Below are 72,089 nucleotides of genomic sequence, written 5' to 3'. Positions count from 1 at the left end.
GCAGGTTTAAATATGGTGTGTGTGTGTATTGTGGGCCCCAAACTTCTGACCCGGGTTTGGTGGGTGTTATAGTTTGGCATCAGAGCTACGGTTTAAAGTCATTACCACAAGCCTAGATTATCGGGAATGGGTATAGGGTTAAATTAGTATTAGGAAATAAAGAAATAGAACATCGAGAAGTTAAGTACGACTAGATAGTAGGCTTTAGTATGATTCGTGACGAGATTCGAGATTTTTATCTAGCAACGTGATTTTCAGATAAAAGCGATGGCAGATTCCTTTATTTCGATATCATCTGATTACTCGGAGCCTTCTGTCGGAGGACCGTCATCTGATCCATGTCCTGCTCTTCCGCCGGTGTCAGCCATAATACCTGTTACGACGGATGCACCAATGCGAACTATTCTACCTCCAAGTGTGAGACCACCTATTCAAGGACCTCCACCTGTTGATTCTGACCCTACCAGACATTCGGTTGCGGGTGTGTCTTAGGATTCTGTTAATCCCATTATAAATCAGATTCTCTCCTTCCCTATTTATGAATTATTCTATCTAAACATTGTTTCTTTTCTCGGTGATTCTATCGGACGATTGGGGCAAACAATGCATATGCATTGACTATTTGTCTGTGTGACAAAAGGGTCTTGTGGGACGCCACCGAATTATGTGTTGTGAACTATGCGGTACTAAGACTGGCTATCTTATGTACTTGTATGGTTGCTCTCAGTCATACCTACATCTTCTTCACTATTCCTTCTCATTCGATTTCCTTGATTTTAAAATTTCATTTGGTATTCTATGATAATGAATTTCTTCAGTAATCTCTAGTATGAGGCTTTTCTTTTGAAGCGAGAAGCCTTGTAGGGCACAGATCCGGGAACTACAACACATTATCAAGACTATAGATGTTGGAAGAAATATGAAGGAATTTCAGAATAAGATTCAGGTGACCTGGAGAGTACTTGAAACTAGACGGCGGAGATGATGTGGCAGCTGATATATGAATAATAATGTGTGATATATAATATCAGACTTTTAGGTGGAAATATAAATAAACAAGACTTGCTGACTAATGAATAGACCTGCTGCACCTTTGCCTTCAATAAAACGTTCCGCGTTTGTATCACCAAACTTTGATATACACCAGTACCTTTCCTTTTTAGTATGGTCATCTACTTTACTATACCTGTTTTATCTTACTGCACCAGATATAAACTCTTGTGATAACAAGTACCTTTTTTCCCTTAACTGTTTATATTATGTAAAGAAGCATGCAATTTACTTAGTTCAATGATTGAAAATGTTTTCAAAAAGAGATGTTTCTGTTTTACAAAAAAAATTCATAAAAAGGATTTGATTTAAAGGCTAAATAAGTTGTTTGATTCTTTACAGAAAATGCCTCCCAGAAGAAACACCCGTGCTACCAATCAGAATGAAGAAACCAATAAAAACAACAACTTCAACAACAACAATACCCAAGACAGCAATAACCAGAATGTGAATCCAGGTCCCATAGACCCAACTGTAGCCCAGATTCTACAGATCTTGGCCCAACAGACAGTCCACCTGACTCAACAACAGCAGAGGCAGACTAACCTTCAGGTGACCTTTAACACCTTTCAGACGGTGAATCCACCAGAGTTTAAAGGTTCTGTAGATCCGATTGAGGCAAGGGTCTGGTTGAAGGAGATTGAGAAGGCATTTGCCTTAGTCAAAGTGTGAGAGGAACAGAAGACTGAGTTTGCAAGTTACTATCTGAAGAATGAAGCCACCTACTGGTGGGATGCTGTTAAAGTGTTGGAAGGTATAGATGATGTTACGTGGGAGAGATTCAAGGAATTGTTTCTCGAGAAGTATTTCCCTCAGTTTGTTTAGGATCAAATGGAATTGAAATTTTTAGAGCTTAAGCAGGGAAATATGTCAGTGGCAGATTATGAAAGTAAGTTTGAGGAATTGTATAGGTTTGTACCATCATATGTGGATACAGATAGGAAGAAAGCTAAAATGTTCCAGCAAGGACTTAAGACATGGATCCAAGGGAAGGTGGCCATATTTGAATTGGACACGTATGCGGGAGTTGTGCAGAAAGCCATGATTTCAGAGACAGAAAGTGAAATGTCTCAGAAGAAGAGGGAAGGTAAGAAGAGGAAGTTTGAAGAAAGTGAAGGACAATCACAAGCAGGGAAGTTTCCAAATTTTAATCAGAGGAAAGGCAAGTTCCAGCCCAGAAGAAATTTTAACAGGCGGAATCTAGGCAATGGAGGACAAGGTAACCGTCCTACCACTAGGAACCAGCCAACCCAGCAAAGGCCAATTATACCAGATTGCCAAGTCTGTGGAAAAAAGCATGGTGGAGTTTGCAACAAGTTAAATATGGTCTGCTACAGATGCAACAAGAGGGGGCACTATTTAAGGGAGTGCCGTAACCAGCTAGCCAGGGAGCCAGTCAACAAGGATCAGCCTACCAGGAATCAGGCAGGAAAAGTTCCAACAATTGGGTATACCTGTTTTAAGTGCGGAAAGCCAGGGCACATAGCCAGAGATTGCAAGACACCAGTTCTGGTCAATAATATAATGTGGATCATGGGAGCTCCTCCAGTGGTGAATGAACCTCCCAGAGCTAGAGTTTATGACATGTTTGTGAAAGATGTTATCATGGACACTGATGTTGTGGCAGGTACGCTTACTGTGAATTCTTTATGTGCTAAAGTGCTAGTAGATTCGGGAGCAACTCGATCATTTATATCTCAAGATTTTGTTGATAAGCTGAATTGTCCAATTGAATTATTAAGTGAGATTATGACGGTAGAATTAGCAAATCAAGAGCGTGTATTTGTGAACCAAGTGTGTAAGAACTGTGAGATTGAGATTACTAGACATAAACTTGATGTTGACTTGATACCATTTAAGTTAGGAGAGTTTGACATGATTTTAGGAATGGATTGGCTATCTAAGCATGATGCTCAGATAGACTGTCGTAATAAGAAAGTAATATTGAAGATGCCAGACGAGAAAGTGGTGACGTTTAGAGGCCAGAAACAAGCGAAGAAGTTCTTAACAATGATCCAAGCTAAGAAATTACTATGACAAGGATGCGAGCATTTTATTGCATATGTGATAAATAGAAGTCAGGAGCCAGCAAAATTGGAAGACATTCCAGTGGTAAATGAATTTCCAGACGTGTTTCCAGATGAATTACCAGGACTTCCTCCAGATAGAGAAATTGAGTTTGCAATTGACCTAGCACCCGGAACGGAACCAGTATCTAAGGCCCCATATAGAATGGCGCTTGTTGAAATGAAGGAATTGGCAAAACAATTGCAAGAGTTATTAGAAAAAGGAGTAATTCGACCTAGTGTATAATTACCAGGACTTCCTCCAGATAGAGAAATAGAGTTTGCAATTGACCTAGCACCCGGAACGGAACCAGTATCTAAGGCCAAATACAAAATGGCGCTTGTTGAAATGAAGGAATTGGCAAAACAATTGCAAGAGTTATTAGAAAGAGGAGTAATTCAACCTAGTGTATCCCCATGGGGTGCACCGGTATTATTTGTTAAGAAGAAAGACGGGAGCATGAGGTTGTGCATCGACTATCGGGAACTCAATAAGCTTACGATCAAGAACAAGTATTCATTGCCTCGAATCGAAGATTTGTTTGACCAGCTGAAAGGAGCCAAGTATTTCTCTAAGATTGATTTAAGATCCAGATATCACCAATTGAAGATCAAACCTGAAGATATACCAAAAGATAACTTTCAGAACAAGATATGGTCATTACGAATTCTTAGCGATGTCTTTTGGATTGACCAATGCCCCAGCAGCATTTATGGACTTGATGAACAGGATTTTCAAGGAATATTTGGACAAGTTTTTAATTGTGTTTATCGATATTTTGATCTACTCCAATTCAACGGAGGATCATGCGGAGCATTTAAGGATATCTTTGGAAATTTTAAGAAAGAAGAAGCTGTATGCAAATTTTCAAAGTGTGAGTTTTGGTTACAAGAAGTTCAATTCTTAGGACACGTGGTAAGTCATGAAGGAATCAAAGTGGACCCATCAAAAATTGAAGTTGTTGTGAATTGGGAAAGGCCAATGAAACCAACAAAAGTAAGAAGTTTCTTAGGACTGGTAGGATATTATCGAAGATTTGTTCAAGATTTCTCTATGATTGCGACGCCTTTTGTAATAAACCCAAAAATTTTGGACTTTTGTAACCCTTATGAATAGTGATTTTGCTGCTTATGCTGAATAAAAAAACTTTTCATGCCACACTATGTAAGGGTTCTTTTATTGATATTCTGAGATCTTATTAGTACTCTATATGGTATATGAGTGTATGTAAAGATCGTCAGAATCCAAATTCGAACACTTTGATTTTTCCCGAAAACCCACCAGATACAGAAAGAATTGAGTATAAGGTAACATGATAAAAAGGATTTAAATTCAAAGATTTTAAGAGAGGATCATAAAAAGGAATATAAAATATTGAGAAAGGTTTAGGGGAAACCCAAGTAATAAGATCCCGGATATGATCCCTCGAACGATAAACGCGAACGAAAGTTAAGCGAACCGTATAACAGATAAGCGGTCATTAGCCAAGTAATTAAGGGTTAATCAAAGAAGTTAGGGGATGATGATGTCATCACACCAACAAGAAGAAGACAAATGTAACAAGATGACCTAAGCTTGATGACATAAGCATGACAAGTGGGAAGGATTGGTTGGTTGATTGTGAGCCACATATTTTTTTACCATGGTAACAATTAATTAACAAACAAAGAAAGCAACCAACCAACAAATATCATAACACAAAACAAATTGGAAGTTGACTTTCCATTTCCAAGAAGAGAGCTCTCGCCTTCTTCATCTTTTCAAGGAGAAGAAAATCAAAAACCAAGATCCAAGCCTTGTTAAATTGTGAGGTAATTATCCAAGGTCCCTTATACTTAGTTATGGCTATCCTAGGAATCTAAGCTTCCATTTCCATCATAATCTCCTTCAATAAATCATTGAAGAAGAGAGTGAATAGTGTTTTCAAGAACTTGAAATTTTTGATCTTGTGTTTTTGTTTAGATATAGCTTTTGTAAGGATTTTCAAGGGTTGTTTCAAGCTCCTTAGTTACTTATACTCACCAAGGAAGGTATAATCTCATAATATAGCCTTACTTTTGAATATCTAGAGCTTTTTATGATTGGTTTAGTTCTTGGGAAGTATGATTCATATATATTTAGAGTGTGGTTGGATTTGTAATGAGTTTGAGTTGTAGATCTTGGTTATTGGTTAATGAACCTTAGTATAGTTAGTAGCTCTTGTTTGTTATTGAATGAGTTGGATAAAACATGAAGTAATGGACTGATGTAGTGAGGTTTGGATGAATTTTGTTTGTAATGTTGGTTGTAAGTTGGTTTATGATTGATTTGGAGTAGTATAAACTTTTGTAAATCGCGTAAACATAGTCGTTGTAATGCCCGATTTACCTTAGACTGTTTTTGTTCTTAACTTCAGGACCCGTGAACTCACTGTAAGATTCTAACCATTGCCATGTTTAGATAGTTCACGTTACAAGCTTCGTTTTGATATGTGGTTCGCTTGAATCCGATGTACGGTTTAGGAGAAACAACCATTTTAAGTAACGGCGTTTCGCGAACGAACCATTTCCCCTCGCCCTACTTTGAAACCTTGGTTAAAGTCCTTAAATGACTATTTGGAGTATGAAATAATTAAGTAAGTTTAAAGGGTCAGTTGGTAGGGTATTCGCGAAAGCATCGCCTTAAACTTCATAACGGTTAATTTATTAAAAATGGTGGAGCCGAGGGTACTTGAGCGACTTATGTGAATTATTAAGCGCAAAAGCAAACGTTAGTGTCTAATTGGTTAAAGACTAGTTTCTTAAGCTACCGTGGTTTAATTCCAACTTATATGTTGTTTATAGGTTACCAGACTCGCCCCAGGCCTTTTACCACCCCCAGTCGCTCAGGCAAGTTTTCTACCCGTTATACTGTTGTTGTGATGTAATATATTGATGCATTATCTTGAGATAAGTGCATGGTTATTATTAGCAAAGTCTTGCGATATATTGGAGCATGTGATATGATATTTATATGCATGCCTGTTTCGTAATCTTGATATTCTATTATCAATTTAAATGCTTATAAGTTGCATAATACCTATGCTAGAGATAAGCAGTAGTTGTGTATACCCTTAGTATAGGGGACCCGAAGGTGAACATTTTTCTAAACCGGGAGTCGATGTTCCCGAGTATAATATATATTATATATATATAGTTTTCTATAACTAGTAATCGAATAAGGTATATTCGATAGTTTTGAATAATAATCAAACTTATTTCGATTATTCAAATAAAGATCGTACTTTCGTATAAGTATATCTTTTATTATTTATTATTCATTTCAAGTATGAGTTTTAAAACTTCTACTTCAAATATTTTTATAAAGATTATCCTTATGGGAATATAATTTAAATAATAATATTCATATATTTCCTAATACATCGGGATTGATTTATTTTATTAAATCATCATTACTCTAAACATTCTTTAAAATATTTTTGAGTCTTCAAATGATATTAAAAGTTAGAGTGGATCCCAAAACTCATTTTCAAATTTAAGATCTTCCTTTCGAAGGGGATTTAAATACTCACTTAAAAATCTGAGAGATCCGGCTCTATGGTGTATTTTATGTTCACAACGAGGTTGTTGTTTTGATAAAACATTTTGATTACTTGCCCAACGTTTGCGAAGTAAGTCCATCTATTTGAGTCGGCATAAGCAACAAGGGCTCAGTGGGCGTCCATGAAAGTGTAAGTGGCTCAGTGGGAGTCCATCAATGCGTAAGTGGCTGAGTGGCAGTCCAGCATAAGGTCCTAATACGGCCAGGGTGATGACCAGTGGGGGATTCATCCATCTACTAGTAGAAAAGGTGACTTAATTGGTATTTTTGCCTGATCAGCAAGATATCAGGTTTATGCCAAGTTTCTTCTTTCCAAAATTCTTGGGAATGACAACTCTGTTTATACTTTTCATGACAGAGGTTTTCAGGAAATGTCTGAGATATATATATATATAGGTGTATATATATATCGGGACTTAATGAAGTATCTCGTAACTTCATTTCTTTTGAATGATATTTCAAAGATTGAATCTATTCAAGTCTTATCTTGTAGTCTCATCTATGTGATGAACTTTTGAAACTGATTATACCTTGAACGGTGGTAGTTCAAGTCTTATTCGGAAAAGATATAAGTATATTGGAGTATCTAGTAACTTCATCTTTTCAACTTATATCTAGTAAATGATTATCTTATGCATGACAAAGATTTTCAGAAAAATGTTGAGACAATGTTAGATATATGAGACCACCTTGCAACGATATTTTTATACAGTTATAAACTGGAACTCTGTGTATATTATGCATGGAAAAGGACTTCCAAGATTTTGAAAAGTATATATATACATATATACTGAATATTTTGTGACTTGGTCGCGTTAAGATATCAAACTTGGTTCATATCTGCTTGACCAAGACTTTCATGAGTATTATGATGAGAATGCTCATATATTGTTAATCATTATACATATTATTTTGGTGGGCTTGTTTCTGACCCTTGCTTTCTTCTTTCATCACACAATAACAGATAGACAAAATGAACAGGACTAAGCTCCCAATTCGCAAGCGGATAGGAAACATTCCGCAGTTTCCCGTAGGCGTGGATGACGTTATAGTTGAGGTAGGAACTACTAGTAGGCTAGGTTTTAAACTGTTGATGTATATTTAGGAACTGTAATAATGGCAAGGAAAATGTAAATTTATTAAGAAACCCTTTTTATGGTGTAATGGTTTATAATTGTGGAATAAAATGACTTGTGTTATTTTTGGTACTCATCTCTGAGACTATAACTTGTGGTGTGTGTGTATATTATGGGGTCAACGTACGCAGTAATTGGTTGTTTATTTAGATTAAGTGTTGTTAAGGGAAATGGAATTCGTGACAACCCGGATCCCCGACCCCGGATTTGGGGGTGTTACAGAAATGGTATCAGAGCCAAGTGTTATAAACCTCAGAGATGATGTGATGTTAAAATAATAAGTTCACTAAGATAATAAGAACTCTTGCCAAGTTCATAGTCGGACTACCTAACGTAGTACTGACAGTTAAAACCCTTATGGAAACCCTTATAAATATCATGATAGTAACATAGTTCGTTATCGTATAGGGCAGCGGGGCACCGAACCCTGAGGTTCAGGAGCATCAGCATGAGGATGTTTTATTACATATTGGAGATCAGATTATGGATCCGATAGAGTACCCTAACGAGGGACCGGATGAGATTCATACTGAGAATGTTGCGGTCGAGGATGTTATCCCAGAAGGGATTGCTGCTGAGGAGGATCCTGATGAGAATAAGGAGAGGACCGCTGAGGAGTTGATGACCGTAGTCAGGGCGACTACCAGAGCTAGGATGGCCGCGAGGGTGGCACTAGAGGATGAAGAGTTACCAAGGGCACAGAGGATAGTGAGGGCAGAAGGAGTGGGACCTTCTACTGCACCAATTATACCAGTAGCAGGCCCTCTCCCAGAGGTTCTTGTAGACATTCATGAGGTTCCACCAATTCATGTTCTCTCCCCTGTACATAGCCCAACACCTACTGAGGAAATGCCACCTTTATCTCCTGCACCATTGTCACCTGATACCATGCTTGGTTATCCATTTGGATCTCCTGGGTATGCACCTCCTGCACCCAATGGAATGTTGGATGCTACCGTTCAGGCTTCTCTCGTCACTGATTATCATATGACTTTGGGTGGCCTGTCTGAGGCCCGTAATGTTAGGAATGATCTGTAGGATCGACTTACTGCACCAAGGATTGAAGGCGGGGTACTTCCGGCAGGATTAGCTTATAGTATGGACAGGATTAAGGCTACCACCCGAATTACAGCTAGAGGCCATCTTGAGGGCCAGATTGATCCAGCTTTACTTGCGACTATCTTAGGCCTCATCACCGCCTTAATGGAGCAGGTTAGGGATGTTGTGCGTTCCCGCATTTCTTGATCCATAATAGTGTGCAGAGTCAGAGCGATCAGACAAGGATTTCATGTAGCACCGCTTTTGGAGGATTAGCCTAAGTTATGAATCATTAGTTTTAATGACTAGATGATTATCTATGGTAGTACTTTTGGGATAGACGCGATCAGATCAAATGATTTCATTCTCTTTCATGTGTTCAGTTGTTGTACCCTCGAACAAATGGTTATGTATATATTCGTTCCTTTCAGTTCTGATCAGTTTGTTTGTGACAAGTTCATATTGTTAATTGCACTATTAACACTTAAGAGTGTCATGAAGTTTATAGAACTTGAGAATTCATAATTTACGATCATGTAAGGACTGAACGAGGGAAAGAATTAAGCAAAGTAAGTAAGACAAATATCAAGAGATTCTCAAAAAAAAAATCAAGCATTATGCCCCCACGAGGAATAAGATTAGGGGCAAACCCTGAATATGATAATCAGGGAGGTTGTAATCAAGATACAAGGAACCCAAAACGTAATGAAGTGGAAAATGAGGATTTTAAAATAAAAGATAACCCCGATTATGGGGAGTAGGAAGAAATATTTAGACTGAGAAAATAGAACTCGAGCAAGGAAGGGAGCACCAAGACGGTACTCCTATGAGGAAATTCATGGACCTGCCTAAACAAAACTAATACTTTTACCCCCAAACACCACCCTGAGGAAATAATATGGTGTGAAATTCTTTCATGACCTTTAAGTCGCTAAGCTCTCAGAGTTCCAAGGAACAGGTTGACCTAGTCAAGGCAGGAGTCTGGCTAAAGGAAATATAGGAATCATTTGAGATTCTAAATGATTGACGAATCATAAAAGACTGTTTTTGTCACTTACCCTCCTAAGAGAGAGGCCACCCGCTGGTGTAAGGCCAAGGAAGGCATGGAGCCAGAGGTTATAATTAACTGATTAAAGTTCAGTCAATTGTTTTCGGGAAAGTACTTCCCAAGGATAAGGAGATAGTGTAAAAGCTTTAGAGCCAGAACAAAGGCAGACGAGTATGATGAATTATGAATCTAAGTTGTAAAAGTTGTCAAGATTCGTTATGAGGACACGAATCCCAGAATGACGTGATGTTTGAAGTCCATGATTAGTAGGTTTATGAAATGATGGTAAGAGAAAGGAAAATAAAAAAGAAACTGAAGTGGAAAAGAATATAAAGGCAATAGAGTTTGAGGAACAAGAAGGGAGTTGGGTATGAGGAAACCCTAAAGACTCGTAGTAATAGGAATATAAAAGAGTGACATCATCAGGATGTTGGTGACTGATCATGAGATAACATCAAGGTCTGAAGGCATAAGTGATACGTACAAGTAATCCCCTTTATATTGAGAGGATTCGATGAGACTTTGAAATAAATAGATGGATTAAATCATGAGACACGGATGGAATGAGGAGTCAGGAAATCAAGAAATTAGGAAATTTGATGAAGGAAGTGACCTTCAAGAATGTGAAGTGTATGTAACACATGTGAATTGATACCCAAAAGGGAGACACCGGGTATAGAAGATATCCCAACATTGAGATGACTGTTGAGATAAACAACAAAGGTAAATGAGGATTTAGTAAGAAGAAGTTCATATTGAACACGACCAATATCTTCCAGAACATCCATGTTATCATTACCAAATCCGGAAAGAAAAGCGGATAATCGTTATTATCTTTTGGAGGCCATATGGATTGACCTCAGCTTGAATAAGGATGCTATTGTAAAATTTGGTATAGACTATCGAGGTGGGAATGATTGAATAAGATAATCTATCAAGGATATATGACTTGATTTATCCATAAAAGGATGCAAGTACATTTTTAAAGGTGGAATTAAGGATAAAACTTCGATAACTTGAGATGAACACTAGGGGAATGCATAAAGGTTGGCATTTCGCCCTTAATAGGGACAATATGAGTTTTGACAGTATGAATTGGAAAGGATTAAGGTAACAACAACCTTTAAGGATCAGTGGAGAAATTTTTCAGAACTATATAGACAATGATTCTAGTATTAGTAAATGGTATCTTGATATTCCCTGTACTTAAGGTGTACCTGATGATGGATTTAAGGATAACCTTAGAGGTTTTACAAGGAGAAAGGTAATATTCAAAGTTCTCAAGAATAAAAATTTTGATAAAGGAAATATGACGTAATTATAATAATGACAGGTGGGGCACGTGTTGAACCATAAGAAAGTATAGATCAACCCAATGAGGGTCGAGATTGGTAAAAACAAGAAGGACCCAAGATAACAGACGTCCTAAGTATGATCGAGAGTCAGTCGTGACAATGTTCACATCTAAAGACTAAGGAAATGACTTATGGAAAAATGGTGATTTTTTTTCTCTCACCAGGACTTAAGAAAAGCATTTTCACATAAGCAGTGATGGAAATGAGGTAGAAAATTTAGTTGGAGGTGGTTAAAATGACATTGATTGTAAGGAAATTTTACTATCAGGAAAGGCCAAAGAGGTGGTCGACGCTTTAAGTGTAAGAGGACAATTATAGGCGCTCGTGCCAGAGAAATATATTGATGATGGTTAAAGTCGTGACGGTTATATTATGGTTTGAAAGATTGGCATTTCTTCTGATGATTGTACGATACTCAACTGTAATAGTAGTTTGGTAAAGATTTAATTCATGTAATCGCCGTGAGCGGGCTATCTATCTTAGAAGGTCCTATCTAGAGAATAAGCGAGGACCATGTTACGAAAGGACTAAATAAACCTTTGAGCTTCATGTCTCCTAATAAAGACATATGGTTAATAATGGTATTAACCTGTTATCGTTGCTTTCATTGAAACTCTCTGCAATTTTATCTGCTTCATGTCATATGTACGTCAAGTTCAGGAGTGTTCTTCATGAATCATGAACGGTGATCATGTTGCCTCCTTAGAAGAATTCGATACATAGCTATGTACTTTATATGGTTAGATATTAAGATTTCTTGGAAAGTGAATGACTATATTAGGTTCATGGTGGACTATAGTAATGCATCAATGATTCTACGGGTAATGAGCCGATTACAACTGTAAGAGTTGTATTATAATGTATGTTGAGATTGAGTACCACTAATTGGGTCGTGGTGATGTATAAGTTATCATTGATAGACTAATTAAGACGATGATCTACCTATTGAATATTTATTCCTTCTTAGTAATAAAGAGTAGTATTACCATACGAGGAAGGTTGCAGTGCAAGCATATAATTCTAGTAACGATGATGTCTAGAATGAAATCCCAGATTCGATTTTCGCTGTCGAGGGAGTTTCAACGGTGATTGTTTATAAGCTTGAGCAAGAGCATGGGTTCATAGAATGATGGACGGAATAAAAAATATATATATATATATTCAGGCACGTGAATTGCGATGCGATAATACTGGATATTGATATAAATACTTATGTTTCATTCTCCTTTGATAAACCTCTATAGTTCAGAGGTAGATTCCAAGCCAGATATTTTATGGCAGTATATTTTTTATATAATGCTCTTAAATTCGTTCTTTTCTCTCCTTTTTATTTTGTATAAGCTGAGAAGAACAACCCTTCCAGAAGGGGAGGTATTTCCAAATGACTATCTATCTGTGTGATAGAAGCCTAGTAGGATACCATCTATTGTTTAATTGCTTGTCAAGTACTAAAGGTTGGCCACCTTCTATACTAACTATGCGATGTAACAAGTGTTCATGATCATAGTGATCTCTCAATAAAATCTTGTACTTCTATACAATGGTTCAAGCTTTCAAAGATGGAAGCCGCTAGAAAGGAAGTAGTATCAGTGCGGTGGTATTCCGAATCTAACGCGTTCGTGATGTTAAGGTTGACGCAATTATTAAAAGGTTATGGAATGCTAACGAGCAAAAGTGTAACCAGCATAGTATTATGTACGGAAGATAGTAATGACTACGAACTGGAAAAGAATGGGTATTGAGAAGCAAAACCTATAATGCTAGAAGCTATGATGAGAGTCTGTGCAATAGACTTGAAAGAATTTGGAATGATCACTTAAACGCGGATTGAGTTTTCTTATGACAATAGATCGTGTGTCAGTATCGAGATGTTGCCTTATGAGATCCTTGAGGGAACACAATGTCGATCTCCTTTATGTTAGGATGAAGTTACAGAGCGCAAGATGCTCGGACCCGCAGTGGTCCAAAGGACCAAGGATATAATAGATCTAATTAGAGGACGGCTGGTAGTAGCCCAAGATGGACATAAGAAGTATATTGATTTAACACGAAAGGAAAAATAGTAGGAAGTAGGGGACCTAGTGTTGTTATAGGTATTCCCTTGGAAAAGATGGATGTGGTTCGGAAAGAAAGGAAAGCTAAGCCCATGAAGTGTTGGACCCTTGGAGATATTAAGACGTATTGGGAAGTTAGCATATGAGCTAGCCCTACCCCCGAACCTATAGCAAGTTCATAACATGTTTCACGTATCAATGTTAAGGAAGTGTAAACCGGATGCCAGACAAATAGTGGAATACGAGCAGGTGGACATGCAACCAGACCTGACTTACGTGGAAAAACCAGTGAAGATTATGGATAAAAAGGAGCAGGTGCTTCAGAACAAAGTGATCAAGCTAGTCAGAGTGCTATGGCAGAATCATAATATGGAGGAATCAACTTGGGAACTAGAGAGCGCAATGCTAGAAAAGTACCCCCATTTGTATTCTATCTGATTCCGGGACGGAATCCTTTTAAGGAGGGGAGACTGTAATAACCCCAAAAATTTTGGGCTTTTTGTAACCCTATGAATAGTGATTTTGCTGATTATGCTGAATAAGAAAACTTTTCATGCCACACTATGTAGGGGTTCTTTTATTGATATTCTGAGATCTTATTAGTACTCTATATGGTATATGAGTGTATGTAAAGATCGTCAGAATCCAAATTCGAACACTTTGATTTTTCCCGAAAACCCACCAGATACAGAAAGAATTGAGTATAAGGTAACATGATAAAAAGGATTTAAATTCAAGGATTTTAAGAGAGGATCATAAAAAGGAATATAAAATATTGAGAAAGGTTTAGGGGAAACCCAAGTAATAAGATCCCGGGTAAGATCACTCGAACGATAAACGCGAACGAAAGTTAAGCGAACCGTATAACAGATAAGCGGTCATTAGCCAAGTAATTAAGGGGTAATCAAAGAAGTTAGGGGATGATGATGTCATCACACCAACAAGAAGAAGACAAGTGTAACAAGATGACCTAAGCTTGATGACATAAGCATGACAAGTGGGAAGGATTGGTTGGTTGATTGTGAGCCACACATTTTTTACCATGGTAACAATTAATTAACAAACAAAGGAAGCAACCAACCAACAAATATCATAACACAAAACAAATTGGAAGTTGACTTTCCATTTCCAAGAAGAGAGCTCTCGGCTTCTTCATCTTTTTATGGAGAAGAAAATCAAAAACCAAGATCTAAGCCTTGTTAAATTGTGAGGTAAGGTCCCTTATACCTAGTTATGGCTATCCTAGGAATCTAAGCTTCCATTTCCTTCGCAATCTCCTTCAATAAATCAATGAAGAAGAGAGTGAATAGTGTTTTCAAGAACTTGAAATTTTTGATCTTGTGTTTTTGTTTAGATATAGCTTTTGTAAGGATTTTCAAGGGTTGTTTCAAGCTCCTTAGTTACTTCTACTCACCAAGGAAGGTATAATCTCATAACCTAGCCTTACTTTTGAATATCTAGAGCTTTTTATGATTGGTTTAGTTCTTGGGAAGCATGATTCATGTATATTTAGAGTTTGGTTGGATTTGTAATGAGTTTGAGTTGTAGATCTTAGTTATTGGTTAATGAACCTTAGTATGGTTAGTAGCTCTTGTTTGTGATTGAATGAGTTGGATAAAACATGAAGTAATGGACTGATGTAGTGAGGTTTGGATGGATTTTGGTTGTAATGTTGGTTGTAAGTTGGTTTGTGATTGATTTGGAGTAGTATAAAATTTGGTAATCGCGTAAACATTGCCGCCGTAATGCCCGATTTACCTTAGACTGTTTTTATTCTTAACTTCAGGACCCCTAAACTCACTTTAAGATTCTGACCATTGCTATGTTTAGATAGATAGTTCACATTACGATCTTCATTTTGATATGTGGTTCGCTTGAATTCGATGTACGGTTTAGGAGAAACGACCGTTTTAAGTAACGGCGTTTCGCGAACGAACCATTTCCCCTCGCCCTACTTTGAAACCTTGGTTAAAGTCCTTAAATGACTATTTGGAGTATGAAATAATTAATTAAGGTTAAAGGGTCAGTTGGTAGGGTATTTGCGAAAGCGTCGCCTTAAACTTCGTAACGGTTAATTTATTAAAAATGGTGGAGCCGAGGGTACTCGAGCGACTTATGTGAATCGTTAAGCGCAAAAGCAAACGTTAGGGTCTAATTGGTTAAAGACTAGTTTCTTAAGCGACCGTGGTTTAATTCTAACTTATATGTTGTTTATAGGTTACCAGACTCGCCCCAGGCCTTTTACCACCCCCAGTCGCTCATGCAAGTTTTCTACCTGTTATACTGTTGTTGTGATGTAATATATTGATGCATTATCTTGAGATAAGTGCAGGGTTATTATTAGCAAAGTCTTGTGATATATTGGAGCATGTGATATGATATTTATATGCATGCCTGTTTCGTAATCTTGATATTCTATTATCAATTTAAATTCTTATAAGTTGCATAATACATATGCTAGAGATAAGCAGTTGTTGCGTATACCCTTAGTATAGGGGACCCGAAGGTGAACATTTTTCTAAACCGGGAGTCGATGTTCCCGAGTATAATATATTATATATATATATAGTTTTCTATAACTAGTAATCGAATAAGGTATATTCGATAGTTTTGAATAATAATCAAACTTATTTTGATTATTCAAATAAAGATCGTACTTTCGTATAAGTATATATTTTGTTATTTATTATTCATTTCAAGTATGAGTTTTAAAACTTCTACTTCAAATATTTTTATAAAGATTATCCTTATGGGAATATTAGTTAAATAATAATATTCAGATATTTCCTAATACATCGGGATTGATTTATTTTATTAAATCATCATTACTCTAAACATTCTTTAAAATATTTTTGAGTCTTCAAATGATATTAAAAGTTAAAGTGGATCCTAAAACTCGTTTTCAAATTTAAGATCTTCCTTTCAAAGGGAATTTAAATACTCGCTTAAAAATCTGAGGGATCCGGCTCTTTGGTGTATTTTATGTTCGCAAAGAGGTTGTTGTTTTGATAAAACATTTTGATTACTTGCCCAACGTTCGGGAAGTAAGTCCATCTATTTGAGTCGGCATAAGCAACATGGGCTCAGTGGGCGTCCATGAAAGTGTAAGTGGCTCAGTGGGAGTCCATCAATGCATAAGTGGCTGAGTGGCAGTCCAGTATAAGGCCCTAATGCGGCCAGGGTGATGACCAGTGGGGGATTCATCCATCTACTAGTAGAAAAGGTGACTTAATTAATATCTTTGTCTGATCAGCAAGATATCAGGTTTATGCCAAAGTTTTTTCTTTCCAAATTCTTGGGAATGACAACTCTGTTTATACTTTTCATGACAGAGGTTTTCAGGAAATGTATGAGATATATATATAGGTGTATATATATATCAGGACCTAATGAAGTATCTCGTAACTTCATTTCTTTTTAATGATATTTCAAAGATTGAATCTATTCAAGTCTTATCTTGTAGTCTCATCTATGTGATGAACTTTTGAAACTGATTATACCTTGAACGGTGTTAGTTCAAGTCGTATTCGGAAAAGATATAAGTATATTGGAGTATCTAGTAACTTCATCTTTTCAACTTATATCTAGTAAATGATTATCTTATGCATGACAAAGATTTTCAGAAAAACGTTGAGACAAGGTTAGATATATGAGATCACCTTGCAACGATATTTTTATACAGTTATAAACTGGAACTCTGTGTATATTATGCATGGAAGAGGACTTCCAAGATTTTGAAAAGTATATATATACATATATACTGAATATTTTGCGACTTGGTCGCGATAAGATATCAAACTTGTTTCATATCTGCTTGACCAAGACTTTCATGAGTATTATGATGAAAATGCTCATATATTGTTAATCATTATACATATTATTTTGGTGGACTTGTTGCTCACCCTTGCTTTCTTCTTTCATCACACAACAACAGATAGACAAAATGAACAAGACTAAGCTCCCAATTCGCAAGCGGATAGGAAACGTTCCGCAGTTTCCCGTAGGCGTGGATGATGATGTAGCTGAGGTAGGAACTACCAGTAGGCTAGGTTTTTAACTGTTGATGTATATTTACGAACTGTAATAATGGCAAGGAAAATGTAAATTTATTAAGAAACCCTTTTTAAGGTGTAATGGTTTATAATTGTGGAATAAAATGACTTGTGTTATTTTTGGTACTCATCTCTGAGACTATAACTTGTGGTGTGTGTGTATATTGTGGGGTCACCGTACGCAGTAATTGGTTGTTTATTTAGATTAAGTGTTGTTAAGGGAAATGGAACTCGTGATAACCCGGATCTCCGACTCTGGATTTGGGGGTGTTACACCTTTGACGAAGCTTACTAGGAAAAGTGAGAAGTTCATATGTAACGAGAAGTGTGAAGAAAGTTTCTAGGAATTAAAGAAGGGATTGATCACGGCAACTATTTTGTCACTTCCAGATGATCAAGGAAATTTCATAATCTATATTGATGCTTCTTATAAGGGATTAGGTTGTGTTTTGATTCAGCATGATAAAGTTATTGCATATGCGTCGAGACAACTGAAACCTCATGAGCAGAAGTATCCTACTCATGATTTGGAACTAGCGGCAATAGTATTCGCCTTGAAGATTTCGAGACATTACCTATATGGAAAAAAATGCGAGATCTATACGGATCATAAAAGTTTGAAATATATATTCACGCAAAAGGGGCTCAACATGAGACAAAGAAGATGGTTGGAGTTGATCAAGGACTATGATTGCACGATTAACTATCATCTAGGGAAAGCGAATGTGGTAGCTGATGCGTTAAGCAGGAAGGAAAGACTGAAGGTGTTGACAGTACCCGAGGAATTATACAAGGAATTTCAAAAATTGGAATTGGAAGTCATAATTTGCAAGCCTAATGAAGCAAGGATGTGTAGTATGACATTTCAGCCAGAATTGTTAAAAAAGATAAGAAGATGTCAGGAGGAAATAATGGATCAAGATATCAATCGTTTGGTTGGAGAGGAGTTATGCACTCAGAAGGACGATTAGGGTATTCTTAGATTTTCATCCAGAATTTGGATTCCACCAGTGACAGAATTGAAGAATGAAATTCTACAAGAAGCTCACAACTCAAGGTATTCCATCCATCCAGGAAGTACCAAGATGTACAGAGATTTAAAAGAAAATTATTGGTGGCCAGATATGAAAAGAGAAATTGTGGAATGGGTTAGAAAATGTTACACATGCCAAAGAGTTAAGGCGGAGCACCAGAGACCGGGTGGGTTGTTACAACCATTAGAGATTCCAGAGTGGAAATGGGAGCATATTGCTATGGATTTCATAGTCGGATTACCTAGAACGAAAGCGAACCACGATGCTATTTGGGTTATAATAGACAGACTAACCAAATCAGCTCATTTCTTACCTATCAATGAAATATTTTCACTGGATAAGTTGGTTCACATGTACTTGAAGGAAACAGTAATTCATCACGGAGTCCCTATGTCTATTGTATCTGATCGAGATCCACGATTCAATTCGAGATTTTAAAAAAGTTTTCAAGAATGCTTGGGGACCAGGTTGAACATGAGTACGGCTTATCATCCGCAGATGGACGGCCAAAGTAAAAGAACAATCCAGACTATTGAAGATATGTTACGTGTTTGTGCTATTGATTTCAAAGGAAATTGGGACGAGCATTTACCCTTAATGGAATTTGCTTACAATAACAGTTATCATGTCAGTATCAGAATGCCTCCCTATGAAGCTCTTTATGGACGCAAATGTCGATCACCAGTGTATTGGGAAGAAGTTGGAGAACGTAAGATACTTGGACCCGAGTTGGTGCAACAGACAAAAGAAGTTGTGGAAGTCATCCAGAAAAGGCTAATTGCAGCACAAGATCGTCAAATAAAGTATGCAGATAATCCAGAAAAAACATGGAATTCAAAGACGGAAATCTAGTGTTACTAAATTGTCACCATGGAAAGGATTGTCAAGATTTGGAAAGAAAGGAAAGCTGAGTCCTAGATACGTTGGACCTTTTGAAAATTTGAAATGTGTTGGCAAGGTAGCTTACGAATTGGCGTTACCCCCGCACATGGAGCATATTCATAATGTTTTTCATGTATCGATGTTTAAAAGATATAATCCAGACTCTAGGAATGTAATTGAATATGAGACGATAAAACTTCAGGCAGATTTATCATATGTAGAGAATCCAATAGAGATTCTAGAAAAGAGAGAGAAGGTATTGAGAAATAAAGTTGTGAATTTAGTAAGAGTATTGTGGAGAAACCCAAAGGTTGAAGAGTCAACATGGGAGTTAGAAAGTGATATGCGAGAAAAGTACCCTCAGTTGTTTAATAAGGAGATTCTGAGGACAAAATCCTTTTAAGGGGGAAGGATGTAATATCCGGGATATCACGTGTAATTATTTTATCAATAAATGATTATTATATGATTATTATGTGATTTTTGGTGAGTTATCTGTTGATCGATATTAATAAATAGATGTATATATGTGATTAAATGTGACTATGTTAATTGCAATATGTCCAGAATAAAATATAGATAATTATGGTATTTTTCTGGTAATTTTTGGATCGTTATATAATTTTATAATGATTTACAGATTCAATAATTATTTTCTGAATAATTACAAATTACTTTATAAAGTCGGGAATCGTCCAACCTCAACCATTTTTACGTTTTTACAACCCGAAACTCTTCCAAAAACTCCTTCCTTATCCAATCTGGTAATTCCGGACATTTTCCGTTTTTTGACTTTTTCGATCTGGATTAAGGTTTGACCCGTACGTGTCCCGGCGTACAATTTTCGATACGATAATTATTTCGATATATCAATAAAACCCGTGTTCTCGAAAAACGGGATAATATTACAATATTTTCATATAAAGTATTTTATAAAAAGTCGGGTTGGGATAATTATTCAATACGGGTATTAAATCAGATCATATTTATAGTTACTTAGCGGATAAGCAACTAATTTAACGATCCAAAACGATCCAACACGAACCAATATTTCATAAATATATATAGCCTTTTATTATTTCATTTTATTCGTAAAAATCATAATTAATCATTAAACATAAAAGAAATACAGAGAAAACCCCTAAAAACGTTACGTTTTTTATAATCAATCCTACAAACGAAGGCGTTATCGAACTCCGATTCGGGCGTGCAACATATCAAAACGAAGCTTTCGAAAAACTCTTTCTGAATCAACCATCTATTTGTGTGCAGAAATCACGGTATTTTTCCTATTTAATTAATTTATTTCGAATTATTTATGGATTAAATTAAGAATTTGTGTTCTTGATGTTTTTGATATGATTTAATGGCATAATCATGTAGATCTGTTCATCCTGGTCATTTTGGTATATTATATGACTGATTTGGAGTTCAATAACATGTATAAAATTAAGTTTGATTCTCGAATTGTTGAATTAGAGTTTATAGTTCATATGAATATTTTCAATTGAATTTAGGCGTTTCTTGTTTAGGGGTTATCTGTTAGAATTGATTTCATGTTTAAATAGACCGTTTAATGACGAATTGAATGATATATTTGGAATCAACAAACGATTCCTGGAAGGTGTTCATCGAAAAACGAGAAGTAATATCCTTTTAAGGGGGGAAGGATGTAATATCCGGGATATCGCGTGTTATTATTTTATCAATAAATGATTATTATATAATTATTATGTGATTTTTGGTGAGTTATCTGTTGATTGATATTAATAAATAGATGTATATATGTGATTAAATGTGAGTATGTTAATTGCAATATATCCAGAATAAAATATAGATAATTATGGTATTTTTCTAGTAATTTTTGGATCGTTATATGATTTTATAATGATTTACAGATTCAATAATTATTTTCTGAATAATTACAAATTACTTTATAAAGTCGGGAATCGTCCAACCTCAACCGTTTTTACGTTTTTACAACCCGAAACTCTTCCGAAAACTCCTTCCTTATCCAATCTGGTAATTCTGGACATTTTCCGTATTTTGACTTATTCGATATGGATTAAGGTTTGACCCGTACGTGTCCCAGCGTACAATTTTCGATACGATAATTATTTCGATATATCAATAAAACCCGTATTCTCGAAAAACGGGATAATATTACAATATTTTCATATAAAGTATTTTATAAAAAGTCGGGTTCGGATAATTATCCAATACGGGTATTAAATCAGATCATTTTTATAGTTACTTAGCGGCTAAGCAACTAATTTAACGATCCAAAACGATCCAACACGAACCAATATTTCATAAATATATATAGCCTTTTATTATTTCATTTTATTCGTAAAAATCATAATTAATCATTAAACATAAAAGAAATACAGAGAAAACCCCTAAAAACGTTACGTTTTTTATAATCAATCGTACAAACGAAGGCGTTATCGAACTCCGATTCGGGCGTGCAACATATCAAAACGAAGCTTTCGAAAAACTCTTCCTGAATCAACCATCTATTTGTGTGCAGAAATCACGGTATTTTTCCTATTTAATTAATTTATTTCGAATTATTTATGGATTAAATTAAGAATTTTTGTTCTTGATGTTTTTGATATGATTTAATGGCATAATCATGTAGATCTGTTCATCCTGGTCATTTTGGTATATTATATGACTGATTTGGAGTTCAATAACATGTATAAAATTAAGTTTGATTCTCGAATTGTTGAATTAGAGTTTATAGTTCATATGAATATTTTCAATTGAATTTAGGCGTTTCTTGTTTAGGGGTTATCTGTTAGAATTGATTTCATGTTTAAATAGACCGTTTAATGACGAATTGAATGGTATATTTGGAATCAACAAACGATTCCTGGAAGGTGTTCATCGAAAAACGAAAGCAGCGGCGGCGGATTTTTTTGTTGTTTTTCCGGCCGATTGGTTGATTGTTATCACGAATTGATTGCATAACAGAGTTCCTGGAGAAGTGTAGATGAATCCATGTGACTTTCGTGTGTTTCTGGGTTGGTTCAGTGTCGCCAAAAAAGCTCGGGACCGCCGTTAATGGCGATCACCGGCAACCGGTGACAGTGTTGACAGGGACGGGGACCAAATTGTAAAAAGGTCCGTGTGTTTTTGCTAGTTTTCCAAAACTTGGATTGCTATTTTAAAATCTTATAAAAATTAGATTGATGTTTTAAAAAATTTTAAAAAACTATATTTATGTTTATATTTTAAAAATCCCAAAAATAAATTCCAAAAATAAAATAAATCCCAAAATTATTCAAAAATCCCAAAAATTCATTATTTAATTTCTGAAAATTATTTTTAATTTAAAATTAAATCTTAATTATTTAATTAATTAATTTTAGTTGATAATTAATTAATTTAAATATTAATTGAATAATTAATTTAATTAGTTATTAATTTTAAATGATTTATTAATAAGATTTAATTATTTACTATTGACTTAAAGATTCTGAAAAATAGTTTCGAACTTTAAAATATTATTTAAAATTATTTTCAAGGCTCAATAATTGTTATAAAATTATTTTAAAGTCGGATTCGGGTATTCGAACCCTTTTATTTAATTTTAAAATGATTCGAAGACCCATTTTAAGTCTGAAAAATATTTAAAAATTCATTTTAAATACTCGGAAAATCATTTTAACCCCGAATCTTTGTTGAATAATTTTTTTAATTGAATATCTTACGTGCTATGTGCCATATGTGATCTGATTAGTGTATAAAATGACTGTAAGTGCATTGTTTGGCTGTTTTATTCATAACTTTCAATCTGTACGCCGGATTTGGGTGAAACGAATGGTAGATAGAAGCTTGTAACGAATAGAACGAGATGAGAATGAGTATTGATATGTAAATGTGATATGTAACAGAGGAATCGAGACGTAGAAAGGAAAAGCAAGTGATTGACGAGTGGGAACCAACTGACAAGTGCTAGTAAAGTAAAAGCAGATTGATAAGGCAAGTGATTTTATTCTTCTTGATTATATTGCAAGTATTTTGAACTCCCTTCATTATGTTACAATTGTTCAAAATAGTTCGTATTCTATATTGCAAGTACTTTGAAGTACTTAACCCAAACCCTGACTCTTATTGATCTTGAGCCATAAGCCTAATTCTTCATAAACCGTTGATTGTTAAATTCTCAGATACAAATCACACATATACGATACTACTCCACAATTACATATCTACCACATACTGATTCCTGATACGAAATTGCTTAACCTACCGACCCTTATATCTTGTGTAATAGAAGACCAATTCTTGTAACTCTTGAACCCTTGGGTCTTCTGCTTTTTGATTTTTTCCTTGATTGAAACCCAACCTTTATGATTTCCTTGTTATTTCATGGAATTTCAGATCATCCTATGCTTCAAGATAAATGTTGTTTATGATTCAACTATTGGATTACATTGCTTATCATATTGTGATTCTAGAATTGGATTGTTTTTAAATATGGACCAGATACGTGGTCGGACCAGATTCGTGGTCATAATAGGCCAATGTGTGCCTTGGATCCAGTATATAGAGCAAAGCTGGGAGCCTTGCTCGGGGTTAGCGCGTGACTGATTAGCAGCCTAACCTTGTTTTTTTAAAAAAAAAAAATGAATATCCAATTCTAATTATTGTTTATCAGTAAACTTGATTTCTTATATCATTTCAATTGATCATGGTTAATCTCAGTTACTGTCATCGTGACTTGCTGAGCTAGTTAGCTCACTCTTGCAAATCTGTTTATATTCTTTTTCAGTGAAAAAGGAAACAGGTGGTAGCGAGGATCCCCAGACAAGTGTGCGAGTTAGGTATCCAGGTTGAGGTGGAGTAAGCTAGCAGATGATGTTTGGCTTAGTTTGTGTTGATAGTTTGTAATAAAGTTTAAACTTCCGTTGTAAGATAAATAAACTGGGATTTGGTACGTTTGTGTAATAAATAAGATTGTGGCTTGTGGACATACTTTAAACTGCGTCGATCCATGGATTATGGTTAATAGGGTCATTTCATATATATTATTATATTCACAAGCAGGTTTAAATATGGTGTGTGTGTTGTGGGCCCCAAACTTCTGACCCGGGTTTGGTGGGCGTTACACTATTTCCCTCATTTTGCAATGTTTTGCTATTTTTTCATTATATTAACAATGTTTTAAATTTTTTTCCGTTAACTTGTGAATTTTAATAATGTCCAGGTTTGTTCGATGTGTTTGGAATTGTGTTTCATGGTTGTTGATGGCTTCTTAATGAATATTGATGTTGCCAATAGTGGAGTTAAAATTTGGCTGGTGGCATTTTTAGTTTTTAGCAATCGGTTGTTGTTTTCATCTTATATATAATGTAGACAATACCAACTAATATTGAATGACTGGATATAAATTTATTAAGAATTTTATTTTTATTTAAAAATGTTTATGTATTATGTGTCTTTAGACATATTGTGAAAAACAGGTGGCTTTTGAAAAATATGGCTGATTTTTTTAAAAAAGCTTGTATAATGTGTGGTTGTTATGTGACAACAGAGGTAGAAAGAAAGAGGCAGAAAACATAATTTATGCATCTGTTATCGGAGAGATGACGCAAAATATTTACTTTATACTGCTGTTATGCACCATTATGCGTCTGTTAAAACATGACGCAAGAAAGCTTATACATATGTTCAATATAAACAGTCGTTTATGCGCTTGTCCAATACTTTATACGTCTGTTGCAACCAGACATTTAATACCTAATTTGCGTTTGTCCTCAACAGACACATATGCCTCAGAGCTGATACGTCTCCTCCATATGCGTCTGCTGAAAACAGACGTATATGACCTTTTTCAACAGACGCGTATGACACTTTTTGTACTAATGTTTACAGTTAATTAATTATCACTACAAACACACTTAAGTTGTTGAGTTCAACCAAGCCTAAACACTTAACTTGGTTTACTGATAATAACTTGAATTTTTTTTAAAGAAAAATATAAAAACACACATTCACCCCTGCTCTGTGTGCATTTCATACCTAACACAATGATATAATAGTAGATGGAATATGATTAAGTATTGTATTTATGGTTATAATTCAAATCCCCGTCCGTGTATTTCTCAATATATGTATATTTGTTGCAACAATATTACAACAAACTATCAAAAATCCCTTCTATATATAATTGTGCTACATGATTATAATATTAGTGAGATATTTTATTCTCGTGAAATGACATATTTGCCCATGTGTTTATTATCTATTAAAAAAATATTGTTAATGGGAATTGAACCTGAGTATACTCAATCACCAAGACATCTTTAAACAACTACACCAAACTATCACTTGTGTTTTTCGTCATACATATAATATGTGAGTGTCATTTCATAAAGAGACATTTGATTTAACTACAAACATAAATATTGAATTATTTGTGGAGTTAATTTTAATTAATTGAATTTAAATATAAGTTCAAACATAATATATTAACAAATTATTACCTTACTTATTAATAATTTTTATGTTTAAAAATATGTTTTAAACCATTTTTATATAAATTAAAAAAATCCAAAGCCGTAGATTTTTTTCAAATTTACTGAAAATAGATTCACATATTATATATATATGTGTGTGTGTACTTCAGCTGAATTCGAAATCATAACTTGATCCAATTTTTTTTTAAATAGTTGAAATACTTCAGCTTAATTTGAATTCGGAATTTGGCCCATTTTTTTGAAAAATATTCGTTATTTGGCTATGTGAATTTACTGCGTTAGTTTAGTCAATTTTAAATACGAGTTTGACAAAGACATCTGATCAATAAGACATAATATTTTATATCAATAAAATGTGTTTGATATTTTTTATAAGATTAGTTATATAACTAATATGTATCAAATTTACTAACTTAAATCAAGATGAGCTATTTCATGGACTTGAATTACATGAAATTTGACATGAGTCGTTACAAATTTATTTGATCACCCAAACTTCCAAGATGTGTGCTTGCAACAGAAGTTATGAACCCAATTGATTTCGATATAGTCTCTAACCTATCAGATTAGATAAAAGGCTCGATGTTGAAAATAAATAATTATTATTTTATTAGTATATGAAAAAATGTTGTAATCATACACGAAAAAAGGCGACAAAAATTAAAATAACGTTATATTAATACCTATAGCAGAGAACAATCTATTTCTGACCTATATAAACACCGTCAAAACTATAATATATTCTAAAATACATATATCTCATTTGACATACTCATATTGTTAACTACACGTCACTGACATGAATATAACAACCTTGTCCCGACACTTTAATACAAGATCATTGAAGTTAGACGGAAACATTGTCGATTCCAAATACAACAAGTTTTAGTTACCTTACACCCATAAATACTGGACCTACACAAATTACAATTAGTATCGACATATCTTTAACTCAAAGATCACATTTACCCAAATTATCTATCATGATTATAATTATCAAAGCCTGAAAAGAAAAAAACTGTAAACACTGCACAATATTTCATCACTCAACGGTCTAAACAATCATTGGTACAAGGTGCTTCGAGTGATATTGTTTATATACTTCAAATAAATTATGAAGAACTATACATTTTATTTTTAACATAACCCGCACAAATTAAGATTCAAAAATCATGTGCTTTGCATTACAAAATATTGCTAGAAAATGACCAATGTCTTGCACGGGTTATTATACTAGTAAAAATAATATTGCATCAATTGTCAAAAATAACGAAGTATATGTACATGAAATTTTTTTAATTTTTTTAAAAATAAGAAAGGGAAATTTAAAATAACCATGCATCGCACAATATATAAGTTAATATACATAAATTTTAGTCAACAAGTTATGTTTTACTAGGGCTCGGCATTCGGTCGGTTCGATCCAAAACCAGACCGAACTAAATAAACCGAAAAACCGAATTATTATTTTTTCTTGGACCGAACCGGGCCAAAATTATATTATGGACCAGACCGAACTGAAATAATTCGATTCGGTCCGATTTTGGACCGAAAGGACCGAATTGTTTTAAAAAAATAAAATTGTATTAAAATTTTAAACCAAAAATTATAAAATCTAAACTATAGTTAAAGGAAGGTGATATGTAGAGTTCTAAAATACAATTATAAATTAAAAATTATGATTATAATTTTTAAGATATATGTAAAATATATATAATATAAAATTATATTATTTATGATTTGGTTTATTTCGGTCCGGACCGAAATATTTTTTACAAGAACTGGACTGAACCGAACTTTATTTCGGTCTATTCGGTCTAGACCGAACATATCGAATTTTGAAAAATCAGGATCAAACCGAACCGAATTAGCACAGTTCAATCCGGTTTTTCGGTTTCGGTTCGATGTTGCTCAGCCGTACCTTTTACAATTTGTTCAAACTAAAACATGTACTTGTTCAGAAATATCACGGATAAGTCCATTTAATAAAATAGAATAATAATATAATACTTTATACATCCCTTTTTAATTATCCCGATTTGACTAATGAATTAAATCTAATTCACTTATTATTTTGAAAAAAATGGAAAGTTACTGAATTGAATAATTAATTATGTTTCCAATGATATATTTTTAAAAATAATTTCAATTATATAACAAACATAAAATTCAGTCAAGATTCTGTAATTTGACCACAAGTCAAATATTAAGATAAAAAGGGTACAAAGAAATTAATAATGAACAACCAATTATCTTCTTCGGCTAAAACAAATTACTTTTTATTTTTTCTCCTAACAAAATCAACTTTTTTCCAAAAATAGCATGCACAATATTTATTTAGAAATAAAATAATAACATTATAATTATTAATACCAAGCAATTACCTTTTTCAACTAAAACACGATTCAAATTCAATTCAAATTAAAAATATATATTAAAAAATTATAATCAAATTAAATAAAAAAAATTATTTAATACTAAAAGTACAGGCCAATTAAAATTAATATTTCAAAGAAATGATTAGAAATATATTTTAAATTAATCATTTCATCCACCAGCCAACAAAATATATGATATTGGACATGATAACTCAAACTCGTACAACCTTAACACCGATTTCTAATTTTAAATAATACCACTTCGTAGAGCTATAATTCGAGTCGGGTGGCTCGCAAGCTTATCCGGCTAAAACTCGTTGAAGTGGGCTTGTCTCGGCTCATTTAATTAAACGAGGTGATTCGACGCGACTCGTGAAATTAATCAGTCGAGTTCAGACTTGATTAGTTAAAACAAGTTAACTCGGTTCGATTCGATTAAACTCTGCTTGAGCCTCGAATTTCCCCTCGCCGGGTCCGAGTTATAGCAGTACCACCCCGCGAACCAAAACCCAAACAAAATTATAAGAAATCGACAGAAAATTATTTAACAAAAAAAAAAATAATAATAAAGATGAAGTGAAGTAGTAGTATTAATTAGGGGATCTCATCCGAACCCGACCCGCAGACCCAACTTGGGCTAGGGGTTTTTCGTGGTTTGGGGAAGGGTTTTGCCATTACCTTGTTTTTTTGTTGAACTTCCCTAACTCTCTCCAAATATAAACCCCCATTGAATAGATAGAGAGTTACATACATATATAATAGCCGCACCGGCGAAATCAGTTGAAATCACTCATCGATATCAACAATGGCATCTCTCGTACCTCCGGCGGCCACTCCTAAACCCACCGAGAAAGTCGATTACATGAACTTGCCTTGTCCCATTCCTTACGAAGAGATTCATCGCGAAGCTCTCAGTTTGTTCTCCCCCTCTCATTCCATCTTAATTGTTTAATTTAGTCTTAATTGATAATTTATGTATTTGTATACTCAATGCTGTTTAGATTTGTGTGTTTTGTTTAGTTGATTTGTGTTTATTGGTTGTGATTGGTGATCTGTGTTAAGGGTTTGGTCGGATAGTTAAGTTTGTTTGTGGATCTGTGACTGTTTCGATACCGTAATTATGTTTAAAGTATTACTTTTTAGTGACACTAGGACTGATAATTATGTACTTGATTTAGGTCAAGTATAAGTCAATTACCTAGCATTCGTAATATGCCAAGACATGTTTTTTTTTGTCAAACTGATGCCATGAACTATGTACTGAGCTTAAGCTTGGAGGTTTAGGGTTGGTTGGGTAAATTGGGATTTAGCACATTAGTGTAGGCCGTAGGATAAGGCTATGGTGCCGGTCCTTTATACGAAGGTGTTTTGGGCTTAATTGAGGGCAACACCTTTTTTTTTGTGTGTTTGTTAATATTGTGCACGCGTACTTTGTGTAAGCTTACTTTATGTAATTTACTGTAAGATTTTTGTCAGCTTACTTGGTGCATGTGTTTATTGCTGGCATTATTGCATACTCATGGTTATACTAAGTTTTTGAGTTTTCTCAATACTTTTCCATTTTTCTAGAATAGTTGCCGTTTTTTTCCAGAAATTATATAAGTGATTTTTCAACACTTCTTGTAACTTTACAATTGATTTTTATAATTGCACAAGGGTGTACATTTGTTAGTATAGTAATTTTTACTTTTCTTAAAACCTACCTCTGAGTAGAACATACTAGGTATTTTTTTTTATATACCAATTAAATCAAGCTCCGAGTTTATTTGGTAAGCTATTTGTCTTGAAAGCTCATTTTTTATCTCCAAATGTGACATCATCTGCTATGAATACAAAAATTCTGCTATATGCTAGTAAAGAATGTGGCTAGTGACATCACTGTTGCATTCTTAGTGTATTTTGTTCATGGGAATCCCTGCTTTCATTTGTTAATATCACTTCTCCTTTTTATATTTGTTTGCAGTGTCCTTAAAGCCAGAAGTGTTCGAGGGATTTCGTTTTGATTTTAATAAAGGAATGAACCAAAACTTCTCGCTTAGTCACAGGTACTTCAACTCTCAATGTATCTTTTGACATTTGCTCAAAATCGCCCTTCCAATCTTGTTAGATTTTTACTGGTCTTGTCAATAATAGCCTTCTTAATTGTATTCGCTAGTGTGTTCATGGGACCTACTGAAGTCCCTTCTCAAGATCCCAAAACAGTAATTAAAGTTCCTACTTCTCACTACGAGTTTGGTGCCAACTTTATTGACCCAAAAGTATGTATTCTCTACTGATTTCAGTGTATCAGCTCTTTCGTGTAAACAAAATCTATACTGATACAGCATGCATGGTTGTGTAACAGTTGATGCTTATTGGGAGGGTGTTGACAGACGGGAGAGTCAATGCAAGATTGAAGTGTGATTTGTCTGAGAATCTTACGCTGAAGGGCAATGCTCAAGTACACATATGCTAACATGCTTCTTTTTGTTTGTAAATTTATGTTTTTGGTGGCAGCGGATTTCAGTCAGTGTGAAGCTTGAATTATTTCTTTCTTTCCTTTCAGCTTACAAATGAGCAGCACATGTCACATGGCATGGCGACTTTTGATTACAAGGTACACACACACAGATATATGTACATATGTATATATATCATGTTAAGATCTTAGTTTTATTAGTATCTCAGATACATTTTTCACTAGCTCTGTGTTGATTACTGCTGATGGGGTAGTTTACTTTTTTATACAGTTTAACATATTGTTTAAACTTTATGCAAGTCCTTTATCTTCAATTTTCCTTGTATACTCAGGGTCGTGATTTTAGGAGTCAGTTTCAACTTGGAAATGGTACTTTGCTTGGAGCTAGTTACATCCAGGTAAATGACAGTGCCTCAAACTACTAAATATGGGTTATGTTCTATAACTCTTAACAATTTGAATTTTAATACCTTTCTGTAAAAAAGATTTGCTGCACTTAGCTCTTGATGAATTTTCATTTATTGAAATAGTAGCAGAGTATCTTCTGCACACTTCTCTGTTGGTTAACCGTATCAATATCCTTATTTATTCTTATTTCCGGTACTTCATATTACGTGCAGAGCTTGACTCCACATCTGTCATTGGGTGGCGAAGTATTCTGGGCTGGTCAGGCTCGCAAGTCCGGGCTTGGTTATGCTGCAAGATACAACACAGACAAGATGGTATATGTTATTTGAACATTATTATACATTTCTGTATTCCATTTGCTTTGTAAGTTACTTATAGAAGCCAAGATGTAGTACTGCCACTTTTGGACAGTACCCTCTGGAGTCTTATCTAAGGCAGTGATATGAACCTCTTTTGGTTGAGGGTCAACTATCTAAAATTGTATGCTGCTACATGCTTATGAAAGCCTTTCAGTTCTATTTTACTTTCCCATCTGTTGTTTATTCACGTTTCTCAGATGAATGTTGACATGACTGCTGTCATCTTACCTTAAATATTGATATACAAATTTAACTTTTGTAACTTTTCTGGGGCTGAAATGGACAGTCATTTAAGGTCAAGAAAAGATTTTATTATTATCGTTTTATTCACTGTGTCTTCTATTATGTGCAGGTTGCCACCGCACAAGTTGCCAGTACTGGGATGGTTGCTCTGAGCTATGTTCAGAAACTATCTGAAAAGGTCTGTTGTCAGTCTATACAAATTTAATTGGGAATATCGGTATAGCTGTTTATATCTATTTTTGCTGCAGGTTTCTCTTGCAACGGACTTCATGTACAACTACATGTCTAAGGAAGTCACTGCAAGTTTTGGTTATGATTATATTCTCCGTCAGGTGATTTCTAATTTGAAAACATGCTAATTTATATTGTTCTTCTTTTGACTCATATGTTGACATATTAAATATATGAAATCGGTACATCTCACATTGTAGTGTGTGTGTATATATTTTGTATTATGTATATGCCGCAGATGCCTATATTTATATCTGTAAACTATATTATCTATCATGTCTACATATGTACAGATATTTGTTTGTGGTCTGGCTGTAACCTGATTTTGCTTTTCCATTGTTGACCGTTGTTGAGTGGTGCCTATTTTCTGTTTTTGATCATATCTCAAGCAAGAAACATATATGGTTTTAATTCTCTTGTTTTTGAATATACATTCATATTTCCCCTTGCATAAAAATAATTTGCAAGTAGGGAATGATTTGACTCTTGCTAAAAATATTCTACTCTGTGAATAAACAAATCATGTGTAGATGACTTGGTTCATAATGTACAGAAGAGAAGGTACTTGCAACATCCATACAAGTTTATCTAGTAAAATAACTTCAGCTATTTATACGTAGCAACCTAGTAGGTCTAACATAGACAATGGTGTGCTCATTTTTAAATTAACATGCCTATTTTGTTATTTATTTTGTGTTCGATTAGTATTTAATGAATGTTTATGTATAACTGCCCTCATTTTGGTATGATATTTTGTTTTAAACTACCTCATTCTTACTTTGTTTTCGTCTTTATGACAGTGTCGTCTTAGAGGGAAAATTGACTCCAATGGCTGCTCATCTGCTTACCTGGAAGAACGTTTAAATATGGGTCTTAATTTTATACTTTCAGCAGAGGTTAGTCCTGGTCTTTTGGTTGATGTCTTTAATTTATCCTCGAGAAATAACATCCAATACTGGTTTCCATATTGCGATCCGAAAAACAGTTTCAAATCATTTGAATTATGTTGGGAATAAGAAGTTTATAGCTATTTTTTCTAGTTTGTGTTTAAACCCAGTAGGGCAAACTAAGCAGAACAGTGTGCATGAGAGGCTGTACGAGCAATTTGAGAAAATTCAAAAAGTTCCTGCAGTACTGACAACTATTCCTGTAACAGCTGCATGTATGGTGGTGTTATTCTGCTGTTGTATGCAGGACTTTTGAGGACTTGCCAAAAAATAATAAGGAACAATCTGAGAATGTATACTGACAGTTTATTATGACAGTGTCTTAGACTCTTTAGTGAAGATTGTTTTCGTTAAGCATTTAAACTTTGTGCCTGAAAGTAAGGAAGTAGACCTCTTTTTAAGTCCGGTTAATTAAGGGAAGACATTAGAATGAACTTGTATTGTTTCCTGCTCCATACTTTTCATTTATTCTTATCTTGTATTTTGGGATATAAATTTTAACTAGTTTTCAATGTATGCATTGCAGTTAGATCACATGAAGAAAGACTACAAGTTTGGTTTTGGCCTAACAGTAGGAGAATAGACGACATGTTTTATTCTATAGTTCAGCTTCAAGCTTTGTTGCTACAAGCAACTCAGCATGTGTCGGAGTTGATTATTTCTATGATTTTATCTACTAGAGGAAGGTCGAAGGGTTTTTTTGTACTCAATACGTGACAATTATTTTGTGGAGTGAGTTCAGTTACTGACCATAGTCTTCGCATCCTTCATGGTTTTACTTTTCCAATATGGAGCTTCAGTTACCATATAAAGTTGTAGAGTATTTTAAATTGGGAATTTAAAAATTACTGCGGGATCACATTTGTTACAAATAAATTACCTTGTATGCTAGGCCAAACTTTTGTTTGCTGGAGAGGTTCAGTTTCTTCTTTTGGCCTGATCTTTTGTAGAAAACGTATCCTGTGCTTGTTATATTCTGTGAAATTTGCAACATGATCTTCGACTGAGAATGGTATCAGTTACGGAATACTCCTAGTTGAGAGAATATATAATTGCAACTCGTAACATATATTCATGTGTCAAGTGTATGCTAGCCGTTTAGATGTGCCATTGAAGAATGTATTGTTCACTGAATCTTTGATTATCGAATTATTCATGTGTCAAGTGTATGGTGGTCAGTTGGATGTGTTATTGAAGAATCTAAGAATGTTTTGTTCACTGATTCTTTTATCAGCAATGTAATTACTAGTTTTGAATATTCTGTATGTAGTTGAGATTAGGTTTGAGAACTTAACCCTATGCCTGAAGCGCAGAACTGGATTTAAGCTACAATACAGATTAGTTTGCTTATTGCTTGATACCAGCCTATAAGCTATAGCAGGGGGTTGGAACAAAGATATTAAGATGGTGAGACGGTTCTGTTATTATGAATGTAAGTTGACAATTGAAACTGATATGAATGGCGTCACATGAAAGGGAGAAATAAGTGTATTTGGGCTTGGCTGATGACAATAATAAATCAGAAATGAAGGGTAAAGTTGGGTAATACTGAGACATCAAAGATGTATAGTGACAGTATTAAGGGCCACCACACCAGTAATTTGTCATGAATGAATTATTTTATGAATCTATGATGGCGTTGATATATATTAAATAAGTAATAAATGGCAGAGGATAATGTGTGAATGAATGGTAGGACTGTTTTTTAATTGGGGGGATATGATAGATATGTATGAGGAGTGGAGGATGAGTCATCATCGGCGACTGCAACTTGTCATTATTATTATTATTATTATTATTATTATTATTATGTTCTGAAAATAGAATAGAATAATACAAAGAAGGTGGGTTTTGTGATTAAAGTTCACGGTATTCCTGGTCTCTTTAGACCGACTTCCTAGAACCCATCTACCTTATCCACATTGAGTATTTATCTGCATTTGTCCCTTTTATGTGACACTGGTAAAACATTTATAGGAGTATCAAACAATTATTTCCTAAAAACATGAGATTTTTTAATATATGTTTATGAAACTGTATTAAGAGCAATTATATTTTCGTTATTTACTTTCTTAGTTTATTTGAATGTATGGAGTATTTTTTATGTGAAAGTAATCAGAGATGAACATTCAAATATTATTGACACATAAGGGTATGAATAAAAAAAATGCAAATATCATTCATAAGAGATTAAGAGTGATAAATCGTTGGATAGCTCAAGTGGTAAAGGGCTTATCCTCTGTCGTCCCAGATCCTGGGTTCGATCCTGACTCACCCCGAGAATTGTTGAGAACAGATACTCATTTGTAAGGCTATAAGCCAAAATTAGTCAAAAAAAAAAAAGAGTGATAAATCGTATGAAAGCCCCAGTATGATACTTCATGTTCGTTAGTCACAATTTTTTTTTTCACTCATTTATTTTAAACATCATTTTCATTTAAATTTTATTTTGTATGTATTAAAATTTAAACCTCAATAATAATATATTTTTGTTATATGATATGTAGTTGTATACTAATAAATAATAAAAATTATCTAAAATTTAAATATACCTTGTCATTTTCATGTCACAATAATAAAGTTGTGCTATATTTAATAAGAATCAATATCTTACAAAAAAGTCTAAAACATAGTATCTTTTTTGTTAGGCTTTTGCCGCTTGGTAGTGTCAGACAGTCTAAGAAAGAAATTAATGTTATGTTTTAATAGAGCTCTCGGTGTTGGAATTCACAAGTGATAAATAAATCTTAAAAATCAAACATGTTAAATTTAAGTTATGCTTTAATTGAGATCTAGGGGGGTTAAATTCACACACAGGTAAATCTTGTTAACGAAAGAAGTTAATAACAACTTGTTTTTTATTAAAAAAAATATTATGGGGAAGATATTTAAACAACTCTCCGATATTAATATTAATATAAGATAATTGGATATATATAATTTAGGTGCTTTGAATTGGTATCATGGTATGTAGTGTACACTATTATTTTAGTATAATGTAACAGAACAGAAAGTGAAAGTGTGAAATTTTATAAATTTGATGATATAACTTGGAAGCTAAACTGGTTATCTTTTAAGCTCTCTGTGTGCAACAACAAACAACTAGTGTGTGTGACTTCCTCTTCTACTCAGATCTCTCTCTCATCAGGTAATAATCTCCCTCAACTTCTCTTTTCTTCATAGCTTTTGACATACTAGACAAAGTCTTAAAGGAGAGTGACAATTTTTGGTTAAATAAATCCTGGTGAATATGTGTGAAATCAAGAAAATTATGTAGAGTTGTCCTAACATATATTATGTATATGTTGTTGTTTTGTTATGTTAAAGTTATTGGATAAAAGGGGTTGTTACACTTAAATATGCTTGAAAAGTTTTCGGTACCTGATTAGTTTGTGACAAACTTCACAAATAAGTGATTTTCATGTATTCAGGACTCACCAAGTACAGATCTTTCAATTAAGTTGCTATTTCATCATCTTGGGTACTTGCAACTGGCACCTATTAATGAGTTTTTTTTTTTTTTTTTAATTAAAGTTAATAGTTTTATTTTATGACTGCTTTATAATGATCATGGATCTGTGAGGGAAAAAAAGTGCATTTCTTGTCACTGATGTCATTTTACTGGAATATTGTGTTTGAGAATTTGTAACTTAATTTTTCTTGAGGAATATCTGCTACGTGGAGTAGACATGACTAGTGTTTTGTACCCTGACTAGATATTGTTTCAGAATGGCTGCAATGCAAGGAGGATTTCGATCAATCTTGTCAAATGGAAGTATCCTCAGGAATGCAGTTCTGCAACGTGTTCGTTTGGGAAATCCAGTTCTGCGACCTCTTTTCTTTTCACGTCAAGAGTCAGTCTCATCTGCTCGCATAGAAGAGCATGGTTTTGAGAGCACCACGATTTCGGACATTTTGAAAGGCAAAGGGAAAAGTAATGATGGCTCGTGGCTTTGGTGCACCACTGACGACTCTGTGTATGATGCTGTGAAGTCGGTATGTATCTTTGCACTTTATTTATTCTGCTGCTGTCACTTGGTTGTGCACAAACTATGCAGTCAATTGTAGACAGTTTTCATACTTAAAAATAATTTGATGGTGATTATTTGCCAATGAATAATGTCCTTTGCAGATGACTCAGCACAATGTTGGAGCCTTGGTAGTGGTAAAACCCGGGGAGCAAAATGCAGTTGCCGGAATCATCACAGAAAGAGGTATGCGTAGTTGCAAGCTTATGTTTCTCAAACCTTCTTTATCAAATCATGGAGTTTTAGCCTGAGAAATTAGTGCAATTAAAGCAGGGACAGGAGCTCTTGTTAAGATCAATGTTAGCAAAGATGAGAACAGAGAACATACTACAGTATTCTAGTTCAGTAGTGATACGTGTATATATGCTAAGGCAGCACAAGGTGTATCTGTTATTTCTTGATGCACCTTAGTCTGCAACATTTATGTTATCGTCGTATAAATAAAATTTGTGAATAACTGTTTTCTTTCTCCATCCAACTTTGACACAAAAGTAGACAAAAGTAGAGGCATTCCTAGGATATAGGAATGATGTGCTTGTATTTCCTGGGATGATATTGGGCCTTCCAAGTATCACCCTAGCTGTTGTATCATTCACCCAAGACTCTTATATCATAATGTTGCTATGCCTAGATCATTATGTGTGGCCGTCCATAAAAAGAACTTTATAGCTCAATTTTACACATTACAGCTTACCTGGCTGCTTAAACTCTGACTCACTCTCAGATATAATTCCTCATTTGCAGTTTACTGGTTATATAATGACATGCTTTAATGTTAATATTCCAGATTATCTCAGGAAAATCATAGTTCAAGGACGATCATCCAAGTCCACCAAGGTTGGGGATATCATGACTGAAGAGGTATTAGTTGTGACTAATTGCAGATAACTATATAAAAAGAAAGTTCTTAAATTTTAGTATGACATTCTCATCCTGAGTAATTGCTAATATATAATTTATACACTTGCCTTGAACGGTAATTGCAGAACAAGCTTATCACTGTTACACCTGCAACAAAAGTTTTGAAGGCAATGCAACTGATGACAGGTAGAGCATTTTATAATTTTGTACTTAAATAGAAAAAAGATAGCAACTCGTTTGTCTAGCAACGCTTTCCCTTGACAAATAAAAGGGATCGTTATACTTACGATAATGTTGTCGTTGGCAGATAACCGCATCAGGCACATCCCAGTAGTTGATGACAAAGGAATGATAGGAATGGTGTCCATCGGAGACGTGGTTCGTGCCGTGGTGAGTGAGCATCGAGATGAACTGAACCGCTTGAATGCATTTATTCATGGAGGTTACTAGATGATGACGACAATGATGATGTTGACCAAGTTGCCTAATTAGTACTCTTACTGTTTGGGAAGCAGTAATTTCTGTAAATATTGTTTGTTTTAAAGTTGCACTTTGACTATGGGATGTCATTTGATGACGGTTTAAGAACCCGGACTCTCCCCTGGCTAATAATGAGCACCCCTGATGCTGTTTGAACTGCTCACTTGCTTGTTGCATATTTCCAGAAGCTCTGTTTTTTCTTGCTAAATACAGTATATTTTAGTAAAAAGTAGTGCTGGTCTATGAAAAGACGGAAAATATTTACACAATAAAACGCATTGCTCCTTCAATTCGAAACAACTGTTTCACTTGTCACTTACCAGGGTAAAAACGAATTCTGAGTAATTCTGGCTCTTAAGAGTTTGGGTAGCTAAAATAATATAAAATAACAGTTTGCTAAAATTTAGATGATGAAAAAGGTATTTTGCTCCAATGTTATTAGGGTGAAAAATCAAAATACCCACCATTTAGGCAGATATGCCCAAAATATCCACCGGCGGGAAAGCTGCGCAAAATATCCACTGAATACGCATTATCATCATATATATTCTATTTTTTTAAAAAATACAAAGAATATGCATGTGAGACATACATATTCACTCACATGCGTATTCTTTGTATTTTTTTTAATAAATAGAATATGCATCGCGTATTCGGTGGGTATTTTGGGCAGTTTTCAAGCCGCTGGGTATTTTAGGCACTTAATCTGGAAAGTGGTGTATTTTGGGCATTCTTTCATGTTATTATCTATAATGATTAGTTTTCTTTAAAAATAATAATAAAGTATTAGTTTTAAAATATGAAGATCATGTGATGATTTTACACAAGATGTATAAAGACAATATTACTTTAATTATATCCTATATATAATTGGAGTAAGGGGGTTTTGGTGGTATAGTTTAGTCGTGTTGCACGTGCTAAGATGTAACGTCATATGTGGGTTACACTGTGTTAAAATGTAGGTATATAGTTAAATTTATTTAATTTATTCAATTATATACTATTATAATAACTACTAATTTTTACAACAAATACAAGTAACTAATTTAAAAATTGAACTATAATATATATTTTTAAATGATATCAAGTAATAATAAAAATATTATATATTATATATATATATATATGTATTATACAAGTAACAATTATCTTCCTGACAGAAAAAAGTAACAATTATCTTAATAAAAATAAATATAGGTAACAATTAAGAAATCATTTGTTAATTGGGTTAAAAATAGTATTATTTTTTTACAAAAAATTGAAAAGTGTAAGTTTGATTTAAAATATTTTTGAAAGATAAGTTCATTTTCATTTTATAAAATAAGAAACACATTTAAATTATATTAGGTATAAATATTACATGATCAATCCTATAAAATATTAAAACGATGAATAAATATAATAATAATATGGGTTAGGTTCTATGGAGTCCCCTATTTCATTGAGTCCTCGTATATGTTCTGCAAGTAAAATATAACTTAAATTGTTGTAAAACGTATTATTTTTTGAATGATATTCTATAAATATCACAATTTTATTGAAAATCTTGCAGATCGCATAGATTTTACAAGTAAAATGTTGCAAAATATATTATTCTACAAAACATGCTTAGTTTGCAGAACATAAATGTTCATGTTGCAGAACATACTTGTAATTGTATGAGATTTGCATGATTTTATTGAAGTAATGATATTTGTAAAACATGTTTTGCAAGATAACACGTTTTAGAAGATATTTTATTTGCAAAACATAGATGGACTCTGAGGACTCCAATTAAAAGGTGGACTCTATAGAATTTTACTCATAATAATAAAACTATTATAATTTAAAATTGAAATACAAATCTAATAAAAAATATTATATATTAATTTTTATCATATAAAATATGAAACAGATTTAGATTATATTTTGGTATAAATATTACATGCGTTTTGTTTCAATTTGTAAAAAAAGAAAAGTTACGGATTGTCTTTAAAAAAATTTATTGCAATAAGTAACAAGTAATTAATTAAGAAAAATATATATATATATATAATAAAATAATTACCTAAACATATTATATGATATGATTAAAATATTATATTTATAAATTTATAATATGAAAAAATATCAAACAATGGAAGAAATAAAATATATTATAACAAGTATATTATATTTAGGTCATCAATGTCAAATATAATAATACAATAATAACTAAATATTTAAATACAAAAAAAATCAATTTTTGGAAAATAAATTATTCATGAAAACATAAAATATATACAAAAAATGATTGGTCATCATGGCTAAAAATGTCATTTCTTATTAAAATCATATAAAATTAGCCCACCCCAGAAAAGATAATTTTCACACAAAACTCTAATTGTTTCTAATACATTTATAATATGTAAGTATTGATTATAAAGAGAAATTAATTAAAGTTAAAATATTATAATATATCAAATTATTAATGTAATTAAAAATATAATACATAAATAGATATAAATTTCAAAGAAAATATTAAGATGTAGAGAATCAAATTAACAAAACGGAAAAATGTAATATGTAAAATATTATATATTAAAAATATATTCTATGCAATTGTTATGGATAAGAAATCAAGGTTATTACTTGCTGTATTTAATACTAAGATTCGGGAGCTCAAGGCCTTTAATGGCTGCTCTCGTGTTTCGTGACTCAATCTGCCTTTACGAGATGCCTACGTATCTCTGTGAATTAGAGAATCAAGCCAAAAAACGTAGTTCTGATTTGTGGGGTGAGGCCCCTTATATAGATGTGGGAGTCCTTGAATTGGACTTGGTATAGGAGACTTGGTGGACAAGCCTCTGAATTAGGATAGACTTAGGAGTCCTAGGAAGTAGGAAGCTGATTCCTTATCCTTTTAGGTCCCCTTGAGGCTAATCTATAAGGATTTATATCCTTATCGGGACTCTTCTCAATAGCTGATTTTTCCCTTATTAATTAATTACGAAATTAATTAATAATTAGGGCTTTTGAGCCTTTTTTATTCCATCAGGCCTGATCTGGTCCATCAGGCTTAACCTTTCTGGTCTGAGTTTCATATATCCTTTTATTGGGCCTAGCAGCCCACAGCTTGTACAATTAATGCAGTATTTAATTATACAATCATAATTTATTTATCCCTATCATTTGCCCCCCAACTTTTGGGAAACATTGATTAGGTTTCGCAGAAGTTAAGTCTATTTGTTCCCTTACAGGGTTTCGTTTTTCCGTAAAGTGTGGAGCGACCTACACATTTACAATGAATTTTTCCTTTTATTCAGGAATTATTTAATTTCCAGGAATTTTTCCCTAATTTTCTGGGACTTTTCCCTTATTTTCTGGGATTTTTCCCTAATTTTCTGGATTTTTTCCTAATTTCCCAGGTCTTATCCTTAATTTTCTGGATTTTTCCCTAATTTCCCGGGACTTATCCTTAATTTTCTGGATTTTCCCTAATTTCCCGGGACTTATCCTTAATTTTCTGGATTTTTCCCTAATTTCCCGGGACTTATCCTTAATTTTCTGGATTTTTCCCTAATTTCCCGGGACTTATCCTTAATTTTCTGGATTTTTCCCTAATTTCCCGGGACTTATCCTTAATTTTCTGGATTTTTCCCTAATTTCCCGGGACTTATCCTTAATTTTCTGGATTTTCCCTAATTTCCCGGGACTTATCCTTAATTTCTGGATTTTTCCCTAATTTCCCGGGACTTATCCTTAATTTTCTGGATTTTTCCCTAATTTCCCGGGACTTATCCTTAATTTTCTGGATTTTTCCCTAATTTCCCGGGACTTATCCTTAATTTTCTGGATTTTTCCCTAATTTCCCGGGACTTATCCTTAATTTTCTGGCTTAAAATCGATCAGAATGCATTCGAAATCGATCAGGATGCAGACAAAATCGATCAGGATCCTGATCGAATTAGCTCAGGATCTTACACTCTGGTCGACAGGATTCCTGATCGATTTCGATCAGGATTCTGACCGAATTGGCCTTCAAAGCGACACCCTAGTCGATTGCTACACGGGCTTAATCGACCAGGATTCCTGATCGATTTCGATCAGGACTCTGAACGAATTAAATGGCTCTCGACCATTCTGATCGAATGGAATATCGATCAGGACTCTGTTCTCCGTCGATCAGGACTCTGATCGATCTTAGGGGATTTCTTTCCTCCTGTTCGAATAACTTATCGATCAGGACTCTCTTCTCTGTCGATCAGGACTCTGATCGATCTTAGGGGATTTCTTCCCTCCTGTTCGAATAACTTATCAATCAGGATCCTCTTTTGCATCGATCAGGACTCTGATCGAACCATATTAAGGTTCCGGTCGATTTTTGACTTTTTAAATTCCACATGAGCTTCTAGATTGTTCCTGATACTTCTTGTAGATGGGCCTTTAAGTTGGGCCTGGCTAAATGGGCCTAAAAACGCCTCGTATTCCGAGCTTTTCGCCTATATAAGTGTAGTGTGGAGTGAGAATCCTCACTTCACTTCCCACTTCTCATTTTATCTCACATTTTTCTCTAAAGTTCTCCCTTTTGAAGGCGATTTCCGGCGACCAAAGCCACCGCAGCTCCTCCATTCTCAAGTATTTCTGGGTTTCAAGCCTTCAACCGAAGCATATTAATGGCGGACCGTGACCTAGCTCGTTTGCAGAAGATGAATGTCTCTAAGAGAGGTACAAACATCCAAATTCAATCTCCATATACTTCCCTCATTGATATGATTAACTCGAGAGGTGATGAATATCCTTCTCTGTCTGAGTTAGATTCGTATAATCATGGTAACACTTTTCATGAGTTAGATGGTAGGATAGAGTCTATGAATACCCTGTACAGACTTCCACCCCACCTTAGGATCACTCCAGCCGCCCCTGGGGATAGGACTTGCAATTGGGAGGGGGATACCCTGTTCATTTATCGAGGAGCCCTGACCGCAGGTCTTAGGTTCCCATTTCACGAATTTATTCCTCGTTTACTAGCCGATGTACGAATCAACCCTTGTCAACTCCCTCCTAACGCCTGGAGGAACATTATCTGTTTTATGGTCCTTTGTCTCAGGAATAGCTTTCCTCTTTCCGTAGCAGTCTTTAGGAAAGTTTTTCAATTCTATAATAGTTCCATGAATCAGCCGGGCTGGGTTTTAATTCGCCAACGGCCCAAAATTCCCCATATCTTTGATAGTAACTCTATAGTCGAGAACAACCCTAAATGGAGGGATGAGTTTGTTAGGCTGACCTGGGCTGGGGGTGATTGGGCCACACTCTTCCGTAGGCCATTTTGCAAAGTATCAGATGGTAGTCCTGGTAGCATCAGATTAACTGATGAGGAGGAGGTGGCCTACCAAGCCTTAATTTCAGACGATGGGAAAACAGACACCTGGACCCTTTTAGAGGAGTTTTCCTTGAAGAAAGTTGGTCTCTCCCAGGCCAGTGATAAGGGTAAACTTATACCTGCGAAATTATTTTTCCTTCTCTTTAACCGTACTTTTTCTTTTTTCTAGATTTTAATATTCCTTCTGCTTTTCCTTTCAGCTTGTGAGGCTATTAATAACGTCAATAGGCCCAAGGAGGGGGAATCTGGCCGCCAGAAGAGGGCCAAGTTAAACAGGGATCCCAGGAGCAAACCTGACGGTCCTACTTTCCTTAAGCCCCACGTCCCGGTGGTCGAGCTGGGGGACGATGTGGATCCTCCACTTAAGGCACATTCCTTCAGGCCTAACTGGGGCTTCAGGAGGAGCGATACGGTGGTTGGATCCACCAAACATGCCAAGGATTGGTCGTACCATTCCATCACTCCCCACGATTTCACTGACATTGTTACGGGGAGTGATGTCGAGACTATTGAGCTTCTGGGCTCTCAAGCCCAAGCTGCGGTAATTTTCTTTTTTCTTCTCTTCCTTTTGTGAATTTCAACTTTTCTTGTATCCCAATGAATTTGCGCCAACTCATACATATTTCTTTGCAGAGTAATACCTATTTCCAGGCGGCCCTACATCAGGCTAGATCTTGGAAGGGTAACTCTGATGTTTTTGAAAAGGAGATGAAGAAGTGGGAGGAGAGAGCCAAGGTTCTAGAGAAGAAGCTGGACACGAAGAAAGAGGAGTTGGCTAAGGCTCATTCCGAGCTGGTGAAACTTAGGAGCGATAAGGATAAGCTCATTGATGACTACATGGATTCTGACAAGTTTAAGAATCTCATGGAGATTCATGATGAGGGTCTTTACTCCCTACAGTTCACTCAGGGATGGGATGCGGCCGTGAAGGCTGTTTCTGAGAAGTACCCGGGCTTAGTCGACCCTAAGGACTTTATAAGTCCTGAGCAGGCTGAGTCAGAGGACAGCATAGACGCCCTCTTCGACTCTCCTCAGCCAGATGATCGCATCTTGGATCCTAACACTGCTTCTCCTCCCGCTTCTCCTGCGAAGGACGCTGAAGGCGCTGATAAGGAGAAAGAGAATGAAGGCTCCCGCATGGAGGAGTAGTTTTTCTATTTTGTAATTTTATCCTTAATTTATGTCTGGACTTTTGTTTGTATTAAAACTTATTACCCTGCGGGGCTATGCTACTTTCCTTATTTGCATTCTCTCCTTCATTTTTCTGATACTTTAATATTCAAACTTGGCTTAATGGGTCACACAAGTATTATCACAACTCAAACATCCATAGGTTGAAATAATTTCGAACTCTTCAATTTCAAGTCTGGTTTTCCAAAACCTTACATAATATGGGTTCGACCCTGATCTATAATAGCTAAAGAAAAATACTATGCAAACAAAGCTTCAAGGTGCTTTTAAACCTACTTGTCATAATGACAAGTGAGAATCGTACTTCGACCATCTTACACGTAGTAAACCTTCAGGTTTTGTGCGTGCCAGGTTCTCGGGACTTCAAAACCATCCATAGTCTCCAGCTTGTAGGTTCCTCTACCCTGAACGCTCTTGACTCTATACGGCCCTTCCCAATTTGGGGCAAGCTTTCCTTTCTGTCCGACACCAGAAGCCTCTATTTTTCTCAAGACTAGGTCACCTTGTTTGAAAAACCTCTCTTTAACCCTTAGGTTGTAGTAGAATGAAGCCTTTTTCTGATATTCTACTATCTTTGCGTGTGCTTTATCTCGCACTTCATCGATTAAATCCAGGGCTAACTTCTGCCCTTCCTCATTTTCTTTTTCATCAAAAGCCTGAATCCTTGGAGAGGAATGTGATATCTCCACGGGAACTACTGCTTCTGCCCCATATGCCAACATGAAAGGAGTTGCATTTGTCGTGACTCTACAGGTAGTTCTATAGGCCCATAATATGGGAAGTATCTCATCCACCCAATTATTTCTTGACTTTTCGATTCTCTTCTTTAGTCCATCCAGGATTATCCGATTTGCTACCTCCGCTTGCCCATTGGCTTGCGGGTGAGCCACAGAGGTGAACCGTAACTCAATTTCATTTTCTTCGCAATACTTCTTGAATTCCTCGTTGTTGAATTATGTTCCATTGTCAGTGACGAGGATACGGGGAATTCCATATCGGCACATAATGTTTTCCCACAGGAATTGTGCAACCTGTTTAGTTGTGATTTTGGCCAAGGGCTTGGCTTCAATCCACTTAGTGAAATAATCAATGGCTACAATCAGAAACTTCCTTTGTGCTGTGGCCATAGGAAAAGGCCCTAGAATATCCATCCCCCACATAGCAAAGGGAATAGGTGAGTTGATGGAGGTCAGCATCTCGGGGGGTTGTCTGGCCACTGGTGCATGTTTCTGACAGCGATCACACTTCTTTACATATTCTTTGGCATCAGCCATCATTTCTGGCCAATAGAAGCCTAAACGGGTTATCTTATGAGCCAAGGCCCTGCCCCCCAAGTGTTGTCCACAAATACCTTCATGTACTTCTTCAAGAGCCAAGCGTGCCTCATCGGGCCTGAGACACCTCAAGTAGGGAACCACGAAAGATCTTTTGTAAAGAATCCCATCTATCAAAGAGTACCTTAGTGCCCGAACAGTTAACTTCCGTGCTTCAGTTGCATCATTTGGCAACCAACCGGTCTGAATGTGAGCCTTGATGGGATCAATCCATGACGTCCCCAAGCCTACGGGAGCCACAAGCTTAACATCTATGCTTCGTGTCTTCAAAACACGGAAGTACACACTCCCTGAACTCTCTTCAATCTCAGATGAAGCAAACTTTGATAGCGCATCTGCTTTAGCATTTTCTTCCCTTGGAATGTGTTCAACATGGCATTCATTAAATTGGGTCATCACAGCCCTTACTAGGCGAACATACTTAGCCATCGTATCATCCCTTGCCTCAAATTCTCCCTTTACCTGGGATATGATCAGCTTCGAGTCTCCACGGACCTTTAAGTTTTTGACTCTAAGTGTCCCAGCTAGACCAAGGCCAGCAATCAGGGCTTCATACTCTGCCTCATTGTTTGTTGTTGGGGAATCTAGCTTCATGGCATACTCAATTAAGAATCCATCAGGGCTTTGCAAAACCAACCCTGCTCCACTGGAATTTGTTTTTGATGCTCCATCAAAATAGAGAACCCAATATTCTTTCTCCTTGTCCCCATTGTCGACTCCCTTGTCTTGAGGTATGGTATCTTCCTGCCCCCCGACTTCTTGGTTGGGTATGGTACATTCCACCAGGAAGTCAGCTAGTGCCTGGGCTTTTATGGCCGTACGTGGCTTATACTTGAGATCGAACTCTCCCAACTCTATTGCCCACTTAATCAGTCTCCCACTTGCCTGTACTGTGAATGATATTTCTCAGTGGCTGATTTGTTAGCACTTCAATTTGGTGAGCTTGAAAATAAGGACGCAGCTTTCTTGAAGCCATTACCAAGGGTAAAGCGAATTTCTCAATGGCTGAATAATTCAACTCAGCACCATGCAAAATTTTGCTGACATAGTATACGGGTTTCTGGACTTTCAGTTCCTCCTTAACCAACACCGCGCTCAAGGCGCTTTCTGAAACAGCCAAGTACAAGAATAAAACTTCACTCAGAACTGGCTTGGCCAACAACGGGGCCTGGCCCATATACTTCTTTAACTCTTCAAATGCCTTCTGATTTTCCTCACTCCATACAAAGTCTTTAATGTTCTTTAATGACTTAAAGAATGACAAGCACTTGTCTCCTGACTTGGAGATGAATCGTCCTAACGCAGCAACTCTTCCTGTGAGCTTCTGAACATCCTTGACAGTTTTTGGGGGCTCCATGTCCAGGATTGCCTTTATTTTATCGGGGTTAGCCTCAATTCCCCTCTTTGAGACCATCAATCCCAAGAATTTTCCAGATCCTACTCCGAAAGCACACTTCGTAGGATTCAACATCATCTTGTGGTACCTCAGGACCTCAAATGCTTCCCTCAAATGGGTTATGTGATCAGTCTTTACTAGACTCTTGACTAACATGTCATCAACATAGACTTCCATAGTCTTGCCAATGAGATCCTTAAAAATTTTGTTTACCAGCCTTTGATAGGTGGCTCCTGCATTCTTGAGACCAAACGCCATAACAAGATAACAATAAACACCAAAGTCGGTGATAAATGATACCTTTGGAATGTCATCCTTATGCATTTTGATCTGGTTGTATCCGCTAAATCCATCCATGAAACTCAGCATCTCATGTCCAGCAGTGGCATCAATCAAAGTATCAATTCTAGGCAGCGGAAAACAGTCTTTGGGGCATGCATCATTCAGATCGGTGAAGTCTATACACATCCTCCACTTTCCATTAGCTTTCTTCACCATTACAGGGTTTGCTAACCACTCCGGAAATTGAATCTCCTCAATGAAACCAGCCTCTAAGAGCTTTTCCACTTCCTGCTTTATAGCCTCTTGTCTTTCCGGTGCAAAATTTCTTTTCTTTTGTTTCACTGTCTTCCGGCTTGGATCTACGTTTAACTTGTGAGTAATTAACTCCGGGTCTATGCCTGGCATATCAGCTACTGACCATGCAAACACATCACTATTTTCTTGCAAAAATTTCACTAACTTCCCTCTAAGGGGCTCCTCTAATGTGGCTCCAATGAAAGTCATTCTCTCAGGATTCTTGGGGTCTAAAGGAACCGAAACCAATTCTTCTGCTGGCCTTCCTCTATTCTCATCATTTTCTCGAACATCCATATCTTCAATAGGAAGAACCTGCCCCCCGACTCCATCTGCCCTCAAAGAGGCCACATAACAGCTTCTAGCCATTTTTTGATCTCCTCTCTCTTCTCCAATCCCGTTTCGGGTGGGAAACTTCATGACTGAATGGTAGGAAGAGGGGACTGCCTTGAAGGCATGTATCCCTGTTCTCCCCATGATAGCATTATAAGTTGAACTAGCCTTTACTACCACGAAATCCAGCATCTGCGTTGCTTGCCTCGGCTCCGCACCTATGGTGGTTGGCAATTTGATTATCCCTTCCACAGGACATTCTACTCCAGCAAATCCATATATCGGCATGTCGGTTGGTGTTAACTGGGAGTCGTTATACCCCATCCTTAGAAAGGTGTCGTGGAGCAAGATATCCACAGAAGCACCATTATCCACAAGGACCCTCTTAACCGGGCTATTTCCTATTATTGGTGTTATGACCAGCGGGTCGTCATGGGGAAACTTCACACCCTCTAGGTCGGAATCATCAAAAGCCAATGTTACTTCTGTCCTGGCCCTCTTCGGGGCTTCTCCAACAATATGCATAACCTCTCTAGTATATGCCTTTCTGGAATTTTTGGACAATCCAGCAGCAGTTGGACCTCCAAAGATCGTGTTTATCACAGGCCCTCGAGGTCTCGGCCCTCCATAAATGGTATTTATAACTGGTCCTCTAGGCTGGGGGTTTCCCCCCTGATCGTCTTGGTCCCTCCTACGATCTTCAAAGTTCTTCCTTCCATTATTATTTCTGTCCCCTCCATCTCCAGTATACTTATTCAATCTTCCTTTTCGAATCAAAAACTCAATTTCATCTTTCAATTGCCTACACTCATCGGTGTCATGGCCAACATCTTTGTGAAACCTGCAATACTTGCCCCTATCTAGCTTGGCGGGATCAGCCTTCAAGGGCTTAGGCCAGCGAATATCTCTGTCTTTCTCAATCTCCATCAAAATCTGACTTCTGGGAGCATTCAGCTTAGCGTATTCAGTGAACTTTTGCCCAGGTCCTCCCTTCTTGGGGGTTGAATCAGGGTTTTGTTCGGTTCTAGGATATTTGTCCTTAGCGATATACTCCAAATCAGTTTTTCGTTTCTTGCCTCCAGTGGGCTCATTACTTACTACGGTCTTCCTCATACTTTCTTCAACCTTGATATACTTCCCTGCCCTCTCTTGGAGCTGCAACATGCTCTCAGGGGGTCGTTTGGCCAAAGACATCTTAAAAAACTCATCCCTAGTTCCTTGTTGCAATGCTATCATGGCTACCTTATCATCAAGATCTGGGACTTTTAAAGCCTCCTTTGTAAAACGATTCAGGTAATCTCTTAAGGATTCCTTAGCTCCTTGCACAAGACTCATAAGAGATGCTGAACTTTTCTCATGGACTCTTCCACTGATGAATTGCTTAATAAAAGCCTGACTTAGTTCTCTGAATGATCCAATAGAATTTGGGGGTAGGCGACTGTACCATCTTTGAGCCATACCCGACAGGGTTTGAGGGAAGGCCCGACATTTTATAGCATCATTCACGGGTTGCAGCAGCAGTGCATTAGAGAATGTCCTAACATGATTAGCGGGGTCTCCCGTGCCATCATAGGCTTTGATAGTGGGCATCTTGAATTTCCTTGAGACATGGGCATTCATTATCTCTTCTGTGAAGGGTGGAGTTGGATCATCAGGATCTCCAAGGGGAAGGAGATTGCTCGGATCAGTTCTTGGGACAGCAGCCCTTCTTCTTACCGGACCATCCAGGTCTATGATAGGAGGAGGATTTCTCCCCCTAGGAGGTATGTGGGGTCTGGTGGCTTGGTGAGCCTCCAAATCACGCCTCAGCCTTTGGATTTCAGCCTCATGAGCCCTGATCTTTTCCTGCACTTCTTGGGGATTCGCCCCTGGGGTGCTTTGGGGGCGTTGCCTTCCATCGGCTATTGGCTCTTTTCCAGGGCGCCTCCTTCTCGGGGCCACTTCATCATCCGAAGATTCGGAGTCTCTCTCAGTGTATGGACCAGAAAATTCCCGATCCTCAGGGATATGATCCAAACCTCGTATATAGGGGGGCGACCGCCCTCGTGCTTCGCTTCGCCCAGCATATCCGCTTCCTCCAACCTCAGGGTGAAGGGGCATCCCATAAGGGGGGTTAGTAGTAACAACAGTTGAATATTCATACCCGACGGGTCGAGAATTCACAGGTATATGTACTTGCTGAACTTGAGGATTCGTACCTTGAATAGTTGGGGGAGTTGTCCCTTGTGGCTGAGGTTGAGTTGCCCCTGTCTGGGCTTCCCCCTGAGTAGATGCATAAGTTGAATGGGGAGGAACCTCCACGGTTGATGAAATCACCTGGGTTGTCTCTGATGGTGTTCCTTTTTCTAGAGCTCCAATTGTTCTCCGTGTTCTCGCCATGGTTGTTATTGCGTTCCCACAGACGGCGCCAAATGTTATGGATAAGAAATCAAGGTTATTACTTGCTGTATTTAATACTAAGATTCGGGAGCTCAAGGCCTTTAATGGCTGCTCTCGTGTTTCGTGACTCAATCTGCCTTTACGAGATGCCTACGTATCTCTGTGAATTAGAGAATCAAGCCAAAAAACGTAGTTCTGATTTGTGGGGTGAGGCCCCTTATATAGATGTGGGAGTCCTTGAATTGGACTTGGTATAGGAGACTTGGTGGACAAGCCTCTGAATTAGGATAGACTTAGGAGTCCTAGGAAGTAGGAAGCTGATTCCTTATCCTTTTAGGTCCCCTTGAGGCTAATCTATAAGGATTTATATCCTTATCGGGACTCTTCTCAATAGCTGATTTTTCCCTTATTAATTAATTACGAAATTAATTAATAATTAGGGCTTTTGAGCCTTTTTTATTCCATCAGGCCTGATCTGGTCCATCAGGCTTAACCTTTCTGGTCTGAGTTTCATATATCCTTTTATTGGGCCTAGCAGCCCACAGCTTGTACAATTAATGCAGTATTTAATTATACAATCATAATTTATTTATCCCTATCAACAATATAATTTAAAAAAATATAAATAAGAGATCACTACAATATTTTGGTAAAATGATAATCATCACATGTCTGTTATCAAAAAAACTTTTAAAGTAACTTTAAATTTTTAGTTACAAATTTCACTTACATTTATATTTTCAATATTTATGCTAAAAAATTAAAAATAAATTAACAAATATAATATAAAATTATACAAAAAGTAGATATTTAGATTTATTGAAATTAATATTTTACAAAAATATAGTTGTAAATAAGTTAAAAATATATATATAAAAAAAACCTGGTAATATATCGTATATTACTTGACATATTTAAAAATATATTACTATAAAGTTGAATAAAATCAAATTATAAGATTAAATTAACAAACATGACATTTTTTAAAAGAAAATTAATAATAGATAATGGCTACCCAATCAACAAATTTCGAGGATTATTTTAGAGTTATCTAAAAATTTAGCTAAAGGCTTCAAGTAAAAAATCATAACCATTAGCTAAAATTTGTTGTTCAGAACATGGATTGGAAATGCTCCAAGATAACTTGTGTAATTTGTATTCAATATTTATATAGAAAGTGTGGAAGGCTGAAGATCTAATTTCTTTTTCACACAAACATCAAAGTTGATCCTTTCTATTATAAATTATGATACTGGTTCTTATTATTTGTTTATAATAATTTCTGCAAGTCAAAAATAGTCTAAAACGGCATTAATAATACTGTTTGATTTTGGGGGGTTCCAACCAAAAACAGAGAATTTCAAATGACAATGATTAAAATGATATTTCATAATGCCTGGAAAAGTAACTTGAATTCAGATGCAACTCCAAGTTTCTGATATTCCAGAAATTTCAAATTTGATACTCGTGTAGCTCAACCAAAAATGCATGAAAAAATCACAGCTCATACTCTCATCTTTTTTCCAATGCAGGTTCGCTGTAAATTTTATAAAAAAGACAATTGTTCAGTTTTAAACTTTAAAAACATTCAAATTCTAACTTTTACTAGTGACTATTTCAGTTTTTCTTTGGTTCTGAAAGCATAAATTGAAAGGAAAACATAAGTTGTGAGCACATTACATCATCCCCAGAAAATATCCCGAGGGGATAATCTGTCAATTACAAGAATCCTAAGATCAAAGAAAGTAATTATGCAAGCATGTATCTAGTACAGAAGTCTGAAGTTAACTGGTAACTGAAAGACAGAAACTCTTTTGACCTGGGAAGAGAACATTCTTTATTTGGGAGCACTTGCTTTCTCTTTAGCTTTTTCAATAAGAGGTCTTAGCTGCTTCTTTTCAGCAAGAATCTTGAGAAAGTTGAATAAAAATGGAATGTAGTTGTGTTTACGGCGAATGTTTTCAGTTCTCCACTTGTTGAATTTTTCCTCCTCTATCAGGATCTTCTCTGTGGCATTCTCAATCCCACTATTTACTTCAGAAAGCGATTTGTTTAGTGCTTCAACATTGCTGCTATCAACCAGTCTCTCAGACTGTAGTGTAGCCAACTGCTGGAGTAGGCGCTCCCTCTTCCTTTGAAGCTCTTTCAGTTCAGCAGTATACATCTCTTTCCTGTTCTTTATTACAGCAAGAAGATTGAATCTGATCTCATTTTGGGAATACCGCTCAATACGTTCCTGAATTATGGGCTGCACCATCTTCAACCAATCAATATTACCTTGCCCACCAGAGCACTGTCCAAGGCTGATAGGGCCCTCTTTCAAACCATCAAGCTCGTATAACACACCATCTACAGGAATATAGCTTATGAAATGATACACATCGTCATCTTTGCCAGCAACTTTCTGCTCCTCAGGTACAAAAGGCTCAGGTCTTGCAAAACTATTGTGAGCTGTACGAATTGGTTCACTATTATTGATAGCCAAACCTTTTAGCTCAGGTGGAAAGTTCTTTGTAAATTCTTTTAATTTGGCTAATTCAGGGCCAATATCCACATCTGGGCAGTTCATTAGGATAGAAAGTATAGCTTGGGTTGCGCATGCATTATTGATAACCTGCAGGGTTTCCCAAAAGTAAATAAATTAAACAAGCTTATTTTTTTAGTTTGTTGTCCTCAAATGGCATTTATTTAAATGAAACTGACCTGGCTAGCAAAAAAGAGGTTAGGATTTGGATCCTTTATTACAAGACGATCATCCTTCTCACCAGCACGCCATTTGAAAAGGAATATCAGCCCATAAACTGGCCTGTATAGTAATGATTAGATGACGCAAGTTTCAGATGTACCCTGTGCTATACGTTACCTTGTGCACACATTCTATGTTTTATAAGAAAAATCTTAAAATCAAGCTACGTTTCAGATTAACACCGTTTACCTTAGAGAATTCAGAGAATCGATATCCAGTGAATACAATTCCTCAACCTGCTCAAGCATTAAACATTATACACTTGGGAGGAATAAGAACTGTCTTGTAAATATAATGGTAACAGAAGATACGAGGAACCATCTATATTAAAATCTCAAAATACAATATGACCCGGGAGGTAAATCCGGTCAATCATGCTTCATAAAATGGCCAATTAATCAAAACTAGCTAGTGACCCCTTCATCAGATTCGTAGGTGAAGTTAAAAATATGAACATGGCATTTAGCATACTGACTATGCCACGTTTCAGAAATTGAGCAAGCAAAAAATAGCAGATTAAACTGCTTTGATAAGGCTTTTCAAGTGCAATTAAAAATAGGTGTAATAACGTTTTTTTGTTTTAGCTTATTGCCACAAACTACTAATATGCAGATTCTTCTAACATATAAGTTGAGTGTGTTTTCCCCTTTTACATTATAAGAGGAGGTAGTTTGTATATGGAGAACAAAATTTTGTATAGTCTTTTCCAACAATGTTAACATATAGGAGAGAGCAATAAAATTTAGAACCAGGCCTTGATAGGCCAATAAACTATACTACGTGACCATGATTATAAAGTTGAAACAATACATGTGCTCTTCTAGAATTTACAAGTTCCCACCTGGTACCGAACCTACGATGCAAATCTAGGTAATCAGTTTACTGACAAATTATCTGCTTTAGCATACAACTGACCTGTCTAACTAAAACACCAGAAAGTATGTTTTCAGAATGTCTAAAACTAGTACCAACAGGTTCCTGTCAAATATTAACAAGACTGTGGTTGGACAAGAGCAGTCTCACATCGGCACAGATAAAAATTTTACATGGCATACTATGGCAATGCCTTTGATCTGACCAAAAGAGAACAAGTGCGCATACTTTTATTGAAAATGCAATACCGCTTTATAAGCAAATTGTTAACCAATACCTGCACTCCTTTGACTTGCATCTGTTGTATAAGTTCAGTAAAAACACCTGGAATACAAGCCATCCATCTCAGTTAAAATAGGACACATTCTCTAAACAAAGGATAAATATAACATAACAGATAGGCAGAATGTGGGATTATATATCTGAATGAAAATATGAAAAGATACTTTCTGAAACACGAAGCAGCTGAACAATGTTAAAGAGATATCGACTAGAATATCATATTTAAGCAATATAGTTTTTGAAATTTAAAAGTTAATCAAATAAGACAGTCCATCCACACTGCAGCATTAAATTTCTTTTTTGTCTTGCACAGAACTAAACAGAAGTGTCATTCACAAAGTTCGCAAGCAATGGACTGTTTTAGCATTCGACATTCTGAACAGATCTCTAATGAAAGATAGATGAAACCAGTGATCTCTAAAGCAGATAAGGGATACCAAAATATATACTATCAATAGCTTAACTAAATAAATATCAACAACCCACTCATTCATTATAGGAAAGGAAATAGAAAATGTTAGCTTGTTTCATTAGGAGTGCAAAAGGATTTCGTTTCTTAAACTTAAATGGTTTCTTAAACTACATGAAAATCAAATTCCTAATTCAATAATGTTCTACTAGTCCAGATAATACAATAAATTGAAGTGTAATCATATCCATTTCTGCTACCCTTTGCTAGAATGCTCACAATCCAGGAATTATAATATCCGGACAAAAAAAACTTGTGGACAAGTTATTTTGAGTGCTGATTGTGACATTATCTAGTGGCAGAAAAGATGCATTTTCGTTAAAGACTAAAGAGTACTTAACTATCAAGTTAACTACGACAAACTCTTTCCAAAATGTCATAAGAATTATAATATTTATCCTATAGGATGTGCAATGTCATACCTGGATCAGACTCAATAGTACACCAAGACATGATGATAATTTAACTGCTGCAACAAAAAAAATTCATAATCAGTACATAAGGCAAACCAATCAGGTTTAATAATAAAATAACTGACTCTTAGTAACATATATTTACTCAACAAGAAAATAAAGAATAGAAGGAATTACTGCTCAAAACTAGAAAAGAAAGAATACTATCCCACTAATGTCTACACAACATCATTGTAAATAAACAACACAAGAAAACAAGATCATTGTAAATAGAGGGAATTAGTACTCAAAACTTATGTACACAATAACCTAGCCTACATATGAGCTGAACAGACAAAATATATTGAGAACAAGTTAAGGACACAATGGAATTAAACTCCAAAAGGTAGTGTCACGTAAAAAAGTCATAAAATCAGTAATTTCATCCAAAAAAACACTTGAACAAATATATAGCATATGCTTTCAAATATATTCATCAATCTCACAGAAAATAACAACTCAGAACTCTTTACCATCCCACTCATGTCTACACAACCTTTATTTGTTTGTAGTTAGATGAGAATAATTCCTAGGAAGAAAAAAAAGTCATTCTAACAATATTTTTTTTTCAGCATTACGTGCACTTGGTAAAATAAAACAACATTAGTTGAAGTTAGAATTAGAAAACTAAGACTCCAACTCCAAGCAATCCATTCTCTCACTACTAATTAACTTTTAAATACTCTTAAGCTGTTTCACAAATTTTCTAGAAATAAAATACACACTAACGAAAAAATTAAACACAACCCGTAACATTTATAAATTTACAAATCTTAGTATCCCAGTAGGTAAAACCCACAACCCATTTGATAAAATCAACATTAAAAATCAAAACTTTACACATATAATCACTAAAACATAAGATAAACATATTAAATAGGCTAGTAGTATATACATAGTTTATATAGTAAACATAACAAACATATGTACGAACCATAAAAGAAACATAAACATAATTGGTAGAGATGGGTAAAGAGTGGAGAGAGAGATAGAGGGGAGAGAGAGAGAAGGGTACCAAAAATTAGGGCTTGTAAGGAAGAAAGAAAGAAAGAAAGAAAGAATCCTGTTTATTTCAATTGACTTCTAAATACATCTTAAAAATTACATAAAATTAATATATTTTATCTCTACTATATATAAAAGTGATGTAAAAATGTTTTCAAATGTACAATATGGAGTACTAATTTTTTCGAAAAAAAATATTTAAAATGTAACATATAATTTTCTCCTGAGATAAACATTTCGGTGTCTTAGTAATAAAAGAAATCAAAATAGTAGTTGATGAAATTATAAAAGTTGGAAGTGAAATCACCGGAAAATATAATTTAAAATAAATTAAAAATTTAATGAAAACTCATTTTCTAAATTTTAAGAAATTAAAAAGAATTTATTTAAATATGCGACTTTCGGTAATATTTACTTGGCAGATATAAGAAAAACGTGAATATAATTTTTTTATTGATTTTCTTTGACGGGAACATAAATTTTAACATATAAGAAAATAAATAAAGTTAGCATAGCTCAGATATTAAAAATTTATCTTTTGTTATCTTAAATTTTGGATTCAATTCTCGCCAATCTCGATTTATTAAGACTCTGTCATCTAATTCGTCCCTTAAATTTGTTAGATTATATATTATTTGTAAGATATATCAACCTAATTATTTTTACAAAAATAAAGTCATTTTTGACAAAATTATGTTAAGTTTTAAATAGTTTAAAGTTAAAAATAATATGTACAATTATAATTAAAACTAGACAAATATGATATATATTTCAAGTATAATAATAATTTAACGATCCTCGGCATATATAATTGTTGAGTTTCAAATTAGTTTATATAATTTCAAATTAAAAATCACATATGAAAAAGTAATTGAAATTGAAAAAAGTATGACATATATTTCAACTAATATTATAAAATAATAACCCCATTAGTCGGTATGCATATATAATTACCCGAGTTTCAAATCAAAATTGAAGAGATCATCTATGAAGAAAAAAAAAAGACAAGTTCAAAAAAATTTGGAAAAAAAATTGATTTTGTCTTCAAATTTGTTTTTGCCAAATGTAGAACATATATCATAATAATTTGAAAAAAAACTCTACCGGGACAACCTCCAACTGATCATGTAACCAAGTTAAAAAAAAATAGACGAGTTCAATAATTATTCGCTTTATTTCCGAATTACTTAACTAGCCGAATATAAATATTCTGAAAATTAAGAATGAAGATAGTGATTTTTCGAGCAATTCATCATGTGTCTCCCTTGAAAGCAATAGCTTCATGATTAACCCTCGTATTAGTTGCCATTGATAGTGCAATATTCCGAGGACTTAGTCGCAAAAACTGAGTTTAGAGGGTCCTTTGGAACAAATATTTTTTGTGAAATGTGAGCACACACGATTTAACCACCGTTCCAAACACAACTCGGCTATCTACGCGGCTATCTACGTGCCAGACACCAACTATAGACATGTCGAAAGTGTTATTGATGCGAGATTATAAAACCCAAAAAAACTGAATTTTATTATAAACTGAGTTTTATCTTAATAGATCTGAAAACTAAAGTGAATAATTTAAATGGATTTTTTGAGTTTTGTGGAACAAAACTCGATTTTATTGAAGAAGAAGTAAACAAAAGGAGGATGTTTTATTGAAAGGAAAATAAAATAAGAGAAGAGGTGTTATGTGAATGGAGAATGAATGTAACACCCCCAGATTTGGGGCCGAGGATCCGGGTCATCACAGTCTTTCTTTCCATTAATATCACTTAATTTAAGTTGACATAAATAACCACATTTTGTGACCCCATAATAACACACACACACACCACAACATGTTATAGTCTCACAGATGAAATTGAAATAAGTATAAGTCGTTGAAATCCATAAGTTAAAAGTTATTATAAACCCAAAATAAAATGATTACCTAATAAGTTTACAGTTTGTTTCCATTAGTCTCACAGATGAAATTGCAACAAGTACAAGTCGTTGAAATCCATAAGTTCAAAATTATTACAAACCCAAAATGATTACTTAATAAGTTTACAATTTGTTGCCATTATCCAACATAAGTTATAATTATACATAATTTAATTCGCAAAAGCCGAATGCCTAAACTACAGATAGGTCTACCTCTGCAGCAATGACGGCTAAGATATCAACGGGAAGATGCTGGACGCTTCCCACGCTCTTGCGCTGGGTCTGCTTGAGTCTGGTCATCCTTCCTAACTGTTGTTGTGTGATGAAGAAATGAAGTAAGAGTGAGCATTACAGCTCGCGCGATAATATATAGTTTAATCAATAATGCAAGTATCTGAATCGATAATTTACTGAAAATTCTTATCAAGTTTAAGATAATTACTTACCGGATATAAGTTTAAAAAAGATGAAGTTACCAAAATACTCCAATATACTTATATCCCTTAAAAAAACTACTTGAACTACCATTGTTCAAAGTATAATAAGTTTTCAAAAGCTCATCATATAGAAGAAGCTATAAGACAAAACTTGTATAGAATCAATATTTGAAATATCATTTAAAAGAAATGAAATTACGAGATACTTCATTAAATCCCGATATATATGTACACACACAGACGCACACACGCGCACACACACAGATATATATATATATATATATATATCACACACCCTTGAAAACCTCTATTATGAAAAGTGTAAACAGGGTTGTCATTCCCAAGAATTTTTGGAAAGAAGAAATTTTGGCAGAAACCTGATCAAGCAAAAATATCAATCAAATCACATTTTCTACCAGTAGAGGGATGAATTCCCCACTGGTCATCACCATGGCCGCATTAGGACCTTATGCTGGACTGCCACTCAACTACTTACGCTTTGATGGACTCCCACTGAGCCCATGTCACCTATTCCGACGCATTCTAATTGGGCTTACTTCCCGAACGTTGGGCAAGTAATCAAAGACTCTATTATCATTTCGCAACTTCGTTGTGACAAAAAATACACCACGGAGTAAGAATCCCTTAGGTTTTGAACGAGTATTTAAATTCTTCCACGAAAGGAAAGGTTTAAGAAAAAAAATGAGTTTTAGAATCCGCTCTAATTTTAATATCATTTTGAAGACTCAAAAATATTTTTGAAAACGTTTGGAGTAAGGATGATTTAATAAAATAAACCAGTTCCGATGTATTAGAAAATATATGAATATTATTAATTAAATAATATTCCCATAAAGGATAATCCTTATAAAAATAAATGAAGTAAAAGTTTTTAAAACTAATACTTGAAACGAATAATAAATAACAAAAGATGTACTGATACGAAAGTAAGATCTTTATTTGAATAATCGAAAATAAAATTTGATTATTAATTAAAATTATCGAATAACCTTATTCGATTAATAGATATAGAAGACTATATATATATATATACATATACATATAGTCTATACACAGGGGCATCGCCTCTCGGTTTAGGAAAATATTCAACTTTGGGTTCCCAATACTAAGGGTATACGCAAATAATGCATATCTCTAGTATAGGTATTTTGCAGTTTATAAATGAGAAAATTGACAAAGAAATATCAAGATTCCTAAATATGTATATATATATATCAACATGCTTCAATATATCGCAATATTTGCTAAACAACAATCATGCACTTATCTCAAGATAATGCATATATATATAATCATCACAACAACAATATACGGGTAGAAAACTTGCCTGAGCGATCGAGGGTGGTAAAAGGCATGGTGTGAGTCCGATAACCTATAAACAACATATAACCCGGAATTAAACCACGGTCTCTTAAGAAACTAGATTTTATCCACTTAGACACTAATGCTCGCTTTTGCGCTTAACAATTTACATTAATCACTCGAGTACCCTCGACTCCATCATTTTTATAAAATTAACCGTTTAATATTTTAAGGCAACTCTTTCGCGAGTACTTTAACAACTGCCTAATCAACCTTACATAATTGTTTCATAATACAATTAGTCTTTTAAGGGTCTTAAAAAAGGTTTCAAAGTAAAGCGAGGGGTAAAGGTTCATTCACGAAACGCCGTTACTTAAAACGGCCGTTTCTCCTAAACCGTGCATCGTATCTAAGCGAACCACATACCAAAACGAAACTTACGACACGATCTAGCTAAAAATGGCAAAGTTATAGTTTGGTCAGTGAGTTTTATGGTCCGAATGCTAAGCACCAACAGTCTAAAAGAAAATGGGTGTTACGACGACTATGTTTACGAGTTTTCCAAATTTTCACTACACCAAAATCTCACCAATTCATCAAACATCATCAACACATCAATTTTTCATCTAAAAAACCCTAACTCAGTCCACACTCCCAAGGTTATCAACTCATTCATCCATAATCAAAGATCCATTAACCATAATCAATACAAATCAAGCAAAACTAACTAACAAACATAGATCATGCTTCTCATTCACTAATCTAAACATAAAACTCACTAAACTCAAAGTAAAAGGTAGGGTTTTGAAGATTATACCTTCCTTGGAGATAAGTTTCCAGGGAGCCTTGATCTAACCTCCTAATACCTTGATCTTGCCAAAGAAATCTAGAATACAAAGTTAATTTCTGGAAAAACACTATTTATCATCTTCTTCAATTATTTATTGAAAAAGATTTGCATGGAAATGAAAGCATAAAATCCTAGGATATGTATATATAATCACAAGGAAGCTTAGTTAATTACCTTGCTAATTATCAAGAAGTGGAGCTTGAACTTTGGAAAATTCTTTCTTGTTTAACCATGAAAATCCGAGAGCATTCTTTGAAAACGGGAAAGAAAATGATTCTTGATTTCCTTGATTTTTATTTACATGGTGGTTTAGCCTTGGTTAATCTCAACCTTGGATTAATAAAGGTTAAATTGCTTGGTTATAAATCATCCTAGCTAAATATCTTGTTAACCTTGCTTATGTCATCCTACTTATATCACTTTGTTGCCACTTGTCAACCTCCTATGGTTTGATGACATCACGTTCCACTAACCTCCTCGATTAACACTTAATTATTTGGTTAATCTCTTTGTTATTTGCATAAGCTTGATCTTAGGTCACGTATTTATTTTACGGTTCGCTTAACTCTCGTTATTCGTTTGAGGGATCATATCCGAGATCTTATTACTTGAGCTTCCCTAAACCTTTCTTAATATTTTATATTCCTTTAATGATCCTCTCTTGTAATCCTTGAATTTAAGTCCTTTTAATTATGTTACCTTATACTTATTTCTTTTGGTATCTGGTGAATTTTCGGGAAAAATAAAAGTGTTCAAATTCGAATTCGAATTCTGACGATCTTTACATACACTCATTTACTTTATGGAATACTAATACGATCTTAGGATACCCATAAAAGAACTCCTATATAGGGTGGAATGAAAATTTTCCTTAATCAGCACAATCAGCAAAAAGTTACTATTCATAAGGATTACAAAAATTCCAAAAAATTGGGATTATTACAGTCTCCCCTCCTTACAGGAATTCCGTCCCAAAATCAGATAGAAAATAAATGGGGGTAATTTTCTAGCATTGCGCTCTCTAGTTCCCAAGTTGATTCCTCTACATTTTGATTCTGCCATAGTACTCTGACTAGCTTGATCACTTTGTTCTGAAGCACCTGCTCCTTTTGATCCATGATCCTAACTGGTTGCTCCACATAAGTCAGGTCTAGTTGTATGTCCATGTGCTCATATTACACTATGTTCCTGACATCCCGATGATACTTCCTTTACATTGACACGTGAAACATATTATGAACTTGTTGTAGGTTCGGGGGTAGGGCTAGCTCGTAAGCTAACTTCCCAATACATCTTAGTATCTCAAAAGGTCAAATGTATCTTAGTCTTAGCTTTCCTTTCTTTCCAAACCTCATTAATCCCTTCCAAGGGGATACCTTTAACAGTACTAGGTCCCCTACTTCATACTCCTTAACCTTTCGGGCTAAATCAACATACTTTTTACGTCGGTCTTGGGTTGCTACCAGCCGTCCTCTAATTAAATCCACCACATCCTTGGTTCTTTGGACCACTTCGGGCCCGAGCATCTTGCGTTCTCCAACTTCATCCCGGTATAAGGGAGATCGATACCTTCTTCCGTACAGGGCGTTCTCTAATTAAGAATACATGGCGTTTATTCAAAAATATTACACATAAGAATTAAGCAAGACATGCATGAGAATTAACAAATAAATCACTAATTCTATCTAGTCCAATCATGTTGATGAGTCTCATCTATCTATCTCAATCCAATTATAAACTAATACATCTTAACAAATAATTCAGATCAAATGAATAAATCTTATTGATAGGATACATAAAATAAGCAATAACAAAGGTCTTATATGCTGGAAAACATATATCTCACTAAAGCAATAAATCATGTTCAACAAATATTCAAATACATATTTAAGATAATCTGAAATAACATGCACAAGTTAAAAATCAATCCTAGTTACCAGAAAAATATTCTAGTGAACTAGTTCAGCATCTTCTATGTGTGATGCTATCATGCTTGTGCGAGTGTTAAACATTTAAACACTAAGATCTTATCATGCATTGAATATTGATAGCAAAATATTGGAGTGGTTCAAGAAATTGAAACCTGAGATATGTGAGTTGAACCATCTTCAGAGATTGTTATGAAAGCAAGAAATTCATGATCTTCCTTCTCGCCATCTGATCCATCCCAACTCTTTCCCGATGCACTATAAGTTTTGAATGGCTGCTTCCCTAATAAAGCATTCCACCTTTGTCACAGCTATTCAACTGAATCTCTACTCATCCTTGTTTGTCAAGCTTCTTGTTCTGTTGTAGCAATACCCCTGATAGTTACTTGACACATATTGCTTGTCATACCTGTAGCTATCAAATCTTGTTTATGTCCCAATATCAGTCTTGTAATCACCTCTTGAACTGAATATGTAAAAGTCTCTGCTTCAGAATAGATAGGCTCGATCTTTGGATATGGCTTATGTACGCCTTGCGAATCTGATGGTACTAAACTTCCCTAACATGTGAAACACTGCCCTGACGTCCAGTCCCTCAAGTATTTTTAAGGTGTACAAGTCACTTACATCAACATGAGCTTCCTCTTATTCAACTAGCAGTAACTCTTACTTTCCGTCTTGAGGTTCCAACGTTAATGTCTACAACTGAGATATTTGTATGTCTCTACTATTCTCTCTAACCTCCTCGATTCCTTTCTTTATGATCTCATTGATTCCCAGATAAATGTAGCATTGGTACAAACCACTGTGTGACTGTATAATCTGGAATCATTAGAGTTGTCTTAAAATCTTTGAGAAAAATTGTATCCGTAGAAATTTCATTCTTTTCCTACATCTGAAAATCCAGTGACATCCTATGGAGTAAGCCATTGAGGAAGTTACACAATTTTCTTCTATAGGTCTTGAAATCAGTTTCATTGGAGTAAGAAAACCATTATCTTCAAAATCCGTGTTCGGGAATTTTCCGTCTAAATAGCACATGGTCTTTGTTTTCTTCAAAATATTAAAATCATCTTTAACGCTCGGAGAAATCTTGAGTCTACCAATCCTTAGAGAAATTTTGGCTTGAAATATTTTAAACTCCACAAATTTTAAACTTTTTGAGAGTTAGAAATATTTCGGGAACAAGTCCAAATTATTTAAAATTCAAAAATCTCAAGTGTTGATAATTTCTGAAAATTAAAAAATCCGAAAATATGAGAACTTGACTGTTTGGGATGACACACCAGATCTGATCTGTATATCGAACAATAAGCTCTGATACCAATTGTTTCGTAGAAGGGGTGTTGAATACGATACTCATTAAATTAAAAAATTATTTCGAATCTTTTGCGGATATAAAATTTAGTGTTCGGTTAGTGGTTCTGTGTTCTTGAGGTGAATAGTGCTTGGAATAATAAAACGATGAACACAAGATATTCGGGAAAATATATATTCATATATAAATCCTCGGGGGTGTTGCTACTATAATAACTCGAATTTTTGAGACCTTGTAAAAAGTTTAATGAATAGTAACCCTGACGGACGGGGAAAACTTTTTAGCCCACACTATGTAGTGCATGAGAAAATAAGTTTCGGAGTTGATATTATGATTATACGTACCAAATGAGTGTATGTAAACGCTATTGGTTTTCGAAGAAAACGAACTTTGAAAAACGACCATATTTGTAACACCCCCAAATCCGGGGTCGGGGATCCGGGTCGTCACGAGTTCCATTTCCCTTAATAACACCCAATCTTAATAAACAATCAACTACTCTGTACTGTGACCCCACAATAAACACACACACCACAAGTTATAGTCTCAGAGATGAATATCCAAAAATAACACGAGTCATTTTATTCCAAAATTCTATGCCATTACACCTTAAAAGGGTTTCTGAATAGATTTACATTTCTTTGCCATTATTACAATTAATAAAGATACATAAGTCTGGTACATCAAAAGTTGAAATCCTAGCCTATTGGTAGATCCTACCTCAGCTACAGCGACATCAACGCCTATAGGAAACTGCGGAACGTTTCCTATCCGCTCGTGGATTGGGAGCTTGGTCCTGTTCATCTTTTCTATCTGTTGTTGTGTGATGAAAGAAGAAAGCAAGGGTGAGCAACAAGCCCACCAAAATAATATGTATAATGATTAACAATATATGAGCATTCTCATAGTACTCATGAAAGTCTTGGTCAAGAAGAAATGAACCAAGCTGATATCTTAACGCGACCAAGTCACAAAATATTCAGTATATATACATATATACTTTTCACAATCTTTGAAATCCCCTGACATGTATAATATACACAGAGTTCCAGTTTATAACTGTATAAAAATATCGTTGCAAGGTGATCTCATATATCCAACCTTGTCTCAACGTTTTTCTGAAAATCTTTGTCATGCATAAGATAATCATTAACTAGATATAAGTTTAAAAGATGAAGTTACAAGATACTCCAATATACTTATATCTTTTCTGAATACTACTTGAACTACCACCGTTCAAGTTATAATTAGTTTCAAAATTTCATCACACTGATGAGACTACAAGATAAGACTTGAATAGATTCAATCTTTGAAATATCATTATAAATAATGAAGTTACGAGATACTTCATTAAGTCCTGATATATATATACACACCTATATATAGACATTTCATACACTCCTTGAAAACCTCTGTTATGAAAATTATAAACAGAGTTGCAATATCCAATGAATTTGGAAAGGAGAAAACCTTGGCATAAACCTGATATCTTGCTGATCAGGCAAAGATACCAATAAGTAACCTTTTCTACTAGTAGATGGATGAATCCCCCACCGGTCATCACCCTGGCCACATAAGGACCTTGTGCTGGACCGCCACCCGGCCTCTTACGCGTTGATGGACTACCACCCAGCCACTTACACTTTGATAGACCGTACCCCGGCCTGTCGCTTATGCCGACTCAATTAGATGGACTTACTTCCCGAACGTTGGGCAAGTAATCAAATTGTTTTCTCAAAACAGCAACCACGTTGCGAATGTAAAATACACCACAGAGCCGGATCCCCCAGGTTTTGAACGAGTATTTAAATCCCCTTCGAAAGGAGGATCTTAAATATAAAAGAATGAGTTTTGGGATCCGCCCTAACTTTTAGAAATCATTTTGAAGACTCGAAAACATTTTTAAGAATGTTTGGAGTACTGCTGATTTATTAAAATAAATCAATCCCGATATATTAGAAATATCTGAATATTATTATTTAAATAATATTCTCATAAAGATAATCCTTATAAAAATAATCGAAGTATAAGTTTTAAAATCATACTTGAAATGGATATTAACTAACCAAAGATATACTTATATGAAAGTACTATCTTTATTTGAATAATCGAAAATAAGTTTGATTATCGAAACATTATTCTTTAATAAAATAAAGGATATTATTAAATAATAAGTGGAGTCATAATACCTCGAATGAATATTATAAATAATATTCATTAAATAAAATAAACGGAGTCATACATCCTCAAATGAATATTCAAATAATAATCATTAAATAGAATAAACAAAGTCATAAGTCCTCGAATGAATATTCAAATAATATTCATTAAATAAAATAAAGTTATCGAATAAACCTTATTCGATCAATAGTTTTGAAAACTATATCCATATATATATATATATATATATATATAATATACTCGGGAACATCGACTCCCGGTTTAGAAATATGTTCACCTTGGGGTCCCCTTTACTAAGGGTATATGCAAATTACCGCTTATCTCTAGCATGGGTATTATCAACTAAATCAACAGATATATATATCAAGATTACGAACCAAGCATGCATATATACCATATCACATGCTACAATATATCGCAAGAATTTGCTAATTAACCAACATGCATTTATCACAAGACAATGCATATACATATATACATCACAACAACAGTATAGCGGGTAGAAAACTTGCCTGAGCGACTGGGGGTTATAAATGGCTTGGGGCGAGTCTGGTAACCTATAAACAACATATAAGTTGGAATTAAACCAAAGTCACTTGTAAATCTATACTTTAACCAAATTAGACTCTAACGCTCGCTTTGTGCTTACTGATTCTCTTAAGTCGCTCGAGTACCCTCGACTCCACCATTTTTAATAAATTAACCATTAAGGGTTTTAAGGCGATTCTTTCGCGAGTACCTTACCAACTGCCTAATCCACTTTACATAAATGTTTCATACCCCAATTAGTCATTTAATGTCCTTAACCTAGGTTTCAAAGTAAGGCGAGGGGTAATGGTTCGGTCGCGAAACGCCGTTACTTAAAACGGTCGTTTCTCCTAAACCGTACATCGGAATCAAACGAACTACATATCAAAACGAAGCTCGTAACATGAACTATCAAATCATGGCAATGGTAAAAACCTAGCAGTGGGTTCACGGGTCCTGATTGTTAAGAACAAAACAGTCTTAAAGTAAATCGGACATTACGACGACTATGTTTACGCGATTACCAAATTTTAAACTACTCCAATCAACCACAAATCAACCACAAATCAACCCATAACCACCAATACCACCAAACTTCATCCAAACCTTACTAACTCAGTCCATAACCTCATGATTTTTCCAACTTATTCAATCTCAAACAAGAGCTACTAATTATACTTAAGGTTCATCAACCAACAACCAAGATTTATAACCCAAAATCATTATAATTCCATCCAAACTATAAACATACAAGAATCATGCTCTCATGAACTATAACAAACAAAACCAAACCTAATACTCAAAGTAAAGTTAGGGTTTGGAGGGGTTATACCTTCCTTGGAGAGTGGAGAATCACTTAGGAAGCCTTAAATAACCACTAACTATCTTTACTAAGCTTGGATCTTGAAGAAAACATAAGAAAACACAAAGTTAGTTTCTTGAAAACACTATTCACCAAGAACTTTGATGAATTGATTAGCTATGTTAAACATGGAATCTTGAGCTTAAACTTATGGCTCATCTTAGTTATGAATTATGGAAGCTAAAGAAACAAACCTCTTGAATTATGAAGGTGTGTAACTTGATTTTTGAAATTTTCTCCTTTGCTTTTCATGGAAAAGCCGTGAGCAAAGAGTGGGGGAAGAAGAAAATGTTTTTGTTTTGGTTGCTTTTGATTTTTGTGTTTGTTTTTCTTGTTAATTAGGTTGTTACCATGGTAAATATTGTGTGGCTCATAATCATCCAACAATTCCTTCCCTTATGTCATGCTTATGTCATCATGTGATGTCACCCCTCCACACTTGTCCTCTTCTTGTTGGTTTGATGACATCATCATCCCTAACCTCCTTGATTAACTCCTAATTGCTTGCCTAATGACCGCTGATCTGTTATACGGTTCGCTTAACTTTCGTTCTCGTTTATCGTTTGAGGGATCATACCCGGGATCTTATTACTTGGGTTCCCTTAACCTTTCTCAATACATTATATTCCTTTTATGATCCTCTATTAAAATCCTTGAATTTAAATCCTTTTTATCCTGTTACCTTATACTCAATTCTTTCGATATCTGGTGGATTTTCGGGAAAAATCAAAGTGTTCGGATTTGGATTCTGACGATCTTTACATACACTTATATACCACATAGAGTACTAATAATATCTCAGAAGATCAATAAAAGAACCCCTACATAGTTTGGTATGAAAAGTTTTCTTATTCAGCATAATCTGCAAAATCACTATTCATAAGGGTTTCAAAAATTTTCAAAAATTGGGGTTATTACAGTCTCCCCTCCTTAAAAGGATTCCGTCCCGGAATCAGATAGAAAATGAATAGGGATACTCCCTTAGCATTGCACTTTCTAACTCTCGAGTAAATTTTCCCACATTGTGGTCCTACCACCAAACTCTGCCTAGTTTGATAACCCTTCTCCCAAGCACTTGTTCCTTTTCACTCTATAACCCTTCCTGGTTGCTCCATATAGGTTACGTCGAGTTGCATGTCTATGCGCTCATATGCCCCTATTTATCTGGCATCCGAATTACACTTCCTTAACATTGATACATGGAACACGTTATGAACTTGCTACAGGTTCGGGGGTAGGGCTAGCTCGTATGCTAACTTCCCAATATGTTTTAGTATATCCAAGGGTCCGACAAATTGTGGACTTAGCTTTCCTTTCTTTCCGAATCTCATCAATCCTTTCCAAGGGTTTCCAAGGGGATACCTTTAAAAACACTAGGTCCCCTACTTCCTATTCTTTGTCCTTTCGTGTCAAATCAACATACTTCTTATGTCCATCTTGGGCTACTACCAACTGTCCTCTGATTAGATCTATTATATCCTTGGTCCTTTGGACTACTGCGGGTCCGAGCATCTTGCGCTTTACAACTTCATCCTAACATAAGGGAGATCGACATTGTCTTCCCTCAAGGATCTCATAAGGCGATATCTCAATACTGACATATGATCTATTATCGTAAGAAAACTCAATCCGTGTTAAGTGATCATTCCAAATTCTTTCTAGTCTATTGCACAGACTCTCATTATAGCTTTTAGCATTAGTGCTTTTACTTCTCAATACCCATTCTTTTCCAGTTCGTAATCGCTACTACCTTCCGTTCCTAATATTATACTGGTTATACTTTTGCTCGTTAGCGTTCTATAACCTTTTAATAACCACGTCAACCTTAGTATCACGAATGTGTTTCCATTCCGAATACCACCATAACTTTACCACTCCTTTTTCAGCTGTTTCTATTTTCCAAAGTTTGATCAATCATATAGAAGTAAAGGAATTTGTTGAGAGATCACTATGATCATGAACACTTGTTATATCGCATAGTTAGTACAGAAGGTGGCCAGCCTTTAGTACTTGACAAGCAATTAAACAACACGTGGTATCCTACTAGGCTTCTATCACACAGATAGATAGTCATTCGGCAATACCTCCCCTTCTGGAAGGGTTGTTCTTCTCAGCTTACATGAAATGAAAAGAAGAGAAAAGAACGAACTGAAGAGAATTGTATATTCGTAAAAAAAAAAATTATTGCCATAAAATATCTGGCTTGGAATCTACATCTGAACTATAGAGGTTTGTCATAGGAGAACAAAATATATATGTATTTATATCAACATTAAGTGTTATAGCATCGTATTTCACATGCCTAAATATTTTTGCTATTCCGTCTATCATTCTATGGACCCATGCTTTTCCTCGAGCTTATACACAATCACCTTTGAAACTTCCTCGATATCGAAAATCGAATCTGGGATCTCATTCTAGACATCATCGTTACTAGAATTCTATGTTTGCACTGCAACCTTCCTCGTATAGTAATAGTAATACGGCTCTCTATTCATAAGAAGGAATAAATATTCAATAGGTAAATAATTGACTTAATTAGTCTATCAACGATAACTTATACGTCAACACGACCCGAGTAGTGGTACTTAATCTCAACATCCATTCCAATACAACTCTCACGGTTGTAATCAGCTCATTACTCGCAGAATCATTGCTGCATTACTATGGTCCACTACTGACCTACTGTCGTCATTCACGTTCCATGAAATCTTAATATCTAACCATACGGAGTCCATACATGTCGTATCAAATCCTTCTAAGGAGGTAACATAATCACCATTCATGATTCATGAAGAACACTCCTGATCCTGACATACATACATGACATGAAACAGATAAAATTGCAGAAGAGTTTCAATCAAAGCAACGATAGCAGGTTAATACCATTCTTAATCATATGCCTTCAATAGAAGACTTAACTCAAAGGTTTGTTTGGTCCTTTTTGAAATATGGTCCTGGCTTATTCTCAAGATAGGACCTTCTAAGATAGATAGCCCGCTCATGGCGATTACACGAATTAAACCTTTACCAACTACTATTACGGTGGGGTATTGCACAGTCATCAGAAGGAATATCAATCTTCCAAACCATAATACAACCTTCACAGCTTTAACCATCATCACTGTATTCCTTTGGCACAAACGCCTATAATTATCCTCTTACCTTTAAGGTGTCGGCCACCTCTTTGGCCTTTCCTGATAGTAAAATTTCCTTACAGTCAATGTCATTTTAACCACCTCCAAATAAATTATCTACCTCATTTCCAATTACTGCTTGTGTGAAGATGTTTTCCTAAAAATCTGATGAGTAAAAAAAAATACCACCATTTTTCCATAAGTAATTGCCTCAGTCTTTAGAGGTTAATCATTATCACAACTAACTCTCGATCGTACTTAGGACGTCTCTTATCTTGGGTCCTTCTTATTTTCACCATTCTTGACCTTCGTTGGGTTCAATCTATACTTTCTCATGGTTTAACATGTGCCCCGCTTGGAATTATTTTTATTACGTCATATTTCCTTTATCAAAATTTATATTCTTGAGAATTTTGAATATTACCTTTCTCCTTGTAAAACCTCTAAGGTTATCCTTGATTCGTTCCTCCTGTATTCCCTAGATACAGGGCATATCAAAATACCCTTTACTAATACTAGAACCATTATCTATATGTTTCTGAAAAAATTTTCTCCACTGATACTTAAAGGTCGTTATTACCTTAATCTTTTCCAATTCATACTGTCAAAACTCATACTATCCCTATTAAGGATGAAATGACAACCTTCATGCATTCCCCTATGGTTCATCTCAAGTTATCGAAGTTATATTCTTAATCCCACCTTTAATAAGGTACTTGCATCCTTCCATGGATAAATCAAGTCATATATCCTTGATAGATTATCTTATTCATCATTCCCACCTCGATAGTCTATACCTAATTTCATAATAGCATCCTTATTCAAATTGAGGTCAATCCATATGGCCTCCAAAAGATAACAATGGTCATCCGCTTTTCTTTCCTGATTTGGTAATGATAACATGGATGTTCTGGAAGATATTGGTCGTGTTCAACGTGAACCTCTTCTTAATAATTCCTTATTTACTTTTGTTGTATATCTCAACAGTCACCTCAATGTTGGGATATCTTTCATACCTGGCATCTCCCTTTCTGGGTATCGAGCCACCGGTC

General features: G+C 35.1%; 3 protein-coding genes across 6 annotated transcripts; 2 read left to right on the top strand and 1 right to left on the bottom strand.

The window, feature by feature from the left end:
* The first annotated feature begins 28,780 nt into the window (after positions 1-28,780).
* LOC141707566 (mitochondrial import receptor subunit TOM40-1-like) lies at positions 28,781-33,722 on the top strand. Its single transcript, XM_074510792.1, has 11 exons — positions 28,781-29,075; positions 30,125-30,206; positions 30,317-30,419; positions 30,506-30,601; positions 30,707-30,757; positions 30,952-31,017; positions 31,240-31,341; positions 31,739-31,807; positions 31,878-31,961; positions 32,661-32,756; positions 33,334-33,722. The coding sequence occupies exons 1-11, from the start codon at positions 28,967-28,969 to the stop codon at positions 33,388-33,390; spliced, it is 915 nt and encodes a 304-aa protein (XP_074366893.1). The 5' UTR covers positions 28,781-28,966; the 3' UTR covers positions 33,391-33,722.
* A 2,092-nt stretch (positions 33,723-35,814) lies between these two features.
* On the top strand, positions 35,815-38,339 carry LOC141707564 (CBS domain-containing protein CBSX3, mitochondrial). Of its 2 annotated transcripts, none has more exons than XM_074510790.1 (6): positions 35,815-35,955; positions 36,536-36,803; positions 36,940-37,021; positions 37,623-37,696; positions 37,822-37,882; positions 38,004-38,339. In XM_074510790.1, exons 2-6 carry the CDS (start codon positions 36,537-36,539, stop codon positions 38,144-38,146), a joined length of 627 nt encoding a protein of 208 aa, XP_074366891.1. In that variant the 5' UTR covers positions 35,815-35,955; position 36,536; the 3' UTR covers positions 38,147-38,339. The 2 variants fall into 2 exon arrangements, with proteins under 2 accessions (XP_074366891.1, XP_074366892.1); XM_074510791.1 differs by having other exon boundaries at positions 36,524-36,803.
* A 14,034-nt stretch (positions 38,340-52,373) lies between these two features.
* Positions 52,374-56,617, bottom strand: LOC141707563 (ubiquitin carboxyl-terminal hydrolase 2). Of its 3 annotated transcripts, none has more exons than XM_074510788.1 (6): positions 56,564-56,617; positions 55,519-55,565; positions 54,623-54,669; positions 53,662-53,708; positions 53,430-53,532; positions 52,374-53,340 (listed from the first exon to the last, which is right to left on the bottom strand). In XM_074510788.1, the coding sequence occupies exons 2-6, from the start codon at positions 55,547-55,549 to the stop codon at positions 52,564-52,566; spliced, it is 1,005 nt and encodes a 334-aa protein (XP_074366889.1). In that variant the 5' UTR covers positions 55,550-55,565; positions 56,564-56,617; the 3' UTR covers positions 52,374-52,563. The 3 variants fall into 3 exon arrangements, with proteins under 3 accessions (XP_074366889.1, XP_074366888.1, XP_074366890.1); XM_074510787.1 differs by lacking the exon at positions 56,564-56,617 and adding an exon at positions 56,483-56,552; XM_074510789.1 differs by lacking the exon at positions 56,564-56,617 and adding an exon at positions 56,483-56,505 and having other exon boundaries at positions 55,519-55,562.
* Positions 56,618-72,089: the final 15,472 nt, after the last annotated feature.

This window comes from Apium graveolens, chromosome 2 (assembly GCF_009905375.1).
Source record: "Apium graveolens cultivar Ventura chromosome 2, ASM990537v1, whole genome shotgun sequence".
NCBI lineage: Eukaryota > Viridiplantae > Streptophyta > Magnoliopsida > Apiales > Apiaceae > Apium > Apium graveolens.
Note: the sequence above shows the minus strand (reverse complement) of the source record. Positions and strands in the feature narration are given on the sequence as shown.

What these genes read in the sequence shown, in the direction of transcription:
- LOC141707566 (XM_074510792.1), top strand. Translation starts at nt 28,967, where the DNA reads ATGGCATCTCTCGTACCTCCGGCGGCCACTCCTAAACCCACCGAGAAA. An exon ending in TTCAGAAACTATCTGAAAAG is followed by an intron (nt 31,808 to 31,877) that starts GTCTGTTGTCAG and finishes TTTTTGCTGCAG; the next exon opens with GTTTCTCTTGCAACGGACTT. An exon ending in ATGATTATATTCTCCGTCAG is followed by an intron (nt 31,962 to 32,660) that starts GTGATTTCTAAT and finishes TCTTTATGACAG; the next exon opens with TGTCGTCTTAGAGGGAAAAT.
- LOC141707564 (XM_074510790.1), top strand. Translation starts at nt 36,537, where the DNA reads ATGGCTGCAATGCAAGGAGGATTTCGATCAATCTTGTCAAATGGAAGT. An exon ending in CGGAATCATCACAGAAAGAG is followed by an intron (nt 37,022 to 37,622) that starts GTATGCGTAGTT and finishes TTAATATTCCAG; the next exon opens with ATTATCTCAGGAAAATCATA. An exon ending in GGGATATCATGACTGAAGAG is followed by an intron (nt 37,697 to 37,821) that starts GTATTAGTTGTG and finishes CGGTAATTGCAG; the next exon opens with AACAAGCTTATCACTGTTAC.
- LOC141707563 (XM_074510788.1), bottom strand. Translation starts at nt 55,549, where the DNA reads ATGTCTTGGTGTACTATTGAGTCTGATCCAG. An exon ending in TGCAAGTCAAAGGAGTGCAG is followed by an intron (nt 53,709 to 54,622) that starts GTATTGGTTAAC and finishes ATGCTTGAGCAG; the next exon opens with GTTGAGGAATTGTATTCACT. An exon ending in GATTCTCTGAATTCTCTAAG is followed by an intron (nt 53,533 to 53,661) that starts GTAAACGGTGTT and finishes ATTACTATACAG; the next exon opens with GCCAGTTTATGGGCTGATAT.